The following is a 72089-nucleotide window of genomic DNA, read 5'->3' on the forward strand; positions in this document are numbered from 1 at the left end:
CACCTACATTGGAGACTTGGATGAAGCTCCTGGCTCCTGGCTCTGACCTGGCCCAGTCCTGCCATCAGTTGGGCATTCATTTGGGCAGTTGAACTAGTGAATGGAAGATCTCTGTCTCTCCCTCTCTCTGTAATTCTGCTTTATAAATGAAGTATATAAACTTTAAAAAAAAAAGACTATAAAAACTGCAAGAGGGGTCAGCATTGTAGAAAACAGTTAAAACTGCTGCCTGTGATGCCAGAATCCCACATGGTGCTGATTCACATCCCAACTGCAACACTTCAGCTACCACCTTCATGGGACACAACAAAGAACCTCCTGGCTTCAGCCTTTAGCCTGGCCTAGTGCCAACCATTGTGGCCACTGGGGAATGAACCAGTGTATGGAATGTTTCTTTTTCTCTCTGTTTCTCTCTGCAACCTTGCCTTTTAAATAATTAAATAAATCATTAAGAAAGGAAAGAAATTAGGAATAGAAAAAATATACCTTATTATACTAGAAGCCAGAAATGACACTTTACTTGGTGAAAAGTATTCCTCAAAGTTCAAGAACAAGATAAAGATACATAATCTCACATCTGCTGAATCTAACACTTAGATTCACATCAAAGCAATTGGATAAGAAAGTAAAACTTGCAAATAAAAGGGCTAATCTTCTGCTTGCTAATAATACGATTGTAAACGTATGAAAAATAAAAGGATCATTTACCACAACTTTTATTCATAAAACACAAGCACATTTCAAGATATACAAATCAATAAGTGTGACGCAGGGCCGGCACTGTGGCACAGCAGGTTACAGCCCTGGCTTGAAGTGTGGGCATCCCATATGGGCATGGCTTCTAGTCCCGGCTGCTCCTCTTCTGATCCAACTCTCTGCTATGGCCTGAGATAGCAGTGGAAGATGGTCCAAGTCTGTGGGGAATCCCACAGGAGTCTCAAAACAAGTCACAGATCACCGCTTACCTGGAAAGGAAGTGAACTGTGGAAACTCCACAGTAAAAAGTGAAAATTTACCACTAGCCTCAAAATAAAAGTAAAGTGCAGTTATTCATAATAAGTCAGGAGCTGATGCAATACCTAATGGCTCTTAGGGAGATGCTCCTAATCATACCAAGCAGACATCTCTGGTCAGTCAGATAACAGGCAATACCCTCCTACCCATGCAGACTGAACTGTTCAAACATAAGCAAGGAGGAAACAGCATTGATTGGACAACAAGTCAGAGGATGGCAAGCTGGAGGACTGCCAGAAAATGGGGATAAAAAGGGGAGCCCTTGCACCACTCTCCATCCTTTCAAGGACCATGGCCTGGTGCGTGTAAACCACCGGGAGCAGAAGAAAGAAGATGCTGTCCCTGTTTTATTAACATGATGTGGATGTTGTCATCTTACAATTTGGTCATTTTAAGAGTAGTTAATTTTGAAATTATTTCAAACTTACAGAAATACCATGAGTGAGCCCCATTCATTGAGAATGCCCAGTTAGTATCATTTTAGCACTTTTGCCCCTGACCCAAGATGTTTCTGCTAACTATAGGGTGGTCCCCTGATAAATAGAAGATGAACCCCAATTTAGGAAACCAACATTAATCCAACACCACAACCCAATCCACAGAACTATCACATCTTTTCCCAACCGTGTTAAAATATCGTTTCTCCCACTGTGATTCAATGTTATTTTTCTGGAATTCTAATATGAAATTCTAAAATGAAAACACTTAATAGATATCAAGAGCAGAGATGACTCAAGCTGGGTCCCTCCAGTGTTCCTTTCTGAAAAAAATGTGGGCCCTGTATTCTCATCAGAAACACCCTGGTCCAATGCTGGGCTCTGCTCAGTCTCCCATCTGCACTATGATGGATGCTATTAACTTGAAACTTAGTGAATTTCTGCCAGATTGGTTCAATACAACCTTTTAAGGATTTATTTACCTATTTTGAATGAGAATGACAATAAGTGATCTATATCTAAGTCTACATCTATATCTTTTAAAAGGCTTTATGTATTTATTTGAAAGTCATAGTTACACGAACAGAGAAAGAGAGGCAGAGAGAGAGAGAGACAGGTCTTCCATCTGCTGGTTAACTCCTCAATTGGCCACAATAGCCAGAGCTGCAACAATCCAAACCAGAAGCCAAGAGCTTCTTCTGGGTCTCCCATGTGGGTGCAGAGGTCCAAGCACTTGGGCCATCTTCTACTTCTTTCCCAAGCCATAGCAGAGAGCTGGATCTCTGTCTCTCTCTCTGTCTCTGCTGGTTCATTTCCAAAAGAGTTGCAATGTTAAGTTCTTTGTCAAGGTGAAGCTAGGATGAATGACTGTTTCCTGGTCTTCCACATGGGTGGCAGGGCCCAAGGACTTGGGCCATGTTCTAAAGCCTTCCCAGGTGCATTCACATTGTGCTTGATCAAAAGCAGAGAAGCTGGGACTTGAAGCAGCACCACAGCACTCTGATGTGGAATGCTGGTGTGACAGGCAGTGGCAAAACTTGCTGCACCACAGCATTCGTATATGCTGTGCTATATACACATTTTTATTCCTTTTTGTAATGTGCAGACTTTTATTAAAATTATTCTAATATTATGCCAGTATCCTATTTCCTATCAAATTTTCATCCAGTATCTTTGATATTCATTATTTTTAATCATCAATACTATATGAAATGCTGGTGTTTTAATCCCCAATATTGTTTCTCCGTTTATATTTTGATCTAGCATCAAAGCTAAGGGCTTACTCTTCTGTCCTAGTTAGTGTGTCATTATGTACTATATCATTAGGAGTTCATAGATTCTTATCTTGTTAAAGGCATTACAGTCTGAAATTATGTGTTCTGATGCTCACGTTATACCAGATCCTAGTGGAATCCTCTTCAACACACCAAATTAGGGCCCCAATATCTACAGCTGGTGTAAGTACCATCCTAGGAGAAAAGATTCACTAATTCTTACCTCCCTTCCCTGATTACATTTCCCATAAAGGTGCCATTTCTTTCATCAAGTATTGTTACTATTAATGAAGATTTACCATTCAGCTGTACTCCTCTATGTTTTCTCTGGAGATGTTCTTTAGTACTAAGGCCATTTTACAAACCAAAATCTCATCAAGTCACACTCCTCTTTCAACTGTGTGGATGGTTTCCCATGACCTTTGAACAGGGACCATAGGACTTACCGTGGACAATGATATGGGTTGTACCCTGTTAGGTCTTGTCTACCAGCTGTCTGCTCGATATTCTCTTCTAACATGCAGGACTCGGAAGGCTCTCAGTTGTATCAGACTTTACAAATTTCCTCTCAACCCATAAAAATTACTAAAAGTTCCAAATGTGAGACTAAACTGTTTTTTATAAAAAAAATTATTATTCCATTTGAGACGTAGAGTTACAGACAATGGGAGAGACAGAGAGAAAAATCTTCTATCCACTGGTTTACTTCCTAGTAGACACAACAGACTGAGTTGGGTTGATCTGAAGCCAGGGGCCAGAAGCCTGGAGCTTCACTCTTCTCTCCCACTTGGGTGCAGGAGCCCAGGCATTTGGGCCATCTTCAACTGCTTTTCTAGGCCAAAGCAGAGATCTGGATTGGAAGAAGAACAGCTGGAACTCAAACTGGCACCACAGGCAGAGGCTAAACCCACTATGCCACAGTGCTGGACCCTAAGCCCTTTTAAAATAAGATTTACAGTATTTGTTTGAAAGACAGAGATACAGAGAGAGAAGGTTGCAGTGGAGACAGAGATTTTCCATCTGCTGGTTCATTCCCCAAATAGATGCAGTAACAGGGAGATGGATCATAATGGAGCAGCTGGGACTCAAACCAGTGCTCACATGAGATGCTGGCATTACAGGCAGTGGCTCCATGTGTCAGCTACTTCATTTCTTCTTTCAAAGGAGTTCTCATCCATAAGTGATTCAGAAAGATGTACCAAAGGACCTTTGAGGTTATGATAAATTATCTCTTTTAAACTTTAAATTCCACAGAACACACAGTATAAGTAAATTATTTACCAACACAACCTCATTCCTTGAGAGTGGCCTAACTCAGAGGAAATGTGTAATGAATACTGATCTCTGGGTAAGAAGTGATGATCATGACCATAAAGAAGATTGCAGTATAGCTCAGCTGAACAGGCAAAGGATAACATGATACTATGAGTTAGTCAATAGCAACACAAAAAATGCAATAACTGATTATTTAAAATGCATGATATTAAAATAATGCACTCAGAGAATTTCATCATGACAGTCCCCATTTTGGACTACACCTTCAGCACTCTAAATTTCTATAGCACCAGCGAAAGTGTGGGCAATGAAAGTTTCTTGCTGGGAGAGATAAGAGGAATCTTTTAGCATCAGTGACTCACACATTAGCAAGACAGATTTTCTGCAAATAATTGAAATCCATAATCAGCAGCTTTGTTCAAAACTTTATTTTCTGTGTAACTGTGAAAGTGCAATTAAAGGACGATATTTGGGACAGAATTCTTAAAGATACGTGAAGAAGGTTACTGAGTGGTACATAACTTGGCAAACCTGCAGCAGCAGGTTTTATATAAGGAACAGATCACCCATAAACTGCTCACTCACAACATCAGAGTGCCCAGTCTTGGCTTCCTTCTCTTCAGCTTCATCTTCATTATCAGTAATTTTATTCATGCTTTAGAATTTAGTTCAAATTGAAGGTATAATCAGAGGATAGCACTACTCCTAATCTAGGTAATACTAGTGAGCACAAATACAGTGTCTTCAATGGCAAACACCCACTTTTCAGTATTATGCCAAACTTATTAAAGAACATGATACTAGCATTTTTACAATGATAGAATAATAAAAATCATTAGGGCAATTTATCAGGTTTATCATGCACATCAAGAGAAAGTGTGTAAATGTAGGGAACAGTGTGTAAATTGTTGAGTATTGTCAGGGAGAAGTGAGAAAATTAAGACAAACCATGCTGGGTAAAAATACATAGGAACAAAAAGATTTCAGCAGGCAATGGTAAGCAGAGAAGCACCACATGGAAGTATGGAATCATTGTTTAATCAATGGATGCCCTATTCTGGGTTCACAGCTGGGAGGTAGAAATACACTTGGAGATGCAGAGGTCCCTTATCCTCTTCATGATGACTTTTATGCAATGAAGACAGTTTTCTCAATCATTCTCACATGGAAGCAAGGGTCTTTATGCCATGATCTCAGTTGTGGGCTCTTTCAATTATGCTTCCTCCACTGCTGGACTTAAGTATCCTGTAAGTGGAACAGATTTTCTTCTCCATGAGAGCAGCTGGGGACAACAGTGAGGAACCAGGTGTCAGTGACTAAAAATTTAATTCACCCTACAGAGCCCTTTAGTGGTGAATAGTCACATTCAACTGATTCATGACCCATTATTATAGCCCAATGAGGACCCCAGCAACACTCAGACCTCCTAGAGTTAATTAAACCAAAGATGCTCTCCAGTTAGCACACCTTCTCTTGCTTGTTATTGGGAGAGGTGCTTGAGGACTTAATCTAGGAGAGCTTCCTTGTCAGATGCTTTGACCCTCAAGAGGAGAGTTCTTGCACAGAGTAATCATAAGCCTCTCTCCCTGGTCCATGTCCTTGGATGCAATGTGCAAGCTTCATGACACAGAAAAATTAACAGAAAGAAAGAAGAAAAGAAAGAAAGAAAGAAAGAAAGAAAGAAAGAAAGAAAGAAAGAAAGAAAGAAAGAAAGAAAGAAGGAAGGAAAAAGAGAGAGAGAGAAAGAGAGAGAAGGAAGGAAGGAAGGAAGGAAGGAAGGAAGGAAGGAAGGAAGGAAGGAAAGAAAAGAAAACAGCATTGTGGTGCAACTCATGGGTTTACCGTAAATTTAGATAAAGTGGGGGCTGGTGCTGTGCCATAATCATTAAGCCTCTGCCTGTGGCACTGGTATCCCATACAGGTGCTGGTTCATGTCTTGGCTGCTCCACTTCCAATCCAGCTCTGTGCTAATGACCTGGGAAAGCAGTGGAAGACAGTGCAAGTGCTTGGACTCCTATACCCAAGTGTGAAGAAGCTCCTGGCTTTGAGTTGGTCCAGCTCTGGCCATTGTGTCCATTTGGGGAGTGAACTAGCAAATGGAAGACCTCTCTCTTGGTCTTTCCCCTTGTCTGCCTGTGCCTGCTTGTCAAATAAAAAAGTATTTTAAAAAATTAGACAAAGTGACATTTATCTGTGTAATTTCTGTTCTATAAAGTAAATCAGAAATTAGAGACTAATTATAATTGGTTTTCAAATTTCCTATAAATCAAAAATTTACCTCTTGCAGTATCACACAGTAAAATTTACTTTTTCAAAGAGGAACAAGTTTAACAAGAGCCTTCAAAGAACTTTCTATGATGATCAAATTAACTGTTGCCAGAAAAAAATTTGTAAATTCTAGGAAGGCTGATTAGAAAAAAATCAGATATGTCTTCTCCTATCCACATGACTTTGTGAGATTAAGAGAGTGCTTTGTTTCAACTTTTTCCTATTGATGAATATTGTCACTTGAAATTTTTTCTTTAAAACTAAATACGAATTAAGAGTAATCAATCATCCAAATAAGTACAGGATAATATACATTAATTATTTTTTATTCAGCACATCATAGTGACAAATATGCAGTAGTAGCACATTTATATTCTGTTCTGGACTCTATTAAAATATTTATTTAGTTTTTTCTTGAATCTATGTTGCTTTCTTGGTTTCTTTTTTTAAAATGATTTATTTATTTACTTATCTGAAAGTCAGACTTACAGAGAAGGGAGAGGGTGAGATAGGGAAAGAGAGAAAGAGAGAGACAGAGGGAGAGAGAGATTGTCCACCTGCTGGTTCACTCCCCAAATAACTACCATTGCTGGGACTGGGCCAAGCAAAAACCAGGAGAATGGAACTCCAACTGGTTCTTCCATATAGGTGGGAGGTGCCCAAGTACTTCAGCAATGTTCTGCTGCTTTCCTAGGCACATTAGTAGTGAACTGGATCAGAACTGGCACTTGAACCTGAGTTCATATGGGATGCCAGCATTGTGAGCAGCTGCTTAATCTGCACCAAATGCTGGCCCCTGTTTTGTTTCTTAAAGGAAGGACACAGTAATGTCTAGCTGAAGAGAGATATGTACCAGACTTGAGTTTTACTATGGACAGATTACAGACACTGTAGATTTAGCTGAGTTTATGCCCAAGGGGTAGGAATCATTTAAGTTTCTTTTTTAAAGATGTATTTTATTTGCTTGAAAGACAGAGTTACAGAGAGAGGTAGAGCCAGAGCGAGAGCGAGAGCGAGAGCAAGAGCGAGAACAAGAAGATGTCTTCCATTCCACTTGTTCTCTCCCCAATGTCCGCAACAGCCAGAGCTGAACTGATCCAATCCAGGAGCCAGGAACCAGGAACCAGGAGCCAGGAGCCAGGAGCTTCTTCCAGGTGTCCCATGTGGGTTAGGGGCCCAAGGACCCGGGACATCTTCCACTGCTTTCCCAGGCCATAGCAGAAAGCTGGATCAGAAGAGGAGCAGCCAAGACTCAAACTGGTGCCCATAAGGGATGCTGGTGCTGCAGGCTAGGGCTTTAGCCTGTTGCATCATAGCACTGCCCCCCATTTGGGTCTTCTAACAAATGCTGGTGTTAGCTTGACTTGTAAATAGAGACAATTAATAAATTGCACAATAATCTTGGTAAATAATAGAGATATCTTTTGTTTATTTAGAAGGATACTTTTAAAAGTAATTTTATAAAGAATATAAGGAGGGGCTAGCATTTAAGCCACCATTTATGAGAATGAAGTCCTATATGGGTGCCAGTTCAAGTTCTGGCTGCTACACTTCTGATCCAGCTCCCTGATAATGGCCTGGGGAAACATCAGAGAATTGGCCAAGTGCTTGGGCTGCTTCTTCTACATGGGAGGCCTGAAAGAAGCTCCCGGCTTTGACCTAACCCAACCCCTGCCTTTGACCTAACCCAACCCCTGCCATTTGGGGAGTGAACCAGATGTTGGAAGATCTGTCTTTCCCTCTTCTCTCTAACTTTGACTTTCAAATAAACAAATAAGTCTTTTATAAAAAGAATATAAATAAAAATAGACTCTTTAGAAATAGGTGATTTTAGGAGCTCATCAATGTGGCTGAGGAGGTTATGTCCTATCTGCAATGCTGGCACCCTTTATCAGCACCTGTTCAAGTCCTGGATGCTCTACATCCTATTCAGCTCACAGGCAATAGCCTGGGAAAGCAGCTGAAATGACCAACATGATTGGGTCCCTGCTATCCACATGGAAGGCCAGGATGAAGCTTCTTTCTCCTGGCTTTGGTTTCACCCAGCTCTGGCCATTGCAGCCATCTGGGGAGTGAAGCAGCAGATGGAAAGTCTCTGACTCTGTTTCTCCATCCTTACAAATCTGCCTTTCAAATGAGTACAATATATCTTTAAAAAGAGAAAAAATAGGTGATTTTATCCAAAGTTAAAATGAATTCTTTAGGCCAGTGCCATGGCTCAATAGGCTAATCCTCCACCTGCAACACCAGCACACTGGGTTCTAGTCCCGGTTGGGGCACCGGATTCTGTCCCGGTTGCCCCTCTTCCAGGCCAGCTCTCTGCTGTGGCCCGGGAGTTCACTGGAGGATAGCCTAAGTGCTTGGGCCCTGCACCCACATGGGAGACCAGGAGAAGCACCTGGCTCCTGCCTTCAGATCAGCACAGTGCACCGGCTGCAACGCACCAGCCGCGGTGGCCATTGGAGGGTGAAACAATGGCAAAGGAACACCTTTCTATCTGTCTCTCTCTCTCTCTCTCTCTCTCACTATCCACTCTGCTTGTCAAAAAAAAAAAAACTGAATTCTTTCATGTTTCTTCAAAGGTCCTTTATTCTTCTGTATTGTTGGAAATAGCTGAAAATATTTGAACCCATTTTGATGGAGATTTTTAAAATGTATTTGAAAGAATTATAGAGATAGCTATAGAGATATAGAGAAATATATAGAGAGAGAGATTGTTCCATTTGTTGGTTCACATCCCAAATGGCCACAATGGCCAGGGCTGGGCTAATCCATATCCAGAAGCCAGGTGCTCCTTCTGGGTTGCCCACATAGGTGCAGGACCCCAAATACTTGGACCATATGGGACTTGAACTGGTGGCCATATGGGATGCCAGCACCATAGTTGCTGGCTTTACCCACTATTTTCACAGTGCTGGGCCTAATTTTATCTTAAAAGTAATAAAAAAAAACCAAGTTGCATATTTTACTTACAATTAAATAGATTAAAAATGGGCACATCTGTTTTGGGGAACCTCTAAAATTTTCAATCATTATACCAATTTAAAAGTATTAGTACATCAGCTTGAACAGATACAGAGGTCCAGGTTGGGTAGATTTTTCTCTTCTGTGGAATTAACATACATACATTCTATAATCCTCATGATTTTTAGTTCTTTAACAATGCTTTATATAAAAGCACTCAAAGTTTCATGGTTATAAAATTAAATGATAATGTGTGTTGTCCATGAAACTTTTGAAATAACTTCTTATAAAATATAGGGCCTGGCGGACTGGCACTGTGGCATAGTGAGTAAAGCCACCGCCTGCAGTGCCAGCACCCTATATGGGCACTGGTTTGAGATCTGGCTGCTCCACTTCCTATCCAGCTCCCTGCTATGGCCTGGGAAAGCAGTAGAAGATGACCCAACTCCTTGGGCCCCTGCACCCACGTGGGAGACCCAGAGAAAGTTCCTGACTCCTGGCTTCAGATCAGCTCAGTTCTGGCCATTGCAGATATATGAGGAGTGAAGCAGCAGATAGAAGACCTCTTTCTCTCTCTCTGCCTCTCCTTCTCTCTCTTTGTAACTCTTTCAAATTAAAAATAAATCTTGAAAGGAAGGAAGGAAGGAAGGAAAGAAGGAAGGAAGGAAGGAAGGAAGGAAAGAAAGAAGAAACAGAAGAATCTGAAATGAATGAAAGGAAGTAAGGAAGGAAGAAGGAAGGGAGGGAGGGAGGGAGGGAGGAAGGGAGGAAGGGAGGAAGGGAGGAAGGAAGGAAGGAAGGAAGGAAGGAAGGAAGGAAGGAAACAAAAGAGGTAACAAGACCCTGAAATGACTGAGGCTTATGTCCTTGTTCCATCAGTCCCAACTCTGAGTATAGATAAGGACATGGGGTGCCAGTTTCTTTCTGGCTACTTCTTGCTGATATGAACCATTGACATGGGGTGAGTATCTATACTCTGGATTGGATTGATTGAAGAGCAGTCTTGGTTTTTTCCTGCATAATTTCTGGGGATATAGTAGTCATATGCTCCTGTAAAGACTTTTAAAATATGTTAATTGTACACGGTAATAATGGAAGCATTATGATTATGAGGATAAAAGGAGAAATTAGAAACATTGCCCATGGTGGGAAAGATGGCCAAAATGAGGAGAACAAAGAGGGATATAGGAGAGCAAAAGAGTCCTGTCAGTTAATGTGAAGACAGATGTATGCCTGAGTGCTCCTGTTTTGTTTAGTGTGTATGTGCAGTCAAGGAGCTGTGGGGTAGTTAGTCTGGCCTGCTTCTAGTCCTGGGGCCCCTCATTTCCTCCCTCTGTTTATGGAACCCTGGCTGCTGTCAGGGGTTAAGGTGAAGACTGTTCTGCTTTCTTCCAGCTGAATAGGGGTGAAGTAGGGACCTGTGATCAAGACAGCGTTCCAGAAGAAGCTGGCCTCTCAAGGCGGTTGCAGTGCCAGCTCACAGAAACTGTCTCCATTCAAGGTTTCATGTGAATGACCATCTAGAATTTCTCTGCTTAAGTCTGGAGAAAATGAATCTAACAAGCAAATTAGATACACAGAGACCAAAACAGTCAGTATTAGAGTATCTAAGAAAGGTGCTGTCCAAACCAAGAGGGAGTTTTTCCATTGAGAGGTAAATGGAAACTGACAAGAAGGGCTTGGTAATTATCAGGTTGATGTTAAGGCCTGGCCAGGCATAAGTGAGGCCCAGACCTATCTATCTCTTCACATGGGGTACTGGAAGTAACGTCATAAATGAGGTGGGAACCTCCTTAGGGAAGACACCCTGTTGACTTCCATTACCTAGCTGGCCTGGGAGGAGAGCTGGCCTGAATAGATTAGTTTTAATAGGTGGCATCTCTTCTTTTCTTTCTTTCTTTCTTTCTTTCTTTCTTTCTTTCTTTCTTTCTTTCTTTCTTTCTTTTTTTGACAGGCAGAGTGGACAATGAGAGAGACAGAGAGAAAGGTCTTCCTTTTGCCATTGTTCACCCCTCAATGGCTGCCGTGGCCGGTGCGCTGTGACCAGTGCACCGTGCTGATCTGATGGCAGGAGCCAGGTACTTTTCCTGGTCTCCCATGGGGTGCAGGGCCCAAGCACTTGGAACATCCTCCACTGCACTCCTGGGCCTCAGCAGAGAGCTGGCCTGGAAGAGGGGCAACCGGGACAGAATCCGGTGCCCCGACTGGGACTAGAACCCAGTGTGTCAGTGCCAGAAGGTGGAGGATTAGCCTAGTGAGCCACGGCGATGGCCGGTGGCATCTCTAAAAGACATTTAGAGCTCTGCATGCATTGTTACTGATCCTAGGTCATCCCTTCAATCGTGCTGGTTGCCAGGCCCCTTCAGGAGCCATCTTCTAGCATGACTGCTGCTTGCCCAATGCCCAGATTGCTCATATTGCCAATCAGTGCCATTTGAGGTAGACTGGCTTTGTTGGGTCTCCTTGGTGGAAGACTCCTATGTAAGGCAGCCATTAATTGGCCTGCCATCTATCCTTACATTGGTCCTGCTGCCTAAATAACTCCTCTTCCTCCTAGTCTCTGTTAAAGTGGACTACAGAGACAGCCTTTGGGAAGGTCAGCCAAGGGAGTGCTCAATCCCATCCCTAATCCTTGGTGGCCAGAGCTAGAAATCTGTGGTCACAGCCATGTTATCACAGTGTTTTCTGGGGCTGGTACTGTGGCACAACAGGTTAAAGCCCCAGCATGCAGTGCTGGCTCACCATATGGATGCCAGTTAAAGTCCCAGATGCTTCACTTTTGATCCAGCTCCCTGATAATGCACCTGGGAAAGCAGCAGAGGATGGCACAACTCCTTGGGCCCCTGGATCCACGTGGGAGAACTAGGAAGAAGCTCTGCTCCTGGATTTGGAATAGTTCTGCTCATGTGGCCATTTGCAGAGTGAACCAGCAGATGCGGGACTATTCTTTCTCTTTGTAATTCTTTCAGATAAATAAAATAAAAATAAAACTTTAGAATAAATAAAAATAAAAAAGAAAGATAAGATTATGCTCATAAGGAAAGGTATGTCCCTCTAGGTAAGATCAAACATCAAGACCATCTTATCTAAACTGTCATGCATTATGAAGTAATTATTAAAACCCTCTCTCCCTTGTGGGAGACCTGGAAGAAGCTCCTGGCTCTTGGCTTTGGATCAGTGCAACTTTAGCAGTTGCAGCCATCTGGGGAGTGAACCATTGGATGGAAGACCTCTCTGTCTCTACCTCTCTCTTTCAAATAAATAAATAATTCTTTTGAATAAACAAAATTTTTAAAAGGGAAAATAAATAAATAAATAAATAATCCTTTTCACAGCTCAGAAGTGCCCAGCTGCCAACCTCCTTAGTATAAGCTCCCAGAAAATGACAAATCCCCTAAGACTAGAGGTGGGCAAGCACTATCTTTGCACTTTCAAAACCATGTGAGGAGAAAAACCCCATCCCACTAGAACCCATTCATCCAAGGATACAGCAGAAGCCTCAGAGGCTGGCCTCATTGCACATTTGCCAACAGGGTAGGCAGGGCACAGAAGGTGTGAAGATATTTGTGGCCTCATGGTGCTGGCTCCAGCTGTTGACACAAAAAGAATGAGAGATAGGCAGGAGTTTGAGCTAGCCCTGCTTCTGCCTGGTCAGCAGTTTAGTACTCATGGACCAAATCTGCATCTGGAGTGCCTGGGGAGGCCAGGGGATACATGGGAACCTACAGTTAGAGGAAGTTGAAGCACTAGCTTCAAGGTTGGAGAGTTGCCATAGTAACAACACTTTTAGGGGTTGATGTGACAGGGATAGCCCTGGGAAGGTGAGCTGGTCTCCTGACCCCATGTCTTTCCCTTTATGCTCCTCTGACCTACAACGTGAATGAGGCTCTGACAGAGGGAGAGTGGGGCATGGGATTTGCAAGGAAGACTGGTGAGCAAGTGAAGCAATCTGACTTCTTACCTGGAAATACTAGAAAAGAAGAGAGATTAAAAAAAGATTTATCTTATTTGAAACGCAGAGTTAGAAAGAGAGAGAGAGAGAGAGATTCAATCCACTGATTCACTCCTCAAATGGCTGCAATGGCCGGAGCTGGGCTGATCCAAAGCCAGGAGTTTCTTCTGGGTCTCCCACCTGGTTGCAGGGGCTCAAGCACTTAGACCATTCTTCACAGCCTTCCTAGGCATATCAGTAGGGAGCTGGACCACAAGTGAAGCAGCTGAGACTCAAACCAAAGCCCATAGGGATGCCAAAGCTGCATGCAATGGCTTTACCTGCTACGCTACAGTGCTGGGCCAAGATCAAGACTTTCAAAAGTCCTTATATATGACCTAAGTTACAGAGAGGCAGAGGCAGTGAGCAAGGTATTCCATCTGCTGGTTCACTCCAGATGAATGGCCAGAGCTATACCAACCTGAAACCAGGAGCCAGGAGCTTCTTTTAGGTCTCCTACACAAGTGCAGGGGCCCAAGGATTTGGACCATCTTCTACTGCTTTCCCAGGCCACAGCAGAGAGCTGGATCTGAAGCAGAGCAGCTGGGACTCAAACCAGCACCCAACATGGGATGCTGGTATGGCAGGCAGTAGCTTTACCTGCTAAGCCACAGTGTCAGACCCAAATGTTCTTAATTACAGGTTTTTGACTAATTTTGATAAAAATTTCCAGAACTCTGAAGGAAAGAAAAAAAACTTTTAAAAAAAAAGCACTAAGGGGCAGGCGCTGTGGCACAGTGGGTTAATGCCATGGCCTGAAGTGCCAGCACCCCATATGGGTGCTGGTTCTAGTCCCGGCTGCTCCACTTCCATCCAGCTCTCTGCTGTGGCCTGGGAAAGCAGTAGAAGATGGCCCAAGTCCTTGGGACCCTGCACCCACAGGGGAGAACTGGAAGAAACTCCAAGGCTTCTGCCTTTGTATTGGCCCATCTCTGGCTGTTACAATTATTTGGGGAGTGAACGGTGGATGGAAGACTTTCTCTCTGCTTTTGCCTCTATGTAACTCTGCTTTTCAAATAAATAAATCTTTTTTCAAAAATGTTTTATGGGGCTTATTAATGTATGATTAAATCAACATTTCCAGTTTCTTATGTAATGTCAATTATAGTATAATATTCTGCTATTACCTTGTAACTCTGTTTATTGTTTAGGATGACAACTCAGCACCAGTCGTGATTATATTAATTTCAACACCTCTGCTTTTGAAGACATGTAGAAATATTTTGAAGTTGTAAATTAGTGATTTGGCTTGTGCTGTGGTGTATAAGCCTGCAGCATCTGCATCCCATATGGGAGCCTGGCTGCTCCCTTCCAATCCAGCTCCCTGGCAAGGCACCTTGGAAAGTAGCGGGCGATGGCCAAGTCCTTGGGCCCCTGCACTGATGTAGGAGACCCAGGAGAAGCCCCTGGCTTTGGATCAGCTCAACTCTGGCAATTGTCATTTCGTGAGTGAGCCAGTGCATAGAAGACACATCTATCTTTCTAGCTATTGATCTCCGTACCTCTTTCTGTACCTATTTCCAACAAAATAAATCTAAAAAAAGTGTGGCTTCAGGGGGCAACTACTCAATACTCCCTCCCCTCTCGTAGAGGCTTTTAAATGTTCTCACCATAAAATATGAGGTGAAGAATGTGAATAATTCTCATTTGAAAATCCCAGAATTAACATCAAATGATCACATCGTACCCTACAAGTATCTACAACTATTTCTCAGTAGAATATTTTAAAAAGGCAAAGATTATCAGGTTACACTAAAAAACCAAACAATATAATGTGTATAGGATTAAAATTTTTTTAAAAACTTTTTTGTATTAATACAAAGAGAAATGTTCCATGCAATCCATAGCAGGATAAAACTTGACAAGCCAGCATGGCAGCATAGGGGGTAAAGCCACTGCCTGCAGTGTTGGCATCCCGTATGAGTGCTGGGTTGAGTTCCAGCTGCCCACTTCTGATCCAGCTCTCTGCCATGGCCTGGGAAAGCAATGGAAGTTGGCCCAAGTGTGTTTCCATGTGTGGCTGACTTGGAAGAAGCTCCTGACTCCTGGCTTCAGACTGACTCAGCTCCAGCCTTTGCAGCCATTTGGGGAGTGAACTACTGGATGGAAGACCTTTACCCCTACTTTTTCTTTCTCTGTGACTCTGCCTTTCAAATAAATAAATCATCCCATATGAGCTCTGCTTTGAGTCCTGGCTGCTCCACTTCTGATCCAGCTCTCTGCTATGACCTGGAAAAGCAGTAGAAGATGGCACCTGGCTCCTGGCTTTGGCTCAATGCAGCTCCCACCACTGCAGGCATCTGGGGATTGAACCAGTGGATGGAAGACCTTTCTTTCTCTCTCACTCCCTCTCTCTCTCTCTGTCCCTCAGCTATGCCATTCAAATAAATAAATAGATAGATAAATCTTAAAAAAATAAGTTGTCTTGCCTACCTGAAGTTGTCCTGAACATTGGACTGTTTCAGAAGAAACCATAAATTTAGTGTTGGCACTGGTGGGCATCTTACTAATCTATTACAGGCTGTGCTTTCTAATGCCACTGCACTCTCTCTCTCTGCTTCTCTGCAACTCTGCCTTTCAAATGAATTATTCTTTTAAAAAACAGAATGATGATAAGAGAACTGGCTATACTATATGGACAATCCGATACTGGACAGAATGCACTTGAAAACAAAAAATATTGATGGAGACACATAAGACATATTTTCTCTAGCAAGAGCATCAGTGAATCTGGTCAAAATGACAATTATACGAACACACGTTTCTAAGGAAACATGTTGAACAGTTCATGAAAAATGAATAAAAATAAAGAGTAGACCGGTCAAGAGCAGTACCTGAACATGACAATATACTACTTGGAATAAGAGACAGGACAACTAAAACACACTGAAAAACCATGGAACATTTTGATTTAATTTATTACACACATACACATCCCACCTCGCTTCATTCAGAAAGACAATGCATAGTCTCTGCAAGTATGTATGCAATATTTTCCAGAGAAATGATATGCTGGGTCATAAAATAGCCTCAATAGTTGTTGTAGAATTGAACTATGATATGATATTTTCTGCCCACAATGTATCTCACAGGAAAATCAGGGATGCATTTGGTCTAGTGCTTATGATGCCTCTGTGAATGCCCACATCCAATATTTGAGTGCCTGATTCTGAGTCCTGCCTCAGCGCTACATTCCAGTTTCCTAGAAATGTGCTCTTAGGAGAGATTCAGGAATGGGCCAAGTATCTGGAACCCTGCCATCCATGGGACAAACCTGGCTTGAGTTGTAGGCACTAGGCCTCAAGCTGGTTGAGCCCAGGCTGTAGTAGAGCAGTTGTGAAGAAAACCATTTGATGGGCGATCTCCATGCTTCTTTCTCTCTCAGCCATTGTGGCAATTTGTGGCAACCAGAATATGGGAGATCTATCTCATTCTCTTTCTCTGTAACTCTTTAAAACAAATAAATAAGTAGTAAATAAAAATTTTTTGTGTCATCAGGTTACACTTCACAAAAAAAGATATAGCTGGTTATCTCTTCACCAATGTATTCCCATGAATACAAAATTGCAAAACACACTGGCAAAAAGACAAAGAAAAAACTAGGCTAAGGGATGGGAACTACAAACTGCACCATATCTAGGTGAGTGGTCCTGGACTGTGCGGAGAAAAAAAGCAGTAAACATGTTCAAAGAAGTGTTAACTGAATGAATCACTGTTTTTGAAAATTATTTATAAACAAAAGTATATATATAATCTTTTTCTTATTTCCTTCCAAAAATCAATGTAATTGCTATTGTTTACATGAAAGAAATTGCCTATGTCCTCAAACAGGGCACATAAATGTGGAAAATAATCTTAGAAGATTAGCATTTTTTTAAAGATTTTATTGGGGCTGGCACATTGGTACAGTGGGTTAAAGCCCCAGCCTGCAGTGCCAGCATCCCATAGGGGTACTGCTTTGAGTCCTGGCTACTCTACTTCCAACCCAGCTCTCTTCTATGGCCTAGGAAAACAGTGGAAGATGGCGCAAGTACACGGGCCCCTATACCCATGTGGGAGACCCAAAAGAAACTCTTGGCTCCTGGCTTTGGATCAGCTCACCTCTGGCTGTTGCAGACATTTGGGGAGTGAACTAGTGGAAGGAAGACCTCTCTCTGGCTCTACCTCTATCTGTAACTCTATCTTTCAAATAAATAAAAATAAATATTTAAAAATAACAGATCAAAGGGACAAGATTTAAAAAAAGATTTTATTGATTTATTTGAGAGGTACAACTACAGACACAGAGAGGGAGGGATAGAAAATATTTCTTCCATCTGCTGGTTCACTCCCCAAATGGCCTCAATGGCCAGAGTTGAGTCACTCAGAAGCCAGGAGCCAGGAGCTCCTTCAAAGTCTCCCATGTGGGTGCCAGAGCCCAAGCACTTGGGCCATCTTACACTATGTTCCCAGGCCACAAGCAGAGAGCTGGAGCAGAAGATGAGCAGTCAGGACACAAACAGGTACCCATATTGGATGCTGGTGCAGCATCACCAGCCCCCAGAAGATTTGAATTTGAGAGTCAACGTCTGGAAGGAGAATGAAGAAATAGAGAGGAAGAATTGGAGAAGACATGATGACCAACCATTAGACATAGAGTAGTCAGAATAGTGAAGAAAAAGACAGGAAGCGTGAACACAATTCAGTACTAATTGGTTACGCAGAGGGTTGAAAGTGGAGTTTAATTCCATGATGTGTGCATGAAAGACTGTGGACACTGGCATAGGAAGTGAAATTGGGAAAAAATCAACAAGAATATGATGCAAAGAAGGGAGACTGGTACCCATATGGGATGCTGGCACTACAGGCTATAGCTTAACTTTTAAGTCTTGAAAAAAAAAAAAAAAAGATTGTTTGCACACAATTTATACCTGCAAGACTCAAAGAATCTCCTGAGAACACCTATTTGGTTGGGTCAATAAAAAAAGAATACTGGAGCCAACATTGTGGTGTAGCAGGTTAATCCACTGCTGGCAACACTGGAATCATATATAGGTGACAGAACAAAACCTCTCTGTACCACTTCCCACCCAGCTCCCTGCTAAGGTATCAGAAAGCAGAAGACAACCCAAGGGTGTGGTCTCTTCCACCCACGTAGGAGATATGGAAGAAGCTCCAGGATCCTGGCTTCAGAATGTCATTCATAGCAGCAGTCAATGCAGCCATTTGTGTAATGAATCAGCAGACAGAACCTCTCTCTCTCTCCTCTTTCTGTAACTCTTCCTTTCACATTAATAAATAAACCATTAAAAAAAAAGATGAAACATGACCACTGCTGGACAATAGTGGGAGTCAGAGAGTATTCTTATTTTATGTACCATTGTTTAACGTTGCCTCCTCCAGTTCTAATAAAAAGTATAAGCAATCCTTTGGGAAACGATAGCAATCTGTCATCTCCAAAGTAACTAATACCTTAAGGTTATGGCCATGACAACACTGTTAAATATGTGAACAGTTAAATAGACCTCAAATGCTTTCAAATGCTCAAAATTGGCCAAAGGAAAGGAGAATGAAGCATATATAAAACATGTTTAAAAAATCATAAAATGAAAGATTAAAACATCATGTCAAAAAGTTGACTCCATCTAAAACTATGAAAACATATATCTAAGTCCCCTTTTTATTGTCAGAAGCAATCCAACTGACAAAAAGTACTGAGGGTTTAAGCCATAGAGGCCAAGGTGATATATAGGAAATACAACACCTAAGCAATCTAGCCCTAAGTGTCTTTGCCAAAGGCTGCAATGTGGATTGCAGAGGAAGGATACTGCAGAGGGCAGGGACATGTGCAGTGAGGTGCATAATCAAGGCCTTAGTAGAGTGTGTGCCATGTGAACTTAGGTCACTCCCTATTTCTGCCTCCATGATAGACAAATTGCTATGATGATCCCCTGCCCTTTCGGACTCCTACTTTTTTCAGATCATAAAGCAATCTGAAAAACTGAAAAGTTATTCTGGTTATCTTACTCTTGCTCTCACCCTCTACATGGGGTACACAGAAGGCATATAACTTGTTTCCTCTGTTAACAGGTCTATGGATCAAGGGTAGCTACATCTGGAGACAACATGGTTGTCTGGCATTATTCTAGATTCTGGATTTGAGTGTAAAATGATGGAAACATGGGACATTGTGGTCTCTGGTTATGAGAAAAAGTCAAGATACCTGTGGGATGGCCGGTGCCATGGCTCACTTGGTTAATCCTCTGCCTGCAGTGCAGGCATCCTATATGGGCACCGGGTTCTAGTTCTGGTTACTCCTCTTCCAGTCCAGCTCTCTGCTGTGGCCGGGGAAGGCAGTGGAGGATGGCACAAGTGCTTGGGCCCCTGCACCTGCATGGGAGACCAGGTGGAAGCACCTGGCTCCTGGCTTAAGTTTGACATAACGCCTGCTGTGGTGGCCATTTGGGGAGTGAACCAACAGAAGGAAGAACTTTCTCTCTGTCTCTCCCTCTCACTGTCTATAACTCTGTCAAATAAATTAAAAAAAAAAGATACCTGTGGGAGAAGTGACATTCCAGCATGTGATGACCAGGGACCACTCATCTTCAGTGTTGTTTCCTGTGAGAGGATCTTACATCCCCATTCCCATACTGAAAAATGCAGACAAGGCCACATGACTCTTTCCAGATACAGTGGAAGAAAATTTTGTCACATTTGAGAAAATCACAGAAAATCACTGTTTTTTCTCATCCAGCCACAGTGACCATCAGTACACCATTCTATCAGCCTGAGGTCAAAATGACAGCTGATGCACAACTTAAATGTGGAAGCCTTGAAGAAGCTGGGTCATTGGTTACCTGAGAAAGCCATTAAGACCATTAGCTGTAGTAGATGGCACTCATAAATAGATGGCACTGTAAGTCCATCGGTTATATCTATGGAATTTTTAATAAATAGTGCTTAACACAAATACAGAGAAAAGGGCCAGCGTGTGGCACAGCAGGTTAATGCCTTGGCCTGAAGTGCTGGCATCTCATATGGGTGCAGGTTCTAGTCCCAGCTTCTCCTCTTCTGATCCAGATCTCTGCTATGGCCTGGGAAAGCAGTAGAGGATGGCCCAAGTCCGTGGGCCCCTGCAGCCATTTGGGAGACCCAGAAGAAGCTCCTGGTTCCCAGCTTCAGAATGGTACAGCTCTGGCCATTGCAGCCATCTGGGGAGTGAACCATCGGATGGAAGACTTCTCTCTCTGCCCCTCTTCTCTCTGTAACTCTGTCTTTCAAATAAGTAAAATAAACCTTTAAAAAAAAGAAATTACAAAATAAAGTTTTGAATCAAGACACATAAATAAATAAATCTTAAAAAATACAGAAAAAAGCTAAAATGGAATCCAAAGATCACATCAAATGTACAAAAACTTGACAACTACATGAAGTATATGATTTATAATTTTGAGTGAGAAAATTCCATAACATTGTACTAAACACTAGATGACTAAAATAACAGAAATTTAATTTCTCATAATTTGACACTATGCTGTCTGAAGTTTTGATTTCTTCTGAGGACATTCTCTTGTTTCAAGATGATCAAATTTCCAACATAACCTTTGGGATCTAGTCTGTTTGTCCTCCCATCTCTAGGGACTCTCTTTCAAAATCAGATTGGAGGGGCCAGCACCATGGCACAGTAGGTTAATCCTCCATGCCTGCAGTGCTGGCATTCCATATGGATGCCAGTTCAAGTCCCAGGTGCTCCTCTTCCAATCCAGCTCTCTGCTATGGCCTGGGAAAGCAGTAGAAGATGACCCAAATGCTTGGGCCCCTGCACCCATGTGGGAGGCTGGGAAAAAGCTCCTGGTTCCTGGCTTCGGACCAGCGCAGCTTCAGCCATTGTGGCCATTTGGGGAGTGATCCAACAGAAGGAAGACCTTTCTCTGTCTTTCCCTGTCACTGTCTATAACTCTACCTCTCAAGTAAATAAATAAAAAATAATCTTTTATATATCGGATTGGATTAGGTCAGGATATAAGATAACACTCAGACATCAATAACCTCTGTATACACAGACAATACCATACCACAGCTGACATAGAACTTCTAACATCAATCCCATTCACAATAGCTACAAAAACAATTAACTACCTTGGAATAAATTTAAGCAATGTCAAAGATCTCTGTGATGAGAAATACAAAATATTAAAGAAAGAAATGAGACAAAAAATGAAAAATTGTTCATGTTCATGGATTGTTGGAATCAATATCAAACTCTAAACTACTGAAAACAATTTAAAGATTCAATATACCAAGGACAATCTTCTCAGATATAGAAAAGAATGCTGAAATTCATATGGAAACACAGGAGTCCCTGAATAGCTAAAGCAATTTTATACAACAAAGACAAAGCTGGAGGCTTATTTGAGAGGTAGAGTTGCAGACAGTGAGAGGGAGGGAGAGAGGTCTTCCATCCACTGGTTCACTACCCAATTGTTCACAATGGTCTGAGCTGGGACAATCCAAAGTCAGGAGCCTGGAGGTTCTTCTAAGTCTCCTATGTGAACACAGGAGCTCAAGCTCTTCGGCCATCCTCTACTGCACTCCCAAGCCATAGCAGAGAGCTGGATTGGAAGAGGAGCAGCCAGGACTTCAACTGGTGCCTATATGGGATTCCAGCACTGCAGGTGGAGGATCAACCCACTGTATCACAGCACTGCCCCCAGGTTTTAAGATATACTATAATGCAGTAATCAAAATAGCCTAGTACTTGTACAAAAACAGATGGATAGACCAATGTAACAGAATATAAATGCAGAAATTAATCCTGGAGAAGGATAGTCTCTTGAACACATAATGCTGGGCAAACTGATCTCCTCATGCATGCAATACTTCTACTTTACACCTTACAAAAATACACTCAAAATAGATTAAAATGGATTAAAGAATTAAATAACAACCTGATACCAAATTATTAGAGAAAGTTGGGGTAACCCTGCAAGACATTGGCATAGAAAAAGACTACTTGGAAAAGACCAAAGAGGCACAAGCAGTCAAAGCCAAAATTGACAAATGGGATTACATCAAATTGAGAAGCTTCTGTACTGCAAATGAAACAAAGTGAAGAGCCAACTGACAAAATAGAAGTGATTTGCAAACTATGCAACTGATAAAGGATTAGTAATCAGAATATATAGAGGCTCAAGAAATTCCACAACAAAACAAACAACCCAGTGCAGAAATGGGCATAGGACTTAAACAGGTATTTTTTTTTTAAAAATCCAAATAGCCAACAGATACATGAGAAAATGCTCAGGATCACCATTCAACAGAGAAATGTGAATCAAAACCACAAGGAGGTTTTACCTCACCACCATTAGAATGGCATTCACATAGAAATCAAACAAATGCTGGCAAAGATGTGTGGAAAACTTAACCCTAATCCACATTTGTGGGAATGTAAACTGGTAAAGACACCATGGAAGACAGTATGGAGATATCTCAAAACATCATACTTAGTGAATAAGCCAGTCTAAAAAGGACAAAAACCGTATATTCTCCCTGACCTGTGATAACTAATAGCACACTAAAGGTAACCTACAGAAATGCAATTGACACTTTGAGAAGCAATGACTTTGAACAGCCCTTGTCTTGACTATTGAGGAACAATTTTTTTCACATTATCTGTTGAACTCTTTACTTAGTATAGAGTTACTCATATGTGTATAAAGTTAATTGAAAATAGATCTTAGTAAAAAATAGGAATGAGAATAGGAGAGGAAGAAGAAGAAGAGAGTGGGTGGGAGGGTGGCCATGGTGGGAAGAGTCACTATGTTCTTAAAGTTGTAATTACAAAATGCATGAAGTTTAGGTTTCTAAGGAAAAAAGATATGAAAGGAACATCCCAGGAAAATTTTCATTTTGATGATTTGGGTCAAGGCTACTTGGTAGTAATATTTAAAAGCAAAGAATGAATGATGCATTTTTCATCTTACATATTTTTAATTATTTAATTTTTTGTTTTGAAAGACAAAATTTTGGAGAGAGCAGAAGGCAGTGGAAGATCTTCCAGCTGTTGCTCCACTCCCCAAGTGGCTGTAACAGCCAGAGCTGGGCCAGACTGAAACCAGGAGCCAGAAGCTTCATCTGGGTCTCACACATGGGTGGCAGGTGCCCAAGCACTTGGACCATCTTCTGCTTTCACAGGTGCCCTAAACAGGGAGCTAGATTGGAAGTGGGAGCAACCAGGAAAAAAACCAGAACCCATAAGGGATGCTCAAATCCCAGGTAGCTGTTTAACCCAATATACTGCAATGTCACAAATTTTGTAAATTTAGACACTAGAAGCGAGTGTTGACAACTCAAGAAATTAAGCTTCTGCAACTTAAGTGAGAGGCTAGGACTATATTCCTGGCTCTCAGTTATGACCCTGTCCCAGCCCTGGTTGTTGTGGGTGTGAATCAATGGATTGAAGGTGTCTGTCTCTCTCTCTCTCTCTCTCTCTCTCTTTCTCTCTGTCATTCCATAACACAGAGCAGGCTAAGCCTCCACCCATGGTGCCAGCATCCCATATGGGCACCAATTTGTGTTCCAGATGCTCTTCTTTTTTTTAAATATTTATTTGAAAGTAGAGTTGCAGAGAGAGAGCTGGAGACAGAGAAAGGTCTTTCATCTGCTGGTTCACTCCCAAAATGGCTGCAATAGCTGGAGCTGGGCGGATACAAAGCCAGAAGCCAGGAGCATCCTTCAGGTCTCCCACTTGGGTGCAGGGGCCCCAAGAATTGGGCCATCCTCAACTACTTTCCCAGGCCATAGCAAAGGGCTGGATTAGAAGTGGACCAACTGGGACTCAAATCAGTGCCTATATGGGATGCCAGCACCACAGGCAGAGGCTTAACCTACCATGCCACAGCAAGGGCCCCAGATGCTCTTCTTTGGATCCAGCTCTCTGTTTTTGTCCTGGGAAAGTATTGGAAGATAGTCCAAGTCTTTGGGCCCCTAAACCCAGAGGAAACTCCTGGCTCCTAGCTTTGGATCAGCCCATCTCCAGCTGCTTTGGCCATTTGGAGATTGAACCAGTGGATAAAAAAATTTATATGTCTCTCCTCTCCCTGTAACCATGCCCATCAAATAAATAAATAAAATCTTTTTTAAAAAAGATCTCTATATATTTCCATCTACTTCTCATTCTCTCTCAAGTATATAAATACTTTAAGATGGCAAAAGATTCAAGTCAAAGACTAGAGAATTGTCTTAGGCTCTGACTATAGTTTATGCCATTGATAAATGGAATAATTTGCCTGAAACATAACTTTGTGGAGTCTGAAGTAATCCTGCATTTGTAGACTCACTGTGATAAAACTATGGAGAGTTATTTAAGGACCTGCAATAGATTCTATCCTACACATTTTCTGATCTAACCCATGAAGCATGTCTCTAGAATCTTATCTGCAAGAGAAATTGCTTAGAAGGAGGGGTCAGACAAAAAGTCTAGATTCTTCCTAGATTCTACTGTGCTAGTCAAGATCATGAAGGAAATATATACAAAAAAATGGGCATATTGGCTGAGTGACAAAAATGCAGTAGCCTCCCTGTGGGGGAATATAATCTTTACACATGGGAAAAACAGAAAAGATGCCAAAAGAGCACACACAAGTCTACCAATCACTTTGATTAAACATAAACTATTGTTAGATAACCAAAATATTAATTTATTACCAATTCTGTAAAAAAAAAATCCTTGTCAGGCCTGTCACTGTGGAGTGGTGGGTAAAGCCATCTCCTACAGTGTGGGCATCCATGTGGGCACCAATTGGAGTGCCAGCTGCTCTACTTCTGGTCTAGCTCTCTGCTATGGACTGGGAAAGCAGTGGATGAACACCTAAGTCCTTGGGCCCCTTGCACTCACATGGGAGACCTGTAAGAAGCTCCAGGCTACTGGATTCAAATCAGCCCAGCCCCAGCAATTGAGGACATATGGGAGTGAACCAGCAGGTGGAAGGCCTCTCTCTTCCTCTGTCTCTGTAACTCAGCCTTTCAAATAAATAAATCATATAGAAATAATTTGTAATGTTCATCACAATTGTTCAAATAAATAGCAGTATACAAAAAAAATTATGATTTCACTAGAATCTATATACACAGAAAATTACTCAGGCAGTGCTGTTTTCCTTAAAACATCTCTTGCTTTTATGTATCTCAAATTCCTTAAAAGTATCCAGCTTGAAAATTAGTTTTTGGCCACAGTATATGTATAGGAAAAATTGACAAAATCTACTAGCACAGCTTTCTGTAACTTCCATGTGATACTCCTCCCTGTATCCAAATCTTAACATAATTCTCCACCACACAGACCCCTGACATTTTCCTGTTCACTTGTTCTAGCCCATGAGACAACCATAAATATGATATCAACATAGTTTATAAAGTATTTTACCTTTGGGAGTGTGCCTTCTTGTACAGTAATCACGTGGAGAATCCTGAGACTTATCTGATGGAACCCTGGGGCCTAGGTCATAGGTTGTGCAAATCAGACATTGGAAGGGAAGGCATTATGATGCAATAGGCTTACCTACTTCTCTGGACATACCACATCACAGAGTGCCTGGTTTGTGTCCTGGCTATTCCACACCTCCAACTCAACTTCCTGCAAGTGGTTTTTTTTGTTTGTTTGTTTTAAAAAATATTTATTTATTTGTTTGAAAGGCAGAGCTACAGAGAGGCAGAGGCAGAGAGCGAGAAGCCTTCCACCTGCTGGTTCACTCCCCGAATGGCCATAATGGCCAGAGCTAAACAGATCTAAAATCAGGAGCCAGGAGCTTCTTCCAGGTCTCCCATGAAGGTGCAGGGGCCCAAGGACTTGAGCTATCTTCTACTGCTTTCTCAGGCCATAGCGGAGAGCTGGATTGGAAGTGGGCAGTCAGGACTGGAACCAGTGCCCATGGGATACTTGCACTGCAGGTCGTGACTTTCCTATTACAGCACAGCACCAGCTCAAAAGTGTTCTCTTGAGTCAACAGATCATGGCTCAAAAACTTGGTTTCCTGCCATCTGAATGGGAAACCCACTTAGAGTTCCTACCTCCTGGCTTTCATAGATATAACACTCGCTATTGTGGGCTTTTGCAGAGTGATCCAGCAGATGGAGGACCTTTTTCTTTGCCTCTCAAATAAACAAATCAGTAAAAAATTATCGGTATGTGATATGGAACAATGGGTCTCTACCACCACTGGTTAAAGCCAGAGTTGTTCCACTTCCAATCCAGTTCCCTACTAATGCACCTGGGAAAATATCTGAAGACAGCCCAACTACTTGGACCATTTCTATCCACCTGGGAAACCTGGATAGAGTTCCTGTTTCTGGCTTTGGCCTGGTCCAGTCCTAGCCACTGAAGCCATTTGAAGAGTGAACCAGCAGAAGATATTAGATAGAAAGATAGATCTGCCAGGGTCACAGGCAGTGGCTTCACCTGCTATGCCTCAACACAGGCTGCAAAACTGTTTTCATCTTATACATCTATTTGAGCACTGTACTGTGATTTATTTGTATTTTACAAACCAGCAAGCAGTAAAAGCATGAATTATTCACATGTTAAGTAATGGAAAATAGATTCACACTAAATTTTGTAGCATATAAGTAGCTGATACTAAGTGTGAAAAACTTGTATAATGCCCACATTTGGATACACAATCCATAGAGATTATTAGGGAAAAAGTGTAACCATGAACAAGGAAAAGTCTTCCAAAACAGTGTTTGTTCCAAATCAACTGTGGTTTCTGAAATGGGTCTCAAAATACAACTTTTAAAATAATGTGGTAAATTAAATAACACTACTCAAAAATAAATAAATAAACCAGAGTTTGTGACATCTACAAATCATTTGATATTTGATAATGCACTTCACCATAGCTCTAGATATCAAATATGACAAACTACATTCACATTAATTGGAAAACAATATTTAAAAAAAAAATCATAGTAGACAAGACACACACCCTGGTATTTGATGTGAGCCTCCCAATCAGCAGCTTAAACTGATGCAGCACAATCCCTGCCCCACAGCTCCCGGTTTTGTTTTAGCCCAGACTCAGTTGTGAGCCTTGGAGGAATCAGCACATGAAAGCACTGTATCTGTGTCTCTGCCTAAAAGATATAAAAGAATAAATGAACAAAATTTACTACTCCACTCATAAGCAGGATGCAGCTACAGAAGAGATGTTGACTCTACGCCCCTCAACATCCCTTAGGATTAAGAGAATGGGGTCTCTGAGGGGAGAATGTTGTAGGCAGGCATATAGAATAAAATTAATTAGGTGTGTGAGCTAAAAGACCACACTTTCACCATGCCCCTGTGTGACCTCATACCCCTACCTGGCCACACCTGTGTACCCACCGGCCAATCAGGTTAATTAACTGTTCCCCTTTGGAAGTGGATTAAAAGTCTGGGACATGGTGTCTTTCTCTCTCCTTTCCTTGGCCTTTTGCCAGTATGGGGCTTGCTGCAGCACTGCACCTCCAGAGCTCGTGGCCTTTGGGCCACCCACCCCATGCTTCCTGGCCTAGATGTTCCTCCATGTGGCTGGTTCCTAGTACTCAGCATGAATTCAGATTTGCTTCTCTCCTGTAGATAGGGTTCTCACTCTCCTATGCATTTCTTTCACTAAATAAAAGCTTAAAAATGTAAAAACAAATTTGGCTGCTTTCTGCTCTTTTCCCTATTTCTAAACTTTGCAACACAAGCAACCGCAAATGTGCTCCATTAAAACAGATTTGCTTACTGTGGACATTGCAGGGAGGTTTGAGGGTAAGAAATGCCACTTGTGATAACATCATTACATACTGGAGTGCCTTGTTGGAGCCTGCTTATCCTACCTGATCCATCTTCCTGCGAATGTTCATCCTGAGATGATGATTCAAGTACTTGAGTCCCCCCCCCATAAACATGGTAGCTGCAAATGCAGTTTTTGGATGCTGGATTTAGCCTGTCCTAACCATAGCTGCTGCAGGCCCCTGGGCAGTGAGCCAGCAGATGAGAAGGTCTTTCTGTCTCTGCCTTTCAAATAAATGAAAATAAATAAGACATTAAAGAAAAATGACAGCAAAAGAGAACAATTAAAATACCCTATTTTAATGAATTCTACTATATAAATTATCATGTTCAATGTGGATTATCTAAATATACCAATTAAAAGAGATTGAAACAGCCAAAATAAAACCAAGACCAAACCATGTGTGATCTATATATATATATATAAAGACACAAAAAGATGATCTGATTCTGGGTTAAGTAAAGAAAAAATTGGATGCCAGCATTATAGCGCTGTATCAAGATTAACTTCCTACTTATGATGCTGGCATCCAACAGACTATCAAATATCAGCTGCTCTGTTTTCAATTGAGCTCCCTTCTAATGTCTAGGAAAGCAGTGATGATTGTCCTAGTACCTGGCTCCTGCCACCCATGTGGGAAACCCAAATGGAGCTTAGGTATCCTCCAGATGAAGAGTTAGGGTCCTGGCTTAGGCCCAGCCCAGCCCAATCCAGCCCATTGCAGCCATTTGCAGAGTGAATCAGAGGATGGAAGATCTCTTTCTCTTTCACTCTCCCATTCAAATAAATAAATATTTAAGAAAGAATAAATTTCACTTGCATATGAAATGTGAAAGATCTGCATTACAACATGGTGACTCCACCATCATCAAAAACAACTACATGATAGAATGCATATGGTGGTGAGGTTTATTTCACTTCTACACACATATTTATCACCACTAATGTATTAAACTATTCCATTTTTTTCAAGTGAAAATATATAAGTACATTAAGAGTAGGATAAACACAAAGATAGCTTCAGTTCTGATTAGGATTTAGGTCAGAAAAATTTTAAGTGTTACACAATGAAACTGAAGGCAGTTTTCCAAAAGGATAGTACACAGTTTCCTTACCATCAATCTGTGCAAAGTAAAATCCATACAACTGAATGGGCATTACAGATACATCAGTGGTAATCAGTACAAATAAATATAAGTGGAAATACCAAGTCACTGGAAACTGGTATTTAGTAATGAATAATCAGAGATGCCAGTTACTTCTAGATGGAATAAGGAAATAAGGTCATCCCAGTGTTGACAAATCACAAAATACACATCAATGAAAATTTAGTTAATCCCTCCACTCTATGAATACTTCATATTAAATTTGAATTTATCCACAACCTGCAGCCTAACAATATTTTTCTCAGTTATTTAAAATATTTGCCATGTATTAGCACTGGTGGGGAATTAAAAAAAAATAACAGTCACAGACATCGAATAATAATCTAGAAGAAAGCAACGTTCCATAACTCCTGGAACCACTGACATGAACTCCCTGAACGACAACCTAGAATAGAAACATCTGGGGAGGCCAGTGCCGTGGCTCAATAGGCTAATCCTCCACCTTGTGGTGCCAGCACACTGGGTTCTAGTCCCGGTCGGGGCGCCAGATTCTGTCCCAGTTGCCCCTCTTCCAGGCCAGCTCTCTGCTGCGGCCTGGGAGTGCAGTGGAGGATGGCCCAAGTCCTTCGGCCCTGCACCCACATGGGAGACCAGGAGAAGCACCTGCTCCTGCCTTTGGATCAGCACGGTGAGCCAGCTGCAGTGTGCCGGCCGCGGCGGCCATTGGAGTGTGAACCAATGGCAAAGGAAGACTTTTCTCTCTGTCTCTCTCTCTCACTGTCCACTCTGCCTGTCAAAAAGAAAAAAAAAGAGAAACATCTGGGGAAAAACACTCAAGGCAAAAAAGGAAAACATCTTTTTAGTGTAAAATATCAATAGTTAGTATCAGCATTCTGAAAAGTTGAAAAGCCAAGAGACAAACACAAGCAAAATTCTTCTTTGGAAGAAGCAGATTGTAAACTACAAAAAGAACCACAAAGAATCAGACCTGGTCACTTCTGAGGACAGTGGGGGAAGAAATCAGGAAGACACCTGAACTGACAAATGCCCATTCATTCACTTGGGTTAGCATTCTGTGGGTGTTTATACTTTTTATGTAAAGTCAGCAGAAAATAAGGCTACTGAACAGTAATCAGGCCCTTGCTTCTCGACAACTGGATTCACCAGAGAGGAAAGCATTTATTTCAAGAAGCCGGCATCTTGGGGAGAAAGAGATCTCTTCATCTAAAACATGCTCTTTCCACCCAACAAGCCAGCAAGAGCTGTTTCTAAGAACATGGGTTGAGGGGCAGACACTGGTATATGGGGTAAAGGCAGCCAGCAGTACCACTGTCACATATGGGCACCAGCTGCTCTGCTTCTGATCCAACTCACTGTGAATGCAGCTGGGAAATCAGTGGAAGGTCACCCATGTGCTTGGGCCCCTGCCACCCCCTTGGGAGACCTGGGAGATGCTTCTGACTCCTGGATTTGGTCTGGCCCAGCTCAGGTGATTGCAGCCATGTGGGGAATGAACTAGCTGATGGAAAATCTCTCTCCATCTCTTCCTCTCTCTCTGTACCTCTTCCTTTCAAATAAAATAAATAAATCTTTTGTTAAAAAATGGGTAGCTTCAGATGGAGGTTAGAAATCAAAGGGATTCTATTTAGTTGACAATTTGGCAGCTGTTCTGGCTTTGCTCTAATAAGTGCTCATCTTGGGAAATCCAAGGCATCAACCAGGTGAAGATGTTTTGATGGGGCTGAAGCTCCTTTGTTAGCTGGGTCAAAGTCTACTATTCTGAGCTGGTGCTGTGGCACAGCAGGGTAAAGACACAGCCTGGGGCACCAGCATCTCATATGAGATGCTCCTTTTCTGACCCAGCTCTCTGCTGTGGCCTCTGGGAAAGCAGTAGAAGATAGCCCGTCCTTGGGCCCCTGAACCCATGTGGGAGACCCAGAAGAGGCCTCTGTCTCCTGATCAGCTCAGATCTGGCCATTGCAGTCATTTGGGGAATGAACCAGTGGATGGGATACCACATAGGATCCCTGATCATTATAATAATCACTTACATAATATTAAGTCAAATTATGTATAAATATATTAAGTATATTGAATATTTAATTAATAGACATAGACATTTAAAATATATTACAAATCTCAACTCTCAAAACTCAGTTTTCTAAACCCAAAGTCAGAGAATACATGAGATAATCTTGACAAAACACAAAATTTCTTTCCCTTCTGTAATAACCAAAAGGTAAAGTAAATTCTTTTGTGCTGTGTTTCTTCTAATGGGAAGCTCCACCAGATTACTTAGAAGTTAAACCCAATGGAAAGGTGCCCAAACTTAGACACTGGAGGCTGTGAGCATTCAACATTATAAAAGAATGAAAAAACTTAGAAAAGATTACACCTGTTGCCAGTACTGTGGCTTAGCAAGTAAAGCCACTGCCTGCAATGCTGTGATCCCATATAGGTGTCAGTTCACGTCCTGGCAGCTCCACTTCTGATCCAGCTCTCTGCTATGGCCTGGGAAAGCAGCAGAAGATGGTCCAAGTCCTTAGGCCCCTGCATCCCTGTGGGAGACCCAAAAGAAGTTCCTGGCTGCAGCTCAGTGCAGCTTTGGCCATTGTGGTCATCTGGGGAGTGAACTATCAGATGGAAGACCTCTCTCTCTCTCTGTCTCTCTGAAACTCTGCATTTCAAATAAATAAATACATCAAAATTAAAGAAAATAATACACCTTAGAAACAAAAGCAGAAAAAAAATCCCATAGACCAATTTAAATACATCTAGAAAAGTCAGGTGTAGGGGCCAGTGTTGTGGCGTGGAGTGTAAAAGCCACCACCTGTGACACAGGCATTCCACATGCACACTGATTCTAGTCCTGACTATTCCATTTCTGATACAGTCTCTGCTAATGTGCCTAGAAAACCAATGAAAAATGGCCAAGTCCTTGGGCCCCTGACATGAGGTAGGAGACCCAGAAGAAGCTCCTGATTCCTGGCCATTGTGGCTCAAGTTCAGCCATTGTGGCCATTTGGGGTGTGAAGCAGTAGATCAAAGATCTCTGTCTCTCCTTCTCTCTGTAAACTCTGCCTTTCAAATAAAACGAAAGCTTAAAAAATATTAGGTGTAGGGGTTGGTGCTGTGGCGTAGCAGGCCAAGCCACTGCCTGCAGTGCCAGCGTCTCATAAGGGCACTGGTTTGAGGCCCGGCTGCTCCACTTCCTATCCAGCTCTCTGCTATGGCCTGGGAAAGCAGCAGAAGATGGCCCAAGTCCTTGGGTTCCTGCATGCACTTGGGAGACCTGGAAGAAGCTCCTGGCTCCTGGCTTCACATCAGCACAGCTCTGGCTGTTGTAGCCATCTGGGGAGTGAACTATCAGATGGAAGACCTCTCTCTCTCTTTCTGTCTCTGTAACTCTGCATTTCAAATAAATAAATACATCAAAATTAAAGAAAATAATACACCTTAGAAACAAAAGCAGAAAAAAATCCCATAGACCAAATTAAATACATCTAGAAAAGTCAGGTGTAGGGGCCAGTGTTGTGGCGTGGAGTGCAAAAGGCACCACCTGTGACACTGCATGCACTTGGGAGACCTGGAAGAAGCTCCTGGCTCCTGGCTTCACATCAGCACAGCTCTCTCTGGCTGTTGCGGCCATCTGGGGAGTGAACCAGCAGATGGAAGACCTGTCTCTCTCTCTCTGCCTCTTCTCTCTCTGTGTAACTCTGACTTTCAAATAAATAAAGCCTTTTAAACAATTAGGTGTAAAGATCAAGTACTCTTATTATTCCTATTCTCCTAAGATAAACATTTCTCTTTCAAGATTAATTTATTTCCAAGGTAGAGTTACAGAGAGAGAGAGAGAGAGAGAGAGAGAGAGAGATCTTCCATTGGCTAGTTCATTAGCCAAATGGCCACTACAACCAGAACTGAGCCAGGCAGAAGCCACTGCCAGGAGACTCATCCAGGTCTCCCACATGGGTGCAGGGTCCCAAGGACTTGGGCCATCCTCTCCTGTTTTCCCAGGTGCTTTAGCTAGGAGATGAATCAGAAGTGGGCCACGAGGAATCAAACCAGTGCCCATATGGGTTGCTGCCATCACAGGCAGCATCTTAACCCGCTATGCCACAATATCAGCTGTAAACACAAGTATTTCTCATGACAGGCCATAACTAAACAATAAAGAAGGAGAAAATAGCTTATAAGAGATGGCTAGTTGTTGGAAAGGAGTCAATCAAATGGAAACTGTAAGAAGCTGCAGTTGAGAAGATGGTTGAAAATGTTATTAGAGGGTCCAGGCACTGGAGCGTAGTAGGCTAATCCTAGGAAAGCAGTGCAAGATGTGCTTGAGAATGGGGGACCCACAAGAAGCCCCTGGCTCCTCTTGGATTGGCTCAGCTCCAGCCATTGCAGCCATCTGGGGAGTGAACCCATGGATGGAAGACCTTTCACTCTGCCTCTCCCTCTCTCTATCTCTCTCAAAATTTTAGGCACTGTGGTATAGAAGGTTAAGCCTCCTCCTCAGTGCCAGCATCTCATGTGGACTCTGGCTCAGTTGAGTCCCAGCTGCTCTACTTCTGATCCAGCTCTCTGCTAATGCACCTGGGAAAAGCAGAGGAAGGTGGCCTAAGTACTTGAGTCCCTGCACCTGTGTGGGAGACTCAGCAGGTGCTCCTAGCTCCTGCTTACTGGCTCCTGCCTGACCCAACCCCCACCCATTGAGGCCATCTTGGTAGTGAGTCATTGGATGGAAGATCTCGTTCTTTTCCTCTTTCTCACTTGTATCTCTGCCTTTCAGATAAATAAATTTTTTAGAAAGTTAGCAGACTTTAAAATCAAATATTAAAAATCTCTAGCAAATATTTATAATTAATATCAATATTTTCTAAAAAAACTTTATTGATTTAAAATAGGGACTAAATCCTAGTTTTATTTATTTGAAAGACAGAGTTACAGAAAAATAAAGCCAATGAGAAAGATTGTCTATCTTGTTCACTCCCCATCCATCTACAACAGCCAGAGCTGGGACAGATTGAAGCCAGAAGCCAGGAAAATCCATGTGGTTCTCCCACATGTGTGGCAGGGGTCACAGCACTTGGGCCATCTTCTGCTATCCCAGGCACATTTGCAGGGTGCTGGATTAGAAGTGGAGCAGCTTGGACTCAAAGAAGCACTCTTATGGGATGCAGGTATGATAGACTGCACTTAACCTATGATGTTGGCCCCACTCTGAAAATTTTTAATGTCAGGGCCAGTGTTGTGATGTATGGGTAAGGCCACCACCTGTGATGCTGGCATCCCATATGGGCACTGGTTCATCTCGAAGCTGCTCTACCTCAGATCAAGCTCTCTGCTAATGGCCTGGAAAAGCAGAGGGAAATGGCACAAGTGTTTAGGCCCCTGCTACTGATGTAGGAGACCTGAATGGAGCTCCAGGCTCCTGCCTTCAGTCTAGCCCAGTGCTTGATTATTACAGACATCTGGGGATGAACCAGTAAATGGAAGAAGTCTGTCTCTGTCTCTCTCACTCAGCCTTTCAAATACGTAAATAAATCTTTCAAAAATTCTAAACTTTGGGATATTGACTTAGAATTATTTCTTATTGGGGCTGGTGCTGTGGCATAGTAGGTTAAGCCTCCACCCACAGTGCTGGAGTGCTGGCATCCCATAAGGACACTGGTTCAAGTCCTGGTTGCTCCACTCCAATCCAGCTCCCTGCTAATGACCTAGGAAAGCAGTGGAAGGTGGCCCAAAGTCCTTTAGCCCCTGCACCCATGCGGGAGAGTGGGAGGAGGCTCCTGGCTTCTGGCTTGATATCTGCAAGATCCAGCCATTACAGCCCTCTGGGGAGTGAACCAGTGGGTGGAGGACCTCTCTCTCTCTCCCCCCCCCTTCTCCCTCTCCCTTGCTCTGTTATTCTGCTTTGCAAATACTTAAGTAAATAAATCTTAAAAAATTATTTCTTATCCTTGCTAACTTGCTGTTTAGTGAAAACTTAGCAGGTAATTTTGAATGGTTTTTTGTTAACAACTTATTAAAACATTTACCAAAAGGCTGAATGCCTTCTATATATTTTAAGAAGCCAAGAGTACATGTATTTAGAAAAATCTATCTTTTACATTTAGCAATTCAAAAAAATTCATCCTACTGCAGAGTAGTCCTTGGTCTCTCTAGCTGCTACACTGCTTTATCTCTCTGCAGCCACTGTAAGCCAGAGATGCTCTTATCCCTGGGCAGGAAAACCTGAGGTCTATTACCTCATGTCAAATTGGATAGGGGCCCCAAATCAGTAATCCATACCGTGATTACCTTGATGAGAGGATCTGGGTTGCGCATGGCACAAGCATCATGAGCCATCAGGGGTGGGATTCCCTTTGTACCCAGTCATCCTCCTCACCTTGCACAGCTCGTGGGCATTCTCTTCAGTGTGTGTTCAGTTTGTATACCACCTCCTGCTCATGCCTGCCAGCACGTGGCTTCTGCTGTGATGTAGTGAACAGCAAGATGGCCCTGTGGTGTCAAAGATCAGGCAGAAATGCTCACCTGTCTGCTTGATGCTGATGTTTGCTCCATCTCACACATATCCATGAATCCAGCAAGGCTTGCAGTATCAGCTTGAACCTTGCTGTGGATTCTGACCCAGCACTGCTACATTATCTTCTCTACTTCCTCTCCAGTCAGTGTACACTTGAGTCTATTTCTCAGGAAAGTGAGGAGAGGGAGACATCCCTTAGGTTGCAGGGACCTGATGATGCACAAGGTGCCACAGCAAAGACCACCAATTCATTTTTTAGCAATTATACTTACATTGCCTGAGAAACTACCATATTAGATAAGTATGGTTAATCTCTTAAGTCATGATCTTGCCACAGAACAACTTTAAATTGGACTTCATAGGAAGCAATGAACACTGCATCATCTTTTCATCTATTGTTTGTGCTTAGGTGAAAATTACGTTTGGACTTTAAATAACACAAATAAGCACAACCAACTTTTACACATATAACAGTACACACATATAATGCATAGCATACATTATGACACAGAAAAATATAGAAATCTCTGCAACTCTTTAAATCTTTTAATCAGACCCTATGGCACACCATGTGGGTAGCCAATTGAACAGGGATGGATGTTGGTAAGAAGAAAGAGCTTATTTCTAGAAGCTGGCATCTTGGGGAAAGAAATTTCTCTCTTTTTTTAAGATTTTATTTATTCATTTGAGAGACACACAGAGAGTGGGAGAGCCAGAGAGAAAGGTCCTCCACCAGCTGGACCACCCCCAAAATGGCCACAATGGTTGAGGCTGGGCTGATCCAAAGCCAGGAGCCAGAGCCTTCTTCGTATCTCCCACATGGGTACTGGGTCCCAAGCCCCCCGGGCATCTCCCACTGCATTCCCAGGCCACAAAGCAGAGAGCCAGATCAGGAGAGGATCAACAGGGACATGAAACAGTGACCACATGGGATGTCAGCACTGCAGGTGGAGGTCCAGCTCTATATGCCACAGTACAGCCCCAAAAGAGAGCTCTTGATATAAAATGTAATATCTGTTAAAGGGTTAATTTTTTAAAAGATTTATTTATTTATTTGGAAGTCAGAGTTACACACAGAGAGAAGGAGAGGTAGAGAGAGAGAGAGAGAGAGAGAGAGAGAGAGGTCTTTCATCCAAAGGTTCACTCCCCAATTGGCTGTGACAGCCAGAGGTGTGTCAATCCAAGGCCAGGAGCCTGAGATCATTCTGGGTCTCCCACTTGGGTGCAGGAGCCCAAGGACTTGGGCCATCTTCTACTGCTATCCCAGACCATAACTGCTAAAGGGTTTCTTAAAGGACAAGGGTAGCTTCAGGGGGAGGTAAATAAAACAATGAGTCACCTTAATTGACAATATGTAAATGCCCAAGCTTTTTTCTGATGAGGCCTCTTAACCAGGGGGCTCAGCATCAGTTGGGTGGAGGCTTCTTTGTTAGCTGGGGCAAAAGTCCACCATTATACAAATGCTACTATTCACTAGAGTAATTCAGGCAATATACAGTACCAGTAATTGGTTTTTGCTATATAAAATGTGAAAAGGAAAAGCGAAGGAGGATGGCTTTAGTATGGTTACAACTCCTTTTTAAAAGCTCCAATCAACTGAATATAATTACTTCCTGCTGTTAGTAACCTCAATTAACCCTATTGTTCCTCAGGGGAAACCTGAAAAATTTACTTGAGCATTTAACTCGGAAAGCAACTCCAGTCACAGTGATGGTACTGGACACTAACATACATAAAGATAATTATATCCTCATTTCAGATTTCGTAGGCACTCTGTTGGAAAAACATCTTTTATTGCTTTATTAACTCTTGTTCCTCACAGCCAATTTTATCAGAGGCATTTGTGGAAATTTGCAATAGATTTAAAAAATTTTTTTAAAATTTATTTGACAGCTAGTCGGTGAGAGAGACAGAGAGAAAGGTCTTCCTTCCATTGGTTCACCCCCAAAATGGCCACTACAGCCGGCGCTGTGCTGATCTAAAGCCAGGAGCCAGGTGCTTCTTGTCTCCCATGTGGGCAGGGCCCAAGCACTTGGGCCATTCTCCACTGCCTTCCTGGGCCACAGCAGAGTTGGACTGAAGAGGAGCAACTGGGACTAGAACTTGGCACATATGGGATGCCAGTGCTGCAGGTGGAGGATTAACCAAGGGAGCCATGGTGCTGGCCCCTATGATAGATTTTTAAGAGATCAGGGAGCCCCAGGGTCTCTGCTCTACCACTGGGCTGAGGCAGAGATGAAGCTCCTGCTTTTTCTAAATTGACAAGGACTCCTAACCTGTCTCCTTGGACATCAACAGCCACAGACACAGTTGCTGGAAGGTTTAAGGGATTTAAATGCTTACTCCATCCCATTTACCAGATCTCTCACAAAACCTCTACTGTTAGAAACCCACTGATGCTGTGGCATACTGGGTAAAGCAGCCACCTGCAGTGAGTGCCAGCATCCCATGTGGGTGCCCATTGGGGCCAGTCCTGGGTGCTCCAATTGTGATCCAGGTTGCTGATGGGCCCGGGGGAGCAGTGGAGGATGGCTCAGGCCCTTGGGCCCTTGCACTGGGTGTGGGGGTGAACCCAGAGAAACCTCCTGGCTCCTGGATTCGAATCAGCCCAGCTCTGGCCATTGCAGCCATCTGAGAAGTAAACCAGTAGATGAAGGACCTGATGGAACAAGGAACAAGGACATAAGCCTCAGCCATTCTCCTGCATTGAACAAAAGAGATAAACATTGGAATGTATTCTTTGCCCTAGAAACACAATTGGAGGGCCTGTGCTGTGGCATAGCAGGTAAAGCTGCTGTCTGCAGTGCAGGAATCTCTTATGGGTGCTGGTTTGAGTCCTGGCTGCTCCATTTCTAATCCAGCTCTCTGCTATGCCTGGGAAAGCAGTGGAAGATGGCCCAAGTCCTTGGGGCCCTGCACCCATGTGGGAGACACAGAAGAAGCTCCTGGCTCCGGGCTCCGGGCTTCAGATCAATGTACCTCTCTCTGGCTATTGTGGCCATCTGGGGAGTGAACCAGAGGATGGAAGCCTTCTCCCTCCCTCTCTGCCTCTCCTTCTCTCTCTGATTAATCTTTAAAAAAAAAAAAAAAAAAAACCTCAATTGGGTCTCACACTCTTGTCTTCATACTCCACCCCTTACAGCCACCTGAAAGGCCAGTTCCAGGAATTCCCCTCTGCTTGCTGCCCCCTACCTCACCCCCATCCCCAGCCTTCCCTGGGGGTCAGTCAGGTGTTCCATCATGGGTATGTGGACAGTTGCTCTTGGTCACCTATCTCTACAGATTTATTTTCCCTGAATGAATTCGGTCTGGCTATAAATTCATACACTACCTCCTCTATTCTGTGCCTCTTTTCCTAACAGGACCCCCCCCCCACCTCTGCCTCTCTAACTCTGCCTTTCAAATAAAATAAACATTTAAAAATCCCACTTAACAACCACCTTCTCTTAAATTTAACACATATGCAGGCCATGCAATATTACAATAGAACACCATGTTTTTCTTAGTCATAAGATCTTAACTATATCCTGCCCAATCAGCCACAATGCAACTCAAGGTGATTTTGGATGGAAATTAAATTGAACCACTCATATTTCACCCAAGAGGAAGAAATTCTCATACAAACAACCAAACGAGTACTCTTCCAAAAAATATCCAAATTTCCTCACAGGGATGCTGAAGTAAAAATCTTAGAATCTGTCTCCCACACACCAGTACTACAAAAAATGACCTAAACTAGGTCCAAATGCCATGAGCCCAAAAAGCAGAGACAGGAATTTCAGGTATGCCCCTGGTTCAACTTACCCAGTCTCAGAGCTGTTGACTCCAGACACAAAGGGGAGCCATTGACTCCCCACAAGGTAGCTAATGTGACAGCTGGAAGAGAAAGGAAAGTCCTGGAGAGAAAGTGCTCTCAGAAGCTGCGGGGATGTCCCCAGAGTCCCAGCCAAAATGTTAGCTCAAAAATGGCTCTGGGGTGGAAGTACAACTGACCTTTGCCCTCCTTACTAATGTGAAAGGGTTAAGCCACTTGAAAAATACATTCCAGGGGCCAGCGCTGTGGCTCAGTGGGTTAAAGCCCTGGCCTGAAGTGCCACCATCCCATATGGGCACTGGTTCTAGTCCCAGCTGCTCCTCTTCCCATCCAGCTCTGTGCTATGGCATGGGAAAGCAGAAGATGGCCCAAGTCCTTGGGCCCCTAACCTGTGTGGGAGACCCAGAAGAAGCTCCTGGCTCCTGGCTTCAGATCAGTGCAGCTCCAGCTATTATGGCCAATTGAGGAGTGAATCATGGGATGGAAGGCCTCTCCCTCTCTCTCTCTGCCTCTCCTCTCTGTGTAACTCTGACTTTCCAATAAATAAATAAAATCTTTAAAAACAACAAAAATACATCACAGACTTCTGGGCTAGCTCACCAGTGTTGTTTCCAGACACATAATCTGGCTCTTGATGCTCACCGCTTCAATTCGCCATAGCTAAGTGCTGGCCAGAGGAAAGGGTGTATTTCCAGAAGGCAGCTGCAGTCTTGGGAAAGAAAGTCCTCCCAATCCAAAGAAGCCTTTTTCTACCAAACCGCACAGCACAGAGGGTGTTTAAAGGGACAGGGGTAATTGGAGCACCAGGCTTGAAATAAAACAATGAGTCTATTCAATTGACAACTATGCAGATTTTCAGGCTTTGTTCTGAGGAAGGTCCCACCAGACAGTCAGGGGAGTCCAGGGTGTCAGGTGGGAGGTGCTTTCTACCTCAGTTGGGGGAGGGTTCTCTGTCAGCAGGGGCTATGCCTGCCCTTCCAAATCATCTCCTTTTTTTCAGTAGGCTTCCAAAACTCTTCTGCAAATATTACTCACAAGATTAGGGTAAGGTAGGGTGCCTTCATTAGGACTACCATGCTGTTGGAGGAGGGTGATCGGGGTTTATAAAGAGGTTCTAAGGCAGGGGGTGCTGGTGTGAGGACTAGATGACCTAATGGGGAGTCCTTGTAAGAGTGCACAAGATGCTTGCTTCTCCCCAGAACCTGTCTATTAGCAAGAGAGAAGTGGTGATCCCACTCCCCCAGTTTCTAGCTTTATCATGAGAATAGCAAGGAAGCAATGATCCACCCTTCTGAGCTTCTAGTTTCATCAGGAGAATAGAAAGAATTTGCCTATCCTACTATTCGGCTGGATTTTTGTTTTAACAAGAGCAAGCTAGACAGGATTATTGATGGGTTTTGTCCCCATTAGCTGTGATTATTCTGCTCATCCAAATTGCAGTTAAAAGACTCCACTCCATTTTTCAGGTCTCCCTGTCTTGGAGACCCCCTAGTGGCTGCTGTGGCAAGATGTTTCTCATGTAAATAAATCTTGCTTTGCTCACCACTGCGTGTCCACAGGGAAATTCCCCAGGCACCTTCCTTCATCACCACTTTCCCCCATTACTTTGGTGTGGTGAAGTCATGGGAGAGTTGACGATCTCTGGTTTCAGATGTCATGGCTTGTCGCTAGGTCGAGGACAGTGCTTAAGTTCTCTGATTCCTCCTGGTGGTCAGCACCTGAGTCCTTCAGCTCTGCCTCAGCCTAATGGTAGAACAAAGACCTGGGGCTTCCCTGCTCTCCCTGCTCTCTTAAAAACCTACTGTAAATTTCCACAGATGCCCCTATGAAGTTTGTTGTGAGGAGCAAAAGTTAACAATAGGATTTCTTTCTTTCTTTCTTTCTTTCTTTCTTTCTTTCTTTCTTTCTTTCTTTCTCTTTTTTTTTTTCTTGACAGGCAGAGTTAGTGAGAGAGAGAGACTGAGGGAAAAGTCTTCTCTTTTCTGTTGGTTCACTCCCCAAGTGCACTGTGCCATTCCTAAGCCAGGAGCCAGATGTTTCCTCCTGGTCTTGTTAGGTAGAAAGTCAGTTATGAGCTTCTGTGTGTGTGACATAAAGGCCTAAAGAGAAAACATCTATGTCCAGCATATGCATCTGCATCTCAGTCATCCTGACAATGTTTCACTGGCAGCCTGGCCTTTGCATCCTGCCCTGCCCCCTTCTACCTGATAACCTGCCAGGCAGGGGTCCCCACCCCTTCTGCCTGACAAATCTTCCACAATCTCCCAGATGCAGCCCAGTATCTGCATTTCAAACACCCTGCTCCCGGATCCCCATTGTTGTACTTCAACTTTAGGTCAGTGTAATTTTGACATTAGCACTCAACGTAAAACTCTGTAAACAATTTTAAAATTGTAAACCTTTTAAAACTTTTAATGACTTGCTCACACCTTCTGAAACTTTACACCCGTAGTTACTTTTACATAGTCTTGAATTGTCATGTATGGACAACCTATGAGAGAGAATACATGCTAACGAACTCAATCTCTCTTATCGAATTTAAGATGTGAAAAGTACACATAACACATTTTCCCCAAGTTTTACTTAGCACTGATGCCTAGATGACTTAAGACACTGAGTTATTAATGAATACCACACCATTATCTGAATTAGAAGTCAAAATTACATTCCCATGCTTTTAAGTAACATAAGGATAGCACCTCCTGGACAGCAAACACTAGTTCATGTTTACAACTTTGGAAAGATCTTCATCGTTAAGAGAAACAAGTTTAAAGCATATCAAAGACATGTAAAACTGAGCAAGTGAGCCACTGAGCAAACCTAAGGACATTTGCATTAACTCAATTCTCTGAACCAATCTGTATTGGCTTACTTTAGTTAACAACATAAAGGCTTGTATGCACAGAATTTACTCTCATTTTCATAAGACCACTCTAGCTGGAAAGCAAAAACTTGAATACAGCATAGGTCACATAATCTGAATTGACTCAAACAGCTGTTGCTTTAACAAATTTTAAAGTCCCATCCTTTGAGAGTTCCAGGGATCCGACTGGAAGCCCAAAGTTGGAAGACTCGGTTTAGAATTTAAGCTGTCAGAGAGTCAAACTATTTACCCAAAATTAGTATGTTTCTGATCAGTTGGGTAATCACTCAAACATTAAAAACAGATAAACAACGTAAACAACTTCGCATTGCAATTTTCCCAATCAAGACTCTAAGGGCAATAGAAAAAGGTGAAACCTTCAAGACAGGTGAACGCTCTCACATAAGTCAGGAACAGTAGCACAGAAAAGAGCTGATTATCAGCATATGAACCCATTGCTTAGGTTTCCATTAACTGCAAAGAGAAAAACCCATCAGGTTGTTAAGGGTTAATGGCTTAAAGTTCTGGCTCCCTTAGGTAAGGCCAGCAATAGTATTGAATTGGAGATTCCTCCAGGAGAGGAAAAAAAAGCAGCCCTGGAGTGGGGGCGCTCTCTCTAGAGATATCTGGCTATGCCTGCCTGGGTGCGGCAGGCGAAGAGGACTGGAATAGAGTGCAGAGAAAGGCTGTGGTCCCCCATTTACAGGGAAGACTGCACACACACCGGGGCCTGGCAGGACTAGCTGTGGGGTTGGGTAGGTGCGCCGTTTCACCAAGAGTGCTGGGAACCTCCTATAATTCAACCAAAATCAGATCAATCAGGACTACTGCAAACACTCAGTCAATTACAACAGATAGTTAACTTTAGCTCCTTTCCAGATTCAGTCCTCAGGCAGTCAAAGCTTAGCAACAGTAATAGTTCACAAAAACTTTAAGACACACCAGAGCTACCATAAGCTGCAAAGACGGAAAACTTTCTACCAAGTTGGAAAGGGTTAACAGGTAATAGGTAACAGCTTTTCCCTAGGTGGAGAGGCCTGTGGAATTTCCCTCTCCCTTTCTCCTGGCCAGTGGTATAGGAATGGAGATGAGGAGAGCAAAAGAGTCAGGGAGGGACCCCCGGGAGGAGGAGGAAGGCAGAAAGCCACAGAGGACAAGATGTGAGCGACTGCCCTCACCTTCCTCTATGAATCTCAGCTGGAGGACAGCATAGGGAAAGGCCCTCATGTCTGGGGCTGAGTGGGGTTCAAAATCTCCTATCGCTCAAGATTACCCACTACCTAGTTGTCTGAGTTTACCTGGAGGGCCAATATTAGCCTTGACCGAAGCTAAGCCCTGCTCGCTTAGCAGTAGGCAGTGTGACCAGGCGTCCCTCCAAGAGATAGACCTGATCCCCCGGTTGCAGTCCAGCCACCGGGAAGCCAAAGTGAGCTCAGGGAGTCTCCAGGCTCTCAGCCAACTGCCCTTCCTAATTTCCCTCCCATTCCTTACAATCCCTCTGGAGTTTCAGCCATAGCTAAGCTGTGGCCAGGGGGACTCCGCGTTCTCGGAGAGCTTTGGGGTGCCAGACACTCAACGGTCACTTCCACAGATCCGGTACCGCTTGAGGGAAGGAATACTGACCTCCGATGTCTTCTCAAAATCCCTTCGTGGTTGCCAAAAATGTTACCAGAGAAATTGCAGGGTTCTTGTCTTTGCGCAAGAATTCAGGCATGAGACAGAGAGTAGTGGGAGGTAAAATAGCAAGGTTTATTAGGGAAGGGACATCCGTAAGGATGGATGGGCACCCTTCCAGACAGAGCCTGAGAGACTGAGGGGGGGAAGGAGCGAGGTTACATGTTGAGAGGAGAGATTACACTTGGCCAGACCGGGCAGGCGGCTCAGCAGAGAGGTAGAGGGCTGAGCGCACAGTCCTGTTGAGGCTGGGGGTTTTTAAGGAGATGGGTCTGGCTTCCTCACCTCTACTCCTCTTGGAACAAAGGGCTTTTTGGATGTAAATGGAAAAGCTTCTATCTGAGTTTTCCCCTGAAGGTATCAAACAGGAGTAAGCCTAGCTGGCCCCAACCTGAGTTTAGAGGGAGGGTGAGCAAGACCCCCTAGAGAATGGGGATCTGGTAGCAGGGTGTTTGAAATGCAGATACTGGGCTGCATCTGGGAGATTGTGGAAGATTTGTCAGGCAGAAGGGGCGGGGACCCCCGCCTGGCAGGTTATCAGGTAGAAGGGGGCAGGGCAGGATGCAAAGGCCAGGCTGCCAGTGAAACATTGTCAGGATGACTGAGATGCAGATGCATATGCTGGACATAGATGTTTTCTCTTTAGGCCTTTATGTCACACACACAGAAGCTCATAACTGACTTTCTACCTAACAGTCTCCCATGTGGGTGCAGGACCCAAACACTTGGGCCATTCTCCACTGCCTTCCCAGGTCACAGCAGAGAGCTGGACTGGAAGAGGAGCAACTGGGACAGAATCCGGTGCCCCAACTGGGACTAGAACCTGGGGTGCTGGTGCCACAGGGAGAGGATTAGCCTAGTGAGCTGCGGCACTGGTCAATAATGGGATTTCTAAGAGCGGGGTGTCTACTTCTCACTGTTTCTACACACACACACACACACACACACACACACTCCTCTCCTGGACAAAAGATTTCCCAGGTACAAAATTAGGTAATGTTATCAGACTCAGTAGCCTTCTTTGCACCAAGCAAACATTGTTGTCCGGGTGTGTGTTTATTGGAGGGGAAGACTAGAACCACCTATGAAGTTATTGGGATAAGGCAGGACTTTGTAGGATAAAATACTGGGCTGTTTCCCAAGGCCTGTGTCTGTAGACAGCCCATAAAGAAGTCATAGACAAGTCAAGGTCTGTCTCAGCTTGTGGAATTCCTGAGATAAAAAAGTCACATACTCTCACGTTGAAGGGGAATGATTAAACAAGAACACTCTGTTAAAATTAACTGTTATGACTGTGTTGCAGAAAGCCCGATAAGTTGCTTGTGTATGGTGTTATCCTCTGTGTTGCCTTGAGCTATAGTTGGTTATGTATAAATATCACTGAGACACTGGAATAAAGGAGCCTTGTCTTGGCTCCATTCTCTGCACCCTTGTCCCTCTTTTCATTCCCACTGCCCCCTTCAGGTTCTGTTTGACTGGTGCTGCTGGCCTGCACATGCTTCTAAGACTACTGCATAACTTCTGCGGGGCACGTGTTTTGTTTCCCATGGCTGCTTTCACACACATAGGCTAACTTCTATCTTCCTATCTAAAAACATTATTGAAGAACATGAAAGCCTTCGATAGAAGAATACCCTTAGAAACAAAAGCTGAAGGAATTGTCTGATTACATGGGAAAAATTAAACACATTAAGGAAATGTCACTAGAGAAGAAGGTAAGGGTCCTTGTATTTGTGCAAGAAAGAACTCAGGTGTGAGACAGAGAGCAGTGGAAAGCAAAGTAGCAAAGTTTATTAGGGTTGGGATGGACGTAAGAACAGATGGGCACCTCTCCAGACAAACCAGAGAGAGTGCCTAGTTCACATTTAGGCTGGGGCTTTTAAGGGGCTGGGTCTTGCCTTTCCACCTTTTTGCTGTTTCCTTCTTCTCCAGAACAAAGGACTTCTTGGGTGTAAATACAAAAAATTCCTTTCTGAGTTTCCCACTGAAGTCAGACAGGGGAAACCTGGCTAGCTTAGCCAAGGGGTTTCTCTCTAGGGTGCCTGCCCTAGAGGAAGGATGCTTATCAGGCCAGGTAGAAGAGGCAGGGCCCCCTGGAAGGTTATCAGGGTCTGAGGGCAGGACTTTGAAGTGCAGATGCTGGACAGAACCTGCAATGTTATTGGGTGACTTTGAAATGTGAATGCTGGACTGCTGTAGATGTCCCTTTCCTTAGGCCCTTGTCACACATATAGGTTAATTTCTGACTTCTTACCTAACAAAAAGACAGAAGAATCAAGTTATCCTATTGAAGTAGGCATAACCTTAGGTTTCTAAATAAAACAGTTTTAATGTCAGGTCACAACAGTCAGAACCAAGGAGGAAAAAATAACTTACAGGAGATGCCTAGAAATTTGACAAAAAAAATTATCAATTAAGTAGAAACTACTAAAAGGGAAATTGCATTAAAAATAGATTTCAAAATGAAGCATTAAGACTTATATGTATATATATATACATATATATGTATATATAAAGTATATATATGACTTATTACAGATATATATACATATATATACACATATATGTATCTTATTACAGATACATATACATATATACACACACACACACATATATATATATATCTGTAACTCAATAACTTCATTGCTTTAGCATGTTGCCCAAATCCATAGTTCTGTCTTGGTACTTATATAACATGAGAAACTCATAGAAATAATTTCCTTCTAATCTCAGCCAAAGAAACCTCACACAAAGTTATCTGCTACAAATCTGTAACATTCTTATATTCCCTTATATTCCTTAAGTTATTTGTTCTGCTTTGTTCCTCTCTCTCCTTGCCAAACACCACTTTTATTTCATGTTAGGACAAAGATCACTTGCATTTTTTGTGCAAGGTGTCCAGTGTGTAACAAATCTTCCCAGCCAAATGAATCAGTTTAGAGGTATTTATTGGGGTTCTCCTCCTGGGCAAGGTTCACCAGTTCCAACAGAGTGGGGGCCAGGGAAGTCACGCTTCAGAGGTCGAGAGGGCTCCTTTTATAGATACAGGGCATGGGGGTTAAAGGTTGAGGTGCCTCTGATCCTCATTGGTTGACCTTTAGGTGCACGCGGGACCTTGGAAAGGACTTTTTGTTCCTGGAAGTGTGGGCCTTCTCTCTTGTGGATCCCAAAGCTACCACTTTGTTATTTGGAACACATCTTGGGTGCCAAGACACAGTCTCTTTCTCATTTTTCTCTTCCCTATCTATTGGTTCCTTAATTTGCATTTTGAAATAATCCTAAAAATCCTCTAAAATAAGAGCAAAGTATTTTAATAAAAGAACATGTAGAATTTCAAATTATTTTTAAGTAGTCTAAAATGGTTTGTCTTATATCAATGATTTATGTAAACAAAAAAGTCCATTGTCTTTTACAATTTTTAAAAAGCAAACAGTACAGGGGCCGGTGCTGTGGCACAACAAGTTAATGCCCTGGCCTGAAGCGCCGGCATCCCATATGAGCACTGGTTTGAGACTGAGTTTGTAGGTCCACCATGCTGGTTTGAGAAGTGGCTGCTCCACTTCTAATCTAGCTCTCTGCCTCAGGGTCAGCTCATACCCATCAACCACAATATGAGAGCCTCACTCCCTTAGGAAGAGCTGTGGCAAGAGGACTGGGTTGTGGATTTAGTGACCTGTTTCCTAACTGACGGGAATTACATTATCCAGGAGGAAAAACAAGGGCCAGGGGATCCCACAAATCATGGGTTCTCCCCCAAATTTCATGCATGAAATGTGGATTCTCCCTGAGAACCTGTGCATCCTAACCACACAATTTGGAAAAATACAGAGCTCTAGGGCTGAGTCAAAGTCACCACATTCAGGAATGAGAAGATAGCCAGTGTCCCATGCCAGATACCATCCTGCAAGCAGGAGGCAACTAACCCCACAAACTCACCATATTCCAGATTCCAGGCATCCTTCTGATGGCTCTTGTAGTGAGAGAACTTCACAGATGACAGACTGAGCCATGTGGAACCCCTATAAGCAGCAGACTGGAGAAGCTGTATTTAGCACATGAAGAAAAAGACCTCATGTTGCTCTTCATTGTTGATCCAGTGTGTCTAATTGAACAGTTTGTCAAGCCAGTGAGCAGGCATCATGTCAGAGAAGATGCAGCCAATCAGTCACACCTACTAGATTTCTGTGACAGTTGGGGAGAAGGGGTGCCATTCATCCAGACTGTGGCTGGTGGGGATAGTGAGGGTTGAGTATTGGGCTCAGGTCTGGAGGTGCTCACCCTCCTGGGGCCTCACTCTCCTAAGAGCAAGGACTGCTGTCACCTTCCTGATGACTGAACCACGTGAGATTGGGGATCTCTCCCACCCTCCAATGTCTGTGATTCTGCTGGGATCTTATGACCTGGAGCTTCCAATAAACTCCTTTACAAGAGATGAAATTTACTCAAAATTTAATGAATTCTGAGCTTTTCATTTTCTTCATTTTTTTTGACTTAATTTTGTTTTAGGTCATTTTGCTTTTTTAATGATTTGAAAAATATTTAAAGATACTCTATAGAAGTTTTCTAGTCTGTATTTTGTCCTTTAAAATGGCTTTCTATTTTTTCCTGCTGCTACATGGAAAGCCACTTGATATATATTGATCTTATACTCACTAATATCACTTAATTCTCTTGTCAGTTTATAGTTTGTTTTGGATTACCTCTGTAGATTGTAGAGTTAACCACATATATTGAAATTTTTGTTGTTTAATTGGGTGTAGAAGGGACATTCCTCAATACAATCAAGGCAATTTATGAAAAAACCACAGGCAGCATCATAGCGAATGGGGAAAGGTTGGAAGCATTTCCACTTGTGAGAGACCAGAGCCATGCCATGACAGGCTTCTCACAAGACAAAAAAACTGACTAGGCCCAGGATGCCCCTGGTATGAGAAGATGAAACCTGACACCGGGCAGTCCTTGGTCCTGTCCGCAGGACCAGGTGGAGGCAACCAATAAGGTGGGCCATCCTTACTCCTGCAGGCCCAGGGGAAGGAAGGAATGCAGATATAATACTTGTTTGCCTGGGAACTATAAAACCCTGAGAACAAAGAGAAGGGGGTCTTGGTCTCCCAGCACTGCATTGCATGGGAGGCTGGGGCCCCAGCATGCTGGACCTACAGATAAAGTCCCTTTGTTCTTTGCATTACGGTGAGTCTCACTGGTTCTTTCTATCTGGGCAATCTGGAACACAACACACTGAGATCCGGTACCAGACAGCAATGCCCACTCTCACCACTGCTATTCAATATAGTACTGGAAGTTTTTGCCAGAGCCATTTGGCAAGAAAAAGAAATTACAGGGATACAAATTGGGAAGGAAGAACTCAAACTATCTCTCTTTGCAGACAATATGATTCTTTATTTAGGGCATCCAAAGAACACCACTAAGAGACTATTTGGAACTCATAGAAGAGTTTGGCAAAGTAGCAGGATATAAAATTAGTGCACAAAAATCAACAGCCTTTGTATACACAGGCAATGCCATGGCTGTGAAAGAACTTCTAAGATCATTACTATTCACAATAGCCACAAAAACAAATACCTTGAAATAAACTTAACCATGGATGTCAAAGATCTCTATGATGAGAATTACAAAACTTTAAAGAAATAGAAGAGGATACCAAAAAATGAAAAAAATCTTCCATGTTCATGGACTAGAAGAATCAATATCTTCAAAATGTCCATTCTCCTAAAAGCGATTTATACATTCAATATGATGCCAATCAAAATACCAAAGACATTCTTCTCAGATCTGGAAAAAATGATGCTGAAATTCATATGGAGACACAGGAGACCTCGAATAGCTAAAGCAATCTTGTACACAAAAACAGAGCTGGAGGCATCACAATACCAGATTTCAGGACATACTACAGGGCAGTTGTAATCAAAACAGCATGGTACTGGTACAGAAACACATGGATGGACCAGTGGAACAGAATAGGAACACCAGAAATCAATCCAAACATGTACAGCCAACTTATATTTGATCAAGGAGCTAAAACCAATTCCTGGAGCAAGGACAGTTTGTTCAACAAATTGTGCTAGGAAAACTGGACTTCCACATGCAGAAGTATGAAGCAAAACCACACCTTACACCTTACACAAAAGTCCACTCAACTTAGATTAAAGATCTAAGCTTACTACCCGACACCATCAAATTATTAGAGAACATGGGAGAAACCCTGCAAGATATAGGCACAGGCAGACTTCTTGGGAAAACCCTAGAGGCACAGGCAGTCAATGCTAAAATTAACAATTGGGATTACAGCAAATTGAGAAGTTTCTGTACTGCAAAAGAAACAGTCAGAAAATTAAAGAGGCAACCAACCGAATGGGAAAAAATGTTTGCAAATTATGCAACTGATAAAGGATTAATAACCAGAATCTATAAAGAGATCAAAAAACTCCACAACAACAAAACAAACAACCCAGTTAAGAGATGGGCCAAGGACCTAAGCAGACATTTTTCAAAAGAGGAAATCCAAATGGCCAACAAGCACATGGAAAAATGTTCAGGACCACTAGCCATCAGGGAAATGCAAATCAAAACCACAATGAGGTTTCACCTTGCCCCAGTTAGAAAGGCTTTCATACAGACAACAATGAACAACAGATGCTGGTGAGAATGTGGGGAAAAAGGCACACTAATCTATGGTTGGTGGGAATGTGAACTGGTAAAGTCATTACGTAAGAGTTTGGAGATTCCTCAGAAATCTGAATATAACCCTACCATTCGACCCAGCCATCGCACTCCTTGGAATTTACCCAAAGGAATTTAAATTGGCAAACAAAAAAGCGGTCTGCAGCCTAATGTTTATTGCAGCTCAATTCACAATAGCTAAGACATGGAATCAACCTAAATGCCCATCAGCAGAAGACTGGATAAATAAATTATGGGATATGCATTCTATAGAATTCTACACAGCAATTTTTAAAAAATCTGGTCATTTGCAACAAAATGGAGGAATCTGGAAAACATCATGCTGAGTGAAATAAGCCAATCCCAAAGGGACAAATATCATATGTTCTCCCTGATCTGTGACAACTAACTGAGCACCTAAAAGGAAGCCTGTAGAAGTGAAACTGACATGATGAGCCCTTGATCAGCCCTTGTCCTGACTGTTGAGGAGTAGCTTACTATTTTATTCTTTTTAGTATTTCCTTTTTCTACTTAATACCATTGATTGAACTCTAATTAACATACAATTATTCTTAGGTGTTTAAATTCAACTGAAAATTGATCCTTGTCAAAAATAAGAGTGGGAATAAGAGAGGTACATTTTGGCAGATGCTCACTTGGACTTACCCCTAATGATAGAGCTAGAAACATGCCATGGGGCTTCAAATCCCATTAAGTTGGCATGCACCAATGCCATCTTACTAGTCAAAGTGATCAGTTTAAGTTCCTAATTGATCATAAAGATGGGATTAATTGTCAAAGGGATCACATAAATAAGATAAGTGCCTGCTAAAAATAATTGAAAAAATTAAAAAGGAGAGAATGATCCAACATGGGAAGCAGGATACACAGCAGACTCAGAATCACAAATGCCCTAAACAGCACTCTGGCCTCAGAATCAGCCCTTAAGGCATTCAGATCTGGCTAAAAAGCCCATGAGAGTTTCTTAGGCATGGAAAGCCAAGACACTGTGGCAAAAAAATGACCTAAATGAACAATCTTTATGAGTGAGATTCCTGTGGAAAGAAGAGACCATCAAAGAAGGAGGTACCTTTCTCTGAAGGGAGGAGGAAACTTCCACTTTGATTATGGCCTTGTCTAAATAAGGTCAGAGTTTGTGAACTCAAGAGATTTCCATAGCCTTGGCAGCTCATGACAAGAGGCTCAGGTGATAACTGACATCATAAATAAGAGTGCCAATTGTTAAATCAACAACAGGAGTCACCCTGCACTTACTTCCCATGTAAGATCTGTGTCCTTAATGTTTTGTACTATGTGAATTAATGGTAAAACTAGTATTCAAACAATACTTTACACTTTGTGTGTCTGTGCAGGTGCAATCTGTTGAAATCTTTCCTTAGTATATACTAAGCTGACCTTCTGTATATAAAGATAATTAAAAATGAATCTTAATGAAGAATGGGATGGGAGGAGTAGGAGATGGGATGTTTTGCAGGTGGGAGGGTGATTTTGGGGAGAAAAACTGCTATAATCCAAAAGTTGTATTTTCAAAATTTGTATTTATTAAATAAAAGTTTTCTAAAAACAAAATAAAATTTTGTTGTTTAAAATTTGATCCATTTATCTGGTGCTTCTATTTTGTTGTTTCATTTTCCTTACTACACTTCTAGTACAATGTTGCAGAAATAGAATGGGAGGAGGTAGCTCTGTCAGGGTAAACTCCCAGGAAAAGAGCTTTCATTGTCTTATCTTAATGATACTGGTTGTTATAGGCTCCTCAGAGACAATTTTAATTATAATAAAAAATTCTGATATTTTACTTCTCTTCTAACAGTTTCTTTAAAGCTTAGATGCTGAATTTAATCAAATGCTTTCTATCATTAAGCTTAAATATTCATGCATTTTATTCTTTTATTTTTAATGGTTTATTTGAAAGGCATACTGATAGAGAACTTTCATCCATTGGTTCACATCTCATTGGATGACAACAACCAAGCTGGACCTAGCTGAAGCCATCAGACAGGAATACTAACTGGATCTCACACATGAGTGTCAGGGACTCAAGTATTTGGGCCATTTTCTGCTGCTTTCCCAGGTGGAACAGCAGGGAACTGGGCAAAATGTCAATCATTCAGAATTTAATCTAGCACTCTGATATGGGACTCCAGCATCACAGCTGGTGGGTTAACCCACTGTGCCACAAGGGTAGCCATTGATTTTGAGTGTGTGTGTGTGTGTGTGTGTGTGTGTTTTGTGGCAGTAGCTTGGTGTACTATATATATACATACATAAATACATATATATACTTGAAAGGCAGAGTTACAAACATACACACACACAAAAACACACACACACACAGAGAATCTATCAGTGATGGCTAGGTCTGGGATAGATTGAAGCAGGAGGCTTGAACTCCATCTGGGTCTCCACAAGGGTGCAGAGGCCCAAAGCCTTGGGTCATCTTTCACTGCATTCTCAGGCCTATTAGCAGGGAACTAGATCAGAAGTGCAGAAGGGGCTGGCACTGTGGTGTAGCAGGTAAAGCCACCACCTACAGTGCCAGCATCCCATATGGATGCCAGTTTGAGTCCTGGCTGCTTCACTTCTGATCCTGCTCTCTGACTGGGAAAGCAGTAGAAGATGGCCCAAGTCATCAGGCAGCTACCCTTGAGTGGGAGATCCAGAGAGAGTTCCTAGCTCCTGGCTTCGGATCAGCTCAGCTCCATCCATTACAGCCATCTGGAGAGTGAATCAATGGATGGAAGACCTCTTTTTCTGTTTCTCCCTCTCTGTAGCTCTGCCTTTCGAATAAGTAAATAAATCTTTAAAAAAAAGAAAGAAGTGTAGCAGTTAGTACATGAAGCAGTGCCTATATAGGGTGTCATCATTGCAGACAGTGGACCCAAGATATATTTTTAATAACTGTAATGCTTGATATCTTGGGGATATTTGAATAGGTAAACCCACAGGTAAATGACATACATCCCAGGGTTCATCCTTACCTTTTGGGTAGAGCTAAACATCAGTGGCTCCTCAGCACTCCAATCCAGAACCACTCTCAGAGGGCTTATACACTGCACTGATGAGTAAACTTGCTTTGAGTGTTCCACAAAGAGAAATTACTGAAATGTGTCAACTGGACTCTCTAGGGAGCAATAGTGACGTGCAGTAAAACTACAAATCCAGTGAATTGTTGGCACCTGTCTGTTGGGTCTTGTGCCTACTCATGTGGTTTAAGGGAGCCACAGGAAGGCTGCAAAGACTGCAGCTGACAAACCTGTCATTTGGAGGTTCAGAAAAGGGAGCAGTAGCATCTTTCTGTAACTTGGGGTCCCAGCAGGGAAATCTTATGATGTTTCCTCCCAGTAGCACAGAGGCTGCTTCTCTCCTCTGGGATCAGGCCCCAGATTTCAGGTCTCTACAAAATTTAAATGTTCTTTCACACCCCCAGCCAGTGCTGAAGTGTTCTATGACCCCTTGCTAGCTGACAGCTGCTGTCATCTCAGCATCCCTTGTGACCTGGAGGATGGATGGCACTTGTGGCAGCAGTGTCCTGTTCAGAAACTCAGTCTCAGAGGAAACAGGTTTGGAGGAGTGGTGACTCGGTTTCTGAATATGAGGGACACTCATAACATGTTGAGGTACTGTAGAGTCTGACACATACAAACCCCTTGACAAATACTTGCCATCCCAGGAGCACTCTCAAAACATTGGGGGAGGGGGGCACTGTTGTGGCATAGTGGCTTAAGCCACTTCCAGTGATGCTAGCATCCCATGTGGGTGCCAGTTTGAGACTTGGCTGCTCCATTTCTGATCCAGTTCAATACTAGTGTGCCTTGGAAAGCATCAGAAGATGGCCCAGGGGCCAGCACTGTGGCATAGCAGGTGAAGCCACAGCCTGCAGTGCTGGCATCCCGTATAGGCACCATTTCAAGTCCTGGAAGCTCCACATCTGATCCAGCTCTCTGCTATGGCCTGGAAAAGCAGTGGAAAGTGACCCAAGTCGTTGGGCTCCTGCACCCACATGGGAAGACCTGCAGGAAGCTCCTGGCTCCTGGCTTCAGATGGGTGCACTCCAGCCAACTGGGGAGTGAACCAGTGGATGGAAGACCTTTTTCTCTCTCTCTCTGCCTCTCCTTTTCTCTCTGTGTAACCCTGACTTCCAAATAAGCAAAATAAATCTTAAAAAAAGAAGATGGCCCAAGGACTTGGGCCCCTGCCTGCCATGTGGGAGGTCTGGATGAAGCTCCTGGCTTCTGGCTTCAGCTCAGCCCATCTCTGGATATTGCAGGCATTTGTGGAGTGAACCAGTGGGAGGAAGGTCTCTCTCTCTGTGTGTGTGTGTCTCTTCTCTCTCTGTAGCTCTATTTCAAATAAATAGATTTTTAAAAAGACTTAGAAAACAACATACCAAACATTCTACATGCTGGGCACAGGATCAGTTTCCAGTGTCTGGGTCCCCGTTCATTGTAGTGATGTTATCACACCATTGCATTCATTGGCTAGATGATTTCAGACACAACCAGGAAGATACTCAAAGATTTATTGTTTAAAATAGATTTATTTATTTATTTGAAAGGCAGAAGGGCTGGCTTTGAGGGGTATTGGGTAAAGTTAGCACCTGTGATGCTGGCATCTTATATGTTTATGTTCTGGCTGCTCCATTTCCAGTCCAGCTCCCTGCTAATGGCCTGGGAAAAGCAACAGAGGATGGCACAAGTGTTTGAGCTCCAGCCACTCGCATGGAGACTGGAAGAATCTCCTGACTCATGGCTTTAGCCTGAACTGACACCAGCCATTGTAGCCATCTGGAGGGAGTGAACAAGCAGATGGAAGATTTCTCCCTCTGTCTCTGTCTCTTCCTCTCTCTCTGCAATTCTGACTTTCAAAAGAAACAAATAAATCTTTAAAATATAGAAGTCTGAGTGACAGAGAAAGAGAAAGATAGATAGTTGAAAGAGAGAGAGAGAGAGAGATCTTCCATCTATTAGTCTACTCTCCAAATGACCACAATAGCTGAGGCTGAACCAGAAGAAATCCAGGAGCCTGGAACTCCATTCAGGTCTCCCATGTGGGTGTAGGGGCCCAAGTACTTGGGTGATGACTCCACTGCTTTTCAACATGTATTTATAGGGTGTTGGATTGGAAGAGGAGCAGTAAGGACTCAAATGAATGCTCATACAAGATGCTGGCATTGCAGGTTGAGGCCTAATATTTGCACCATAGTACTGGCCCTGATTTTCACAGATTTCTATTGGTCACGATTGATGTCACATAGAATGCTTATTTTCTTGGAAACAAGCAGTTAGACAGTCACTCCAAAGACACCATGCTAATCTGTCATACAGATCTGGATGTACTAGAAATCTCACATCAAGTATGCCCACTGTCACAGAATTTCAGATAATGGTAACATTTACTATGACACTACAATGGATGTTAAGCAATTTAGAGTGTAAACCAAGCTTTGAAAAGTTTATGAATGTTGGTGAAGAATGAAGACCTGGATAGTAGAAATTCCTGTAATTTTAGTATTTGTCTAAGAAAGATACATGCTTTCAACAGCTTGAATTAAAACACCTCCCTTAGTCTTATCTTTCTGTTGAAAGGATTCTGGGATGCAACAGTGACATAACTGCTGAGGGTTTGTGATATACTTAGATTCTTGATCCACAAATCTGCGCATTTCAGCTGAATGCTGTGTGACTTGTCTGTAGGCTTTTTGCTGAGTCAGTCCATGTTGGGCTGTTTTGTGGCACTGGAGCTTACCCATGTCATGCAAAAGCTGGAAGTGATAAGTGATATCACATGGAGGCTGCTAAGGTGGCATGTGTGGCACTTTTCCTGCACCAAGCCAAAAGCCTATGCCCTCATTTACACAATGAGGAGAGTTAGAGACAGTGGGAGGATGTTAATAGGTGAGGAAACAAGAGCCCTTGGAACAGACAATCCAGAGAGGGGAGCACAAGGAGACTAATATGTGAAAGACCCTGAGACACTGGAACATCTAGAAGAAAAGTCAACCAAAGAAACAACCTGAGATGTGTTAAATATCCTCCAGGAACAAGTCTGAGTGAAACCTACATTTGTTCTCAGGAAAATAAACTTTTCTCTGCCTTCTACTGCAGTTTAGTTCACAGGTTCCAATGCAAAAATGGAATAAGAAATAATCATCAAGAATATAAACATAAAACTCAGTTGCTGGGACTGGCATTGTGGTACAGCACATTAAGCTATCACTTATGATGCCTGCATGCCATATCAGAGTGCCATTTGATTCCTAGCTGTGTTCTTTCTGATCCAATCTCCTAACCTGTACCTAGGAATTAGCAGATAATGGCTCAATTACTTGACTCCTTGCCACCCAGATGAAATACTCAGATGGGTTTCCTGACTGCTAGCTTCAATCTGGCCCAGGCCCAACTCTTGCAGCCATTTTGGGGGGTAACCAGTGAATGGAATTCTCTCTCTCTCTCTGCACTCCTCCTTCATGTATGTGAATCTCCTTCCCTGTCACTCTGCCTTTCAGCAAAATAAAATCTCCCATCATAATCAAGCATTTGGGGATATGACACTTCAGCAGGAAATGGATTGATTTGTTCAGAGTGCTCAAAGTAGGTTTTTTATATCCCACACTTACGTTTTTATAGCACTTATTATGGCATCAGTGTGTTTTCATTCATTTTATTGAATCTAGTCTGTGACCTATTAAAAAGCAGCCTTCCTGATTGTCTCTTTTTGCTGCTCCATCCCATATACTTAGAAGTGTCTAGTGCCCGACATGTAAAGAACATTTGTTGAATGAGCATACTGAGCTATTTACTAAGTGTTATGGGGGAGCTTATGTATAATCAATCCGTTTATAAAATAAAGCTCAGCAGACTATGGAATGTTTATATTTTATATAAAATATATATGACTTTGCAGTCTACCTTTGAACTTGGTCATAAGCATCAGCATCCTGGTCTCCTAAATTTGTTGTGGGCAGTAAGAAGATATCTGTCTGCTCTGCTTAAAGATCCCCATGGTTCTAAGTGTTCAAAGATCTTTTCTGTTGGTGACCTTCCATGTCCACCTGATTTCTCTTTGTATCTAAGCCTGGACTTGAGGCTTGTGATTGTTGATATAGCTCCCAGCTGAAAACTCAAAATAGGGGCATCTACACTGCTAGCTTTCCATATGGGTACTGGGTCAAGTCCCGGCTGCTCCACTTCTGATCTAACTCTGCTGTGGCCTGAGAAAGCAGCAGAAGTTGGCACAAGTTCTTGGACCCCTGCACCTATGTGGGAAATATGGAAGAAGCTCCTGGCTCCTGGCTCAGGATTGGCTCAGCTCCAGCCATTGTGGCCATCTGGGGAATGACCAGCAGATGGGAAGACCTGACTTTCTGCCTCTCCTTCTTTCTCTGTGTAACTCTGCCTTTCAAATAAATAAATCAATCTTTGAAAAAAACTTCAAAATGAACCCACTGAAATATTTTTGATTTTCTTTTTCATTTCTTCTTCAAACCAATGGCTGTTTGACAGTGTGGATTCAGATCCACGTATGTGTGACTTTTCCAGTTTTTCTCGAATAGATTCCTATTTTTATTCTATTGGGGTTATGAAAGACAATGGTATGACTTTAATTTTCTAAAAATTGTTGACACATTTTTTTCTGAATTAGATGATCCTACCTAGAGAATTTTTGACAGCTGTTGAGAAGAACACATGTTCTGCTGCTGTCGGGTAGAATGCTCTCTGTGTAACTGTTAGGAAAAGTTGATTTACAGTGTTGTTCAAATCTACCACTCTCTATTGATTTCCCATGTAGATATTCTCTTTTATTTTGAAAGTGGAGTATGGGCTTCTTCTGTTTGTTCCATTGCTGTTTATCCCTTCAGAGCTGTCAACATTTTCTTTACATATTGTAGTGCTCTGTGGTTGAGTATGCATGTTTTTCAACCTAGGAAAGTACACAGGCGAACAACTCAATATCAAGAATAATATGGGAACAAAATGGGGAATTCAAAATATACATAGAACCATGAAGAAGAATCAATCAGTTTTCAAGATGTAGAAAATGATGAATAAAAAGAAAAAAAATAAAAACTTCTACAAGGAAATACAACAGAAGAATTATTTTGTTATGCACAAATGAGGTTGGATTTGTATGATCCTCAAGCTCTGATGCATTTCCCTGGCATAAAACCATGTCTTCTACTGAGAACATTGTCCCAGGACTTCTTCAGGGAGTGATCCATCCCATCAGTGCAAGTGTGAAGTGAGGATAGAACTAGCTCCTGCTGCAGGGGCAAGGGTCATGCTTGCTCTTCCTGCTGTGGAATTTTTGGTACATGAGGAATTGGGGCTCAAGTGTGCACATCTTTTGAGGAAATGCACAGGTTCCATGATTTAGCCCTGCCTGGCAATGAACAAATGGTCTCTATCTTCATAACAAGGCACACCTGCTTCTGCCTAAGTGTAAGATGCACAGAGTGAACAAATTATGTTTCCCTAAACACAGCCAGGAGGGAGGGAACCCAGGCCTCATTCACATTGAGCATGGCTTCTGCACTCTGTCATCAGTGTCTTTAGTGAGAGAAGAAGGCATCTGCTGATTCCTATTTAAAAAAATCAACATAGCAGCAGCTCAGCAAAATGGAATCAGAAATGTTATTGTGGAAATGGGCAAATATAAGACATGGTACAAAAATAATCACTATTAACTGCACTCTGAGAAAGCATAACATGCTAACTTTTATGAGATGTGTATTTGACTTTTTTCACATCAAGAGTTCTTTTTTTGTTTTAAAGATTTTTTTTTTATTTCAAACACAGAGGTAGAGAGGTAGAGACAGAGATCTTCCATCCACTGGTTCACTCCCCAAATGGCCACAATGGCCTGAGCTGGGCCAATCTGAAGCCAAGAGCCAGGAGTTTCTTCCAGGTACCCCATGTGGGTGCTGGGCCAAAGCACTTGAGACACTTTCCACTGTTTTCCCAGGCACATTAGTGAAGAGTTGGATGGAAAGTGGAGCACCCAAGACTCAAACCGGCAGCCATATAAGATGTAGGCATCACAGGCTGGAGCTGTGCCACAGCTCCAGCCCCTATTTGACCACTTTTTAAATGTACTGTTAGTGTGGTACTAACAAAACAAAATATAGCTGATGAATTTTATCATTTAAGCATTTCTAAGTGTATGTTGAGTAGTGTTGAGTATAAGCAAATTGCTGTGTGACTAGTATTCAGAACTGTTTTTCCTTATGCGATTGAAATTCTCTACCCAATGAATGAAAATTTTTTATAAGTCCACCATCCCTAACTCCAAGTAACTGCCATTCTACTTGCCATTGCTCAGGCTACAGAGTCTTTAGGAGGTGCAGTAATATTTCAGGGTCATATAACTGAGAGGGTAGAGGGAACAATGTTGGAACTCAGTTCTGTCTCTGCAAAGCTGGGTCTTGATTGTACCCAGGTACTCCCTGAGGTTTTTGGATTTGGCTATGTGGCATACATGTGTGTGATTATGGACATGGCATGAGGCAGAAGGAGGATGACACTTTGGAGAGGTCTTTTCTGCTGAGGAATCCCATGAAAGTGGATCCCAAAAAATGAAATCAATTTTTTGCTGAAAGTCTACAATAGGACCTGGAACTCAAGGTGTCAAGCTTTCTTTGCTGAAGACCCACTGGAGAAAGCCATCTGTTCTGCTCTTCTGTCCTGACTCTCCAGGTGCCCAGACTCAAGAAATCCTGCAGATATTGGCTCAGCTCTCACTATTGATACCTCAGACATTTGGGCATGGTGATGTGGGTTGTCCCAAAGAAGGAAACTCTAGGCAAGGTCACCACTCTGATCCCACTTGGGCATTGCAACACTACTTCCCTTTTTGTGTGTGTTTTTTTGGGAGCTTCATGTAGGGTTTTCTGTCCCATATAGGAACAATTTATTGGAAGAGTTAAAATATAGGTCAGCCTGTTAGGTCTACACTCTAGGTCATGGCAGACAGAATGGGAAGAAGAATAATGAGATGGTGCTCATCTTTTATGTGAATCCTAAGCTAGAGAAATGTTCAGAGAGAAATCTGTGTTTGGCTTTGCTAACAGAAAGTTACTTGGAACAGAAACAGTATTGATAGCCAGATGGGGTTATGATACCACCAGACCTACCTTTAGAACCATTGCACAGGGGCCAGTGCTGTGGCACAGTGGGTTAACGCCCTGGCCTGAAGTGCCGGCATCCCATATGGATGCTGGTTCAAGTCCTGACTGCTCCACTTCCCATCCAGCTCTCTGCTATGGCCTGGGAAAGCAGTAGAAGATGGCCAAAGTCCTTGGGCCCCTGCACCCACTTGGGAGACCTGGAAGAAGCTCCTGGCTCATGGCTTTGGATCAGTGCAGCTCCAGCCATTGGGGCCAATTGGGGAGTGAACCATCAGATGGAAGACCTCTCTCTCCCTCTCTGCTTCTCCTTTCTCTGTGTAACTCTGACTTTCAAATAAAGAAATAAATAAATCTCTTTTTTTTAAATAAAAGAACCATTGCATGGACTTGAAAATGTACTTAACAGAGTCATATACTTCTCCCTGGGTGAGGAGCAATTGCACCACACCGACAATGAAACCCAATGCTGCATCACTTTGAGTGCACATGCAAAGAGATTTTCATAACCATGGCCTGAAAATGGCCAGTAAGATCTCCTGCTCCTGTTCTTTAAAAAAATGGAACACCCAGTTGTGTTGGTGAAGATACAAAGATTTTCAGCCACATGTGCATTGTTTGTGGTAACGTAAAATGACACAATCACCACAGAAAACAGTGTCTCTTAATTAAATTAAAAATGGAATTTTTATGTGAGCTGATACTCTCACTTCTGAGTATACATCTAAAAGTATTGAAAGTTCAATATAAGCAAAGTATAAATATTATTCACCACAGCATAATTCACTGTAGCCAAGATTTCTAGTGTGTCCTATACTCAGTGAAAAGTTATGCAGGCACAGAAGAAAAGGAAATCCTGTGACATGGATGAACCTTGAATATATTTTACTAAATGAAATTAGCCACAAATATCCCCAAAGGAAAAATACTGCAAGATTGTAATCATATGAAATAAATAAAGTAGTCTTAGGGACTGGCACTGTGGGGCAGTGGATTTAAGCTCCTGCCTAGAGTGCCAGCATCCCATATGGTTGCTGGTTCTAGTCCTGGCTGCTCCACTTCTGATCCAGAACTCTGCTATGGCTTGGGAAAACAGGAGAAGATGACCCAAGACCTTGGGCCCCTGCACCTGAGTGGGAAACCTGGATGTAACTCCAAGCTCCTGGCTTCAGATTGGCTCAGCTTTGGTTATCTCAGCATTTTGGGGAGTGAACCAGTGGATGAAAGACCTCTCTCTCTGGCTCTACCACTCTCTAACTCTGTCTTTCAAATAAATAAAATAAATCTTTAAAATAAATAAAATAGCCAGAATACTAGAAACAGAAAGTAGAAGAGTGGTTATGGATGGTAGAAGGATATGCTATTCAGTAGAAATGGAATTTTTAGATAAAAAAATCTTAGAGATCTGGTGTGTATGTGTGTAGACACATGTACATGTCACTTACCTTAGAGTGACACCTGCCCTTGTGAGATACAGTACTCAAGCCCTCTTCTACCTGACCCTGGATAAGAAAAGGGCTCCCTCTATTGGTCTTTGGTCACTCTTCAGGTGCTTGTGAGTAGGGCTGGTGGCAGGCTATTCCCAAAAGAGTGGGGATTCTTGACTGGTGTTATCTAGGAATGTTGGGAAGACTGCAATGATGTCTCCTTTCTCTCTCCAGTTTGGTCTCCTTAGTTATCACACTCTCTTTGGGTGAGAATACAGGAAGATACACCAGTCTCTGCTGAGTTTATGATGATGCAACTGCAGTTCAGTCCTATGAATGGATCCTCCTTTGTAAGAAAATGGGCAGCCTCTCATCTTAGCCTGAGACTTTGAAATGCATCCAATAAATATAGTTCTAGTTTTATTTTTGTAGGACCTTTGTCCAAGTATATCAGGCCAGAGGATGGTCAATAATATCTTTCCAACATTTACATTAACATTTCTTTCTCCATGAAGAATTTTCCTACAGAGAAAAAACATGAAAGACTGTGATTTTTCTCTTCTATGTCATGGAATTGCTAAGGAAATAATTCCCTCATTAACCATTGGAGTGATCGAAGTGAATTTAAGTGAGTGTTGAACACAGGAGATAGAGTTGAGTGAAGGCAGAAGTTCACAGTGCAGTGGGGAGACAGATACTCCTGCAGTGAGCTCAATCAGTGTTAGAGGGACTGGGATAGGTTGAGCAACATTGAGTGAGGGAGAAATGAGAGGGTTGGGTAGAAGAGCAAGACGGAGTTATTCATCTGTGTTCACCAATTTAAACTTAAAAAATTTATTGGATGTATAGGAACATTTTGATAAATTCTTTTTTCTCTTTCAACATTTCATTTATTTTATTTGCAGTTTGTGTTCAATGCAAATCAATTCCATAACATGAGGAATTACTATGAATCAAAGCATAAGCACACAAACATATATGCAATCCAAAATAGAGGAACAGCATTAGATATGAAGCAGTCACATTCATTCACACACACAGTGGACTCAGATCTGGTCAACCTGGTTGTTCCCAGGCAGGTTTGTAAAGATGATAAAGTGTGACTGTGGAGAATAAGATTTCTGCCAGAGCACTCTTAGTGAAGACATTTTCTTCCTAGTACACAGCATGTGACCTCAGATAATGATTAAGGATAGCTTATGACCTACTAATAAGAAGAGCATTGAGCCCTGTGAGAACTTAGGCTTCACAAGAACATGCAGCTGCTTTCTCAGACATGCTTGTTAGGGTTTGCAACCATGACTGAGAACTACAACCAAAACCATGCTGAGCAAAGAAAAAGTTTTAGGGTGAAGAACTGCCAGGAGTATCCTCAGAGGGAGAGACGCTCTGGGCTCAGATGTAGGGCTGGGGTGTTATAGGGAACTTGTCCCAAGGGAGGTGGGAGATAGGTGGGAGACAGGTTGGAGAAGCCAAACAAAGGGGTGTGGGATGTGGGCTGGAGCAGCTGGAGAAGATACCTGATACCAGAAGGCACAGGATGTCTGCCTGATTTATAACTAGGGGCAGTTGTGGGAACAGTGAGGCACAGAAAGTCTCTCAGGCCTGATTTGTGGGAAAGATGAGGCTCTCCATCAGCACAGCACCTCTGTGCTTTTGCTTTCTGATGCCAAGAAAGAATGGGGGAGACACCTCAGACCAGTGTGGATTCAGGACTCTCACAATGTTTATCTAATATATCTTGCTAAATGTGTTTCAGAGAAATCTTAGTTCTATGAACACATGCACATGCTCTACAGTAGGCTGTTGTAATCCTTATCAGTAATGAAACCACACCTGGTTAGTCTGTGCACACTTTCTGGAGGAAGAGACCCCATGTCCTGTTTTTCCTTTCATTTGCACACCCCAGCATGTAACCTTGGTTATCCAGACTATTGTGACCAAATTAGATATTTGAACACCTAAGCATCAGCGTGTGAGCATGCAAACTGAAGATTTCAGGGATGGTCTGGTTTTGAAAAGACTTCTGTGTATCAAGGTAGTTGTAAAAGACTGGCTGCAGAATAAAATCAACTATTAGGCTTAAAGCTCCCTGTCACTGGTCCACTCCCGAAATATCTGCAATGGTCAAGATTGTGCCAATACTTAAGGTGGGGTAAGGACTTTATATAGGTTTCCCAAATGGGTCACAGGAATCCAGTTAGTTGAACCATCACCATTGGTTTCCAGGGTCTGCAGTAACAGGAAACTGGGGTATGGTTCTGGATGAAGATATAAACTTATGCACTGTAATGTAGGATTCAGGCATGTAACTACTAGACCTGCTGGCTCTTATCCATATTTTAAAAATACGTACAATATATGAAGAGTAATTTTATTTAGTTTTATCTGTGGATTTAAGATTTTTTAAAAGAATTATTTATTTGAAAGTCAGAGTTACAGAGAGAAATGAAGAGAGAGAGAGAGAGAGAGAGCAAGAGATCTTCTTTCAACTGTTTCATGCCTCAAATGGCCACAATGCTCTGGCTGGAACCAGGAGTCAGGAGTTTCTTTCAGATCCCTCACATGGGTACAGCAGGCCAAGCACATGGGCCATCTTCCACTGTATTTCCAGGCATATTATCAGGGAGATGAACTGGAATTGGAGCAGCTAGGTCTTGAACCAGCACCCATAAGGGATGCTGGTGTCACAGGCAGTTTCTTTACCCACTATGCTACAATGCTGGCCCCCTGGCTATAGATTTAAAAGGCATGTAACAATAAAAAAAAGTTACATGACAATTTTTTGAATGACTGTTGAGATGACATTAAATTGGAAATATTCTGTTTCCCATTTAGCAGATAGACTGGATTAAGAGACATGGAAATGGGACTCGCACTATGGCATAGGAAGTTAATCCTCCTCCTGTGGTACTCATATGGGCACTGGTTGGTGTTCTGGATTCTCCACTTCTAACCCAGCTCCATGATAATGGCCTGTAAAAGCAGTGGAGATGGCTCAGGTGCATGGGCCCCTGCACTCATGGGCAACCCAGAGGAGATGCTGGCTCCTGGATTGGGATTGGCCCAGCTCTGACCATTGTGGCCATTGGGGAGTAAATCAGTGAATGGAAGACCTCTCTGTCTCTCTCCCATCTGTCAAATAAATAAGTAAATATTTTAAGAAATTAGATAAAGTAGCCGGCGCCGTGGCTCAATAGGCTAATCCTCCACCTTGCGGCACCGGCACACCGGGTTCTAGTCCCGGTCGGGGCGCCGGATTCTGTCCCGGTTGCCCCTCTTCCAGGCCAGCCCTCTGCTATGGCCAGGGAGTGCAGTGGAGGATGGCCCAGGTGCTTGGGCCCTGCACCCCATGGGAGACCAGGAAAAAGCACCTGGATCCTGGCTCCTGCCATCGGATCAGCGCGGTGCGCCGGCTGCAGCGGCGGCCATTGGAGGGTGAACCAATGGCAAAGGAAGACCTTTCTCTCTCTGTCTCTCTCTCTGTCCACTCTGCCTATCAAAAAAAAAAAAAAAAAAAGAAAAAGAAATTAGATAAAGTGAAATATATCCGTATAATTTCTATTATATAAAGTAAATCAGAAATTAGAGACTAAGCATAATTGGTTTTCAAATGTCCTATAAATCAAAAATTTACCTCTTGTAGTATCATGCAGTAAAATTTAGTTTTTCAAAGAGGAACAAGTTTAACTAGAGCCTCAAAGAACTTTCAATAATGAGTCAAATTCATTGTTGTCAGAAAAATTTTGTAAATTTTAGGAAGGCTGATTAGAATAAATCAGATATGCCTTCTCCTATCCACATGACTTTGTGAGATTAAGAGAGAGTGCTTTGCTTCAATTTCTTTTTCTACTAGGCTGATGAATATTGTCACTTGAAATGTTTTCATTTAAAACTAAATTGTAATTACCAATAATCAATCATCCAAATAATTACATAATAATATACATTAGCTATTTCTCTTTTAGCATATCATATGACAAATGTGCAGTAGTAGCACATTTATAGTCTATTCTGGAGTCCTTTTTAACATATTTAGTTAGTTTTTTCTTTTTTTTTTTTTTTTGACAGGCAGAGTGGACAGTGAGAGAGAGAGACAGAGAGAAAGGTCTTCCTTTGCCGTTGGTTCACCCTCCAATGGCCGCCGCGGCCAGCATGCTGTGGCCGGCGCACCACGCTGATTCGATGGCAGGAGCCAGGAGCCAGGAGCCAGGTGCTTTTCCTGGTCTCCCATGGGGTGCAGGGTCCAAGCACCTGGGCCATCCTCCACTGCACTCCCTGGCCACAGCAGAGAGCTGGCCTGGAAGAGGGGCAACCGGGACAGAATCCGGCGCCCCAACCGGGACTAGAACCCGGTGTGCCAGCGCCACTAGGCGGAGGATTAGCCTAGTGAGCTGCGGCGCCGGCCTAGTTTTTTCTTGAATTTGTTCTGCTTTCTTAGTTTCTTTTTTTAAAAAGATTATTTACTTATCTGAAAGTCAGACCTACAGAAGAACGAGAGGGAGAATGGGAGGGTGGGAGAGAGGGAGAGTGTAAAGTACTGTTTGAAGGTTACTTTTACCATTAATTCTCATAGTATAACACATTAAGGACAGGGGTCTTACATGAGGAGCAAGTGCACAGTGACTCCCGTTGTTGATTTAACAATTGACATTTTTATTTATGACATCAATGATCACCCAAGGCTCTTGTCATGAGCTGCCAAGGCTATGGAAGCCTCTTGAGTAAACAAATTCTGACCTTATTTAGACAAGGCCATAAGCAAAGTGGAAGTTCTCTCCTCCCTTCAGAGAAAGGTATCTCCTTCTTTGATGGCCCCTTCATTCCACTGGGATCTCACTCACAGAGATCCTTCATGTAGATCCTTTTTTGCTACAGTGTCTTGGCTTCCCATGCCTGAAATACTCTCATGGGCTTTTTAGCCATACCTGAATGACTAAAGGGCTGATTCTGAGGTCAGAGTGCTGTTTATGGCATTTGTGATTCCATGAGTCTGCAGTGTATCCCACTTCCCATGTTGGACTGTTCTCTCCTTTTTAATTCTATCAATTATTAGTAGCAGGCACTGATCTTATTTATGTAATCTCTTTGACACTTAATCCTATCTTTATGATCAATTATGAACTTAAACTGATTACTTTAGTAAGATGGCATTGGTACCTGCCAACTTAATGGGATTTGGAGTCCTGTGGCAAGAGAACAAGTTGTTCAAATGCTGTTTAATTAAGACCATATCCATGGGGTTTTGTATATATTTTCTTATTTAATCTTTGAAGTACACCTGCTACTTATGGATTGAATTCTTAATTCTGTGTGAGGAGAAATGTAGGTCAAAGTTTTAGTAATATAACAAAAATGCCTTGCAAAATATGACATGGCAAGAATTTGCATCCAGGTGTACCTCTTTTCAAAGCTCATAATCCTAAGCATGCACATCTTTAGGGGTATATATCAGATGCAAGTTTTATCTGGAATACCACCTTCTAGCTTTTTCACACTATTGTTCTATATGACTCATTTGTAGTACTGCAAGGGGATTCCCCCTCTATTGGACCCAATTCCAATAACACCAACCTCTTATTCATATTTTCTAGTTCACTGTAGTTACTCATTTAATCACATATTGAAAAAGACTCTAAATTCTCATTCACCATGACTTCTGGTTAAGGATGTAAGCTTGGTAACTCCAAATGTTTGCATATCCTGTGGCTGCATCAAACAGAGCAAACTGTGGCATAGTGGGTAAAGCCACTGCCTGCAGTGCCAGCATCACATATGGGAACCAGTTCAAGTCCTGGCTGCTCCACTTCCAATCCAGATCTCTGCTATGGTCTAGGAAAGCAGTAGATGATGGCTCAAGAGCTTGGTTCCCTGCACCCTTATGGGAGACCCAGAAGAAGCTCCAGGCTCCTGGCTTTGGATCAGTGCAACTCCCATTCAGGGACAGATGCCTTAGGACTTGGGCCATCTTCTATTGCTTTCCCACACCATAGCAGAGAGCTGGATTGGAAGTGGAGCAGCTGAGACTTGAACCAGCACCCATATGGGATGCCGGCACTGCAGGCCAGGGCTTTAACCACTGTACCACAGTGCTGGCTCTTCTATTTTCTTTAAGTTTGCCAACTCTTCTCCATTTATCCTCTGATTATTTAAACATTATCTTTTTTAAGATTTATTTTACTTTTTTGAAAGGCAGTTCCAGAGAGAAGTAGAGACAGAGTGAGAGAGGTTTTCAGCTGCTTGTTTACTCCTCCAGTAGCCTCAACAGTTGGAGCTGAGCAGTTCTGCAGCCAGGAGCCTGGAGCTTCTGCAGGGTCTCTCACGTGGATGCAGGGGCCCAAGGACTTGGGCCATCCTCTGCTGCTTTCCCATGCATATTAGCAAGGAGCTGGATTAGTAGTGGAGCAGCCAAGACTCAAACTGACACCCATATGTGATGCCGGCATTGCAGGTGGTGGCTTCACCAGCTTTGCCACAATGCCGACCACATGTTATGAGTTTTAAATCACTTACTTTTGAAAATATTTGCCAATGTTTGAACACTGTTGGGAGAAGAAACAAAATAAAATCAATGACAGCACGAACTCAAGAGCTCACATTTTCCCTTTTGTATCAGGCTCAGCTGGCACTGTCTCGTCCCCCACTCAGGTCAAGCACAGTGCTGATACCTTGCATGTTTTTGTATGTGTTGCTGTCTGTCCCACTTTGAGTCAGCATTTTCAGAATACAGGAATTTTGTGTAAAATTCATCAAGAACTTGTAAAATTCAACGACACAATAAATCCCCCATTTGAAAACTAGATAAATATATGAAAAAGCAATTTTATAACATGTATTAGAAATAAAACCAAAAAATATCCTGAACATTAGGGAATTATAAGGTAACTCAATGCATTGTACCTTAAGGAAGTGTAAATTAAAACAGCAAGGAGGCAGGTTTATCTACACATCTATATGTGTTGTTATAATAAAAATAAATAAACATGACAATACCAGTGATTTACAAGGATACAGAATATCTGGAAATCCAATTCATTGTTGGTCAGAAAACATAACTACCTTACAAAGTATCTTGACATGTTCTTTTGAAGCCTATAATATCATCACTATACAATGCAGCAAAGATATTCCTATATATTTATTTGTTTATTTTTATGATATAATTTATTTGAGAGGTAGAGTTACAGAGAGAGGGAAAGACAGAGGAAAAGGTCTTCCATCCACTGGTTCACTCCTCAAATGGCCACAACAGCTGGGGCTGGGTCAGGCTGAAGCTAGGAACTTTTCTGAGTTTCCCAAGGGGGTACAGGGGCCTAAGGATTTGGGCCATCTTCTGCTCTTTTCCCAGGCCATTAGCAAGGACCTGGATCAGAAATGGAGAAGCTGGGATCCAAACTGGTGCCCATATGGAATGATGGCACAGCAGACAGTGGCTTAACCACAGCATTGGCCCTTATAATGAACCTTTTTTAAAAAGTATAATTAACACGAAATGCCAAAACCATTTTCCTTTGGAGCAGACAAAGACAAAGCTGCCTTTCCTCACCAGTTCGCTTCTCCGGTGTTATGGAGGTGTAGTCAGTGAAATCAGACCAACAAGGAAATATTAGGTATAAGGGTGAACTGTTTAACAACAAAATTGTCAATATATGTGGATGATATTTATTTATTTATTTATTTGACAGGCAGAGTGGACAGTGAGAGAGAGAGACAGAGAGAAAGGTCTTCCTTTTTGCCGTTGGTTCACCCTCCAATGGCCGCCGCGGCTGGCGCGCTGCGGCCGGCGCACCGCGCTGATCTGAAGCCAGGAGCCAGGTGCTTCTCCTGGTCTCCCATGGGGTGCAGGGCCCAAGCACCTGGGCCATCCTCCACTGCACTCCCTGGCCACAGCAGAGAGCTGGCCTAGAAGAGGGGCAACCGGGACAGAATCCAGCACCCCGACCAGGACTAGAACCCAGTGTGCCGGTGCTGCAAGGCGGAGGATTAGCCTATTGAGCCATGGCGCCGGCAATATATGTGGATGATATTTAAATATATAGATAGTTGACATAATTCAATAATTAATATAAACTGATAAGACAATTAAGCAAGATTACTGGGTACACAATCAATGTATACCACCAACTTTTTTATTTTACAGCCGCAGGAAACAAATAGAAAACAATTTTAAATGACAAAAAAAGAAAGGTTACAAATACATAGAAAGAAACAAAGATAAGTAATGTATATAATATTTGTATACCCTGTTCAAACAAATATTTTAAAAATCTTCAAATGACCTAACAGAAAAATAAGCTAAGACTATGAAAAAAAAAAAAAAAAAGCCCAGTGCTCAGTAAACACTTGGTGAATTTTAGGTCATGTGAAGCAGGCTATTGCAAACTTGGGGATTACAAGATCCCAAAGGATTTTGGACAGCTGAGGGAGTGATCCTAGGAGATGTGATCATCAGAGTGAGCACAGCGCCACCTGTCCTCCCCGCCCCTCCCCCCTGCGTACGTGTGTGGGCCCAGAAGCAGAAGGCAGCTTCAGTACAGAAGACAAGCGAAGCCCCAAGTAACTGCCCTCACGCAAGCGGGATTCTGATTGACTGCACATTCTCTGATGTCATACGTGTTTCCTAGCTGTGCGAATTGTACAATCAGGTGTTCAGGCGAACACTGCAGAATCACACACGATCTTCTTTTCTGGCATCGCCATGCCTGGCTTCCTGGTTCTGCTGCTGAGAAGGGCTCCAGTGCCTCCGAGTGCACTGCTCTGCGAGTGCCGCCACAAGAACCCCCACAGGGACTCGGAACACCTTGGAAGCTGGGGAATGGTGACTGTGTGGGACCAATCCCCTCTGGGCCATGGGGTGGGAGCTAGGCTGATGGCACCAACCTCAGGCTTCTGCTTATGTCTGCATGCAGTGATTTTAGCTCAACCCAGGGACACTCTCTGTGAAAATCAGCACCAGCAGACCATCATCTATGCCAGAACAAATCTAATAGGAATTGCGGTAGCAGATGAGGTCTCTCCTCTCCGTATGGCTCAGTTGTTTATTACAAGAAATCAAGACGAATGGGTTCATAGAACAAGCCAGTAGCTCCAGAACAGCTATATAGTGAAGGAGAGTCCTAGCCTTATTATTCTTGTGCTATTGAACTGACTTTCCCTCTTGGTTCTGTGGTACCTCAAAAGATCAGTCTTCATCTTATCTGGGCTCTTCATCCTGACTCTGCTCACACAGTAACAGAAGTCTCTTGATAGCTTCAGATCTTTCTAGTCTTTTAAAAATGATCTCTGTACTCTACAGTTCACTCTACCTACTGTTGGATTTCTCTTTAAAGCGCATTCAATTTGTTCTGATTTCTAACTTGATTAGGTATTTAATGCAAAGAAAACTTGGGTTATTTGTGACATTAATGTAAGAAGAATTTTCTTTTTAGTGTTTTAAGACATTTCAAGTATATTTTATCAAAATTTTAATATACTTAAAATAGGAAAAAATAAAATTATCACTGCTCTGCCAAACCTAAAGACATGCAAGTGCCTTCCTGGTGCTCACCTCATTTGCTGAAATAGCTTCCTCCTCCTTTCAGCCTTGAGCTTCCTCTCCCTTACTCAATTCTATCTTCTTTGGCTTGCCATTTTCTTAAGCCTATTACAGTTATAAGCTTGATTCCTTCAACAGATTTCTTCTCTATCAGAACTGATCTAAGTGAGAAAAGGGCAAATGTTATACTCTTTCTGTACAAGACAGCTTTGCTAGAGCTCAGATTAAGTCAGTGTGAAGGTGGGAATTTGACTATTTCTGAATCCATCTGAGGCCCACCAAGCATCAGACAGACCTTAGG

General features: G+C 42.6%; 1 long non-coding RNA gene across 6 annotated transcripts; it reads right to left on the bottom strand.

Annotated features, from left to right (window-relative positions):
* Positions 1-4413: 4413 nt before the first annotated feature.
* Positions 4414-44409, bottom strand: LOC138845509 (uncharacterized). Of its 6 annotated transcripts, none has more exons than XR_016221903.1 (5): positions 43951-44409; positions 27185-27332; positions 19758-19852; positions 5843-5975; positions 4414-5282 (listed from the first exon to the last, which is right to left on the bottom strand). It is a non-coding gene; the product is annotated as an uncharacterized LOC138845509 (long non-coding RNA). The 6 variants fall into 6 exon arrangements; XR_016221902.1 differs by lacking the exon at positions 27185-27332 and adding an exon at positions 35513-35625; XR_016221904.1 differs by lacking the exon at positions 27185-27332.
* Positions 44410-72089: the final 27680 nt, after the last annotated feature.

The sequence above is a fragment of the Oryctolagus cuniculus genome, chromosome 15 (genome assembly GCF_051225735.1).
Source record: "Oryctolagus cuniculus isolate XC-2025 breed Fujian yellow rabbit chromosome 15, ASM5122573v1, whole genome shotgun sequence".
NCBI classification, from domain to species: Eukaryota; Metazoa; Chordata; class Mammalia; order Lagomorpha; family Leporidae; genus Oryctolagus; species Oryctolagus cuniculus.